We start from the raw sequence: 72,089 nt of genomic DNA on the forward strand, positions 1-72,089 counted from the left end.
AAAGCATGTCAAAAATTGTCTGTGAAAGTCACAAAAAGATTATAAAAAGAAAACTATGCAGGACATGTTGTATAATTCTGTTTTGAAAGTCTAAGCAAGTTTTAAAATGTCAATGTTAACAAAATTCTCTGAGTAAACATTGGCTAAAGTTAAAGATGTGTCATCCAGTTTTTCTGTAAGCCGGACATTAAAAGCACAAGCTCTTTAACAAAGATTATAAGACATCTCTTAGCACAGGTACAATCTCTGCAATTTCCAATACACCAGCACCAGCCAAGACACTGCATCCTCATCAAAGGATTAAAAGAGGAAAAAACTCAAGCCAGCCTAGGAGAGATCCTGCAAGATGATGCAGCTTTATCAGAAGAAGATGACTCAGAAGGCTATGCAAATGCTGCCCCATTTTTACTCTCTCACTTTGTCTACTACCTGTATCTGCCAAAATCTATTAAGCCCATCTTCTAACCTGCTTTGCTCTACCCTAGTACTTAGACTAACACCCCCTTTCCAGCTTCTAACAACACAACAGCTTAATTAAAAGGAAATTAACATTCTCCCAGTGAGGTTCCTCATTAATAGCTTACAGTGAACTCAGATGACAAGTAACTCTACAAGTCACTCCGACTGGAAGAAGTATTGTTAATTATACTCATGATTGTTTTGTGTTATTTGCTATTTCTATGATGCAAAGCTGGAATAAGATCAGGGGCCACTTTGCCTGACAAACCTATGACTGCACGTATCTGTGCTCTGCAATCAAAAACCCGATGCAGAAAAGAATGAAGGGGAGGATTTTGGGATTCACTCAGGATGATGGCAGAAATGTTAAAAGAAAATAATTAGGGAAAGTTGTAGAATAATCACAAACTTTTGGAATGCTGAAAGGTTGCATAGCTTGTAATAATTCAGTGAGCTGAATGTAGCCAGTTTTAACTTTAAAGCATTTGGTCATAGGGTAAATACTAGGGCAAATAGAGGCTTCCCCAATTAAGTTTGTTTACCCCACCTCCATTAACTAACCTTTAAGCCAGATGGTCCTTTCTGGGGAATGTCGATCAGGCAAATTGCCCCCACTGGTATTTACTTTAAACTGTGATAACTGAGACTTAATTATTCAGAGAACTATTCTCTTAACCAGGTTAATTATCCACAAGTGTGTTTACTCAAAACTTCTGTTATTAATTCTAAACTAAATAAATGCCTGGATTGCAAGCTGCTCAGGGTGCAGCTGCCACTCTTTACAGGACTCCCTTTGGAGACTGTTAGTGTCCTCAGACCCTCAGCTGGACTTGCAAAGCAGAATATCTGTGTGACAGGGTACTTTATTCATCTGTTGCTGGCTCAGGAGTCTGCAAAGGACATACTCCCTGCAGCTAATGCCCTCATGAAAAGAGTGGTGTCTCAGTTAATGGTATTAGAAATGATCTACAGGTCAATAAGAACTATTTCAAAAAGCCAGTAGTACTTTTTGCAGAAGTAGTAAAATAGTCTAAAATGTTTGAGTCAATACTTAGCTGTGTCACCCAGGCTGGAGTGTAGTGCTATAATCATGACTCACCATAGCCTTGACATATCAAGCTCAATTGATCCTCTCACCTCAGCACCAGAAGTAGCTGAGACTGCAGGTGCATGCCACCATGCTCAGCAAGTTCTTGTATTTTTTGTAGATACAGGGCTTCACCATATTGCCCAGGCTGGTGTCAAACTCCTGGTGTCCTGCAATCCACATTCCTCGGCTTCCCAATGTATTAGCATCACAGGAGTATGCTAATATTGCACTATAATTTACATAAACACTCAAAAACAAACAAGCAAAGCAAAAAAAAGTAGCAAATCAACTTAGGAAAAAAAGAATACCCTTAGATAAATATTTTCTACCTCAAAACATATCAAAATAGTGTGGTGCTGGCATAAAGACAGTTAAATAAAGGTTGAAACAAATAACAGAAGCCAGAATGAAACCCACATGCATAAATTCAGCTTATCTTAAAAAAGGTTCTAATTCCTCGTGTTATAGAACATTCTCTTTCAGCAAAATTGGGTTCTTGTCACATGACTAGGAAAGATTCGGCTCTGGGACACTCCTGAAGGATAAGGAGTAGATGTGATTGGGTGAAAAAAAAAAGGAAAAAAGAAAGACTCTCAACTGAGTGAGTGGGAGTCATGTTTACCAGGCCCCCACCTCACAGATTGCAGAACACCAGACCATCGCACAGGAACTGATGAAGCCAGGCTCCTCCTCCCTGCACAAGGGGTAAAATTTCCATGGCCTTCCAAGGATCCACTCCCTTCCAGTGTTCAGATGGAAATTAGTCAAAGAGAATCTGTTGGAAAAAGGCAAGCTTCATCTGGGACAAGCACTCTGATTTTTCAGCCTTCAGGCTGTTTTAGGCTTGAAGATGGGATTTTGTCCATGACCCTTGGATGTTTTCTAACTCCGTTATTTTCCCCTCTAAATAAGTACATCTAACTGCTGTTAGAATAAGGATAAAAGTGAGAACAAAAACCACTTTTAAGTACCTCCTGATGACAGGGAACACTGTTGTGAAAAAAAACAGCAGTCAGACCTTCCTTAGAGGCCTAAGTGTCCCCAGTGAAAGGGGCCATTTTCTCAGGCTCTGGTAGTGTGACTGTTTGAAGTTTGATAGCCTGAAGGTGAGGAGAATCAAACTGTGTTATTAAAAAACACGTATTAAAATGAACCAAGGGGAAGGTGGAAAAGACAGCTAAAAATATCCAAGGTCTTTCAAAAGTTTGCATAGGGAGAGGGAGGCCAAGAGTCCAACAGGAAAAAGAAAGAAGGAAAGAGAGAGAGAGAAAGACAGACAAAGAAAGAAAGAAAGAAAGAAAGAAAGAAAGAAAGAAAGAAAGAAAGAAAGAAAGGAAGAAAGAAAGAGAAAGACAGAAAGAAAGAAAGAAAGAAAGAAAGAAAGAAAGAAAGAAAGAAAGAAAGAAAGGAAACAAAGAAAGAAACAAAGAAAGAAAAGAGAGAGAAAGAAAGAAAAGATAAAGAAAGAGAGAGAGAGAAAGAAAAAGAAAGAAAGAGAAAAAACAACTTTTATCCTTTTGACAGGATATCAGTCTTCTGGGTTCTTTTCTCCTGGGTCCAATCCTAAGCCACCTAGTTTAATATTTGGGAAATTAACTCTTCCAAACTTGGAGGATGCATTGAAGGGGAATGTCTCAAAACATGGCGATATGATTACCTATCTGTAAACAGCAAACAGAGGAGAAAAAAATGAAAAGTAAGCATTTTTTCAAAGGAGTTCCAAGGGTTCAGGATGCATTCAAAAGGGGTATAGGCTAAAAATGAATGGCTACTTATCTTGAAAGAGAGAGAGGAGCAGGAGTCCCTGGCTCCTTTCTCTTCCTAGCAATTACCCAGGGTATGTTGAGCTATAGGAGAAAGAATATCCTTTTTCCCACTTCAAACCTTGTATCTCCAAGTCCCAGTGATTGTAACAGGGTGCCTCCCATGGGTGTCGAGGTAGCTTTCACCAATGTTAACAGGGATGCGTAAGGGGGTGGATATATCTGCTCTTACCCATATGTGCCCTATCTTCCCTGCTGTCAGTAGCTCTGGAGTTCATTAGACCTCATTTATGGCATGGATAGTAGCATAATCTTTATCCGTGAAATCGGGGGCTTGGCTTAATCACTGGGAATTAGTTATGCTCACTGGCATTGTGCTTTTTTACCTCCATTATCACCTGCCTCTATGTTTCTCAAATTTTCTACTTTTTTCTATGGTGACAACCAGAAGCTTAGAATTGAGGCTGGAACAAAAATGTGTCTCAGGGCATTGCATGGACATTTTATCAGGAGCTGAATGCTAAGGTGAAGCTGTGGAATTGAGTTCTTCTACAAGGGTGAGAAAAGAATGACTGTGACATACTGAGGAAACTAGTGGCTACAGTTGTGCTTCATTAAATTTAGGTGGGCACCCTATATATTCCCATCACTCTGCAGAATTTGCAGGATAATTGTCCGGAACTAGAATGTTAATCCAGATTTTTATGTTACCAATTCCTTTTGTTTATTGTGGGCTGCAGTTGAAGATCATTAGCTGGGTCACAGAAACAAGCAAGGTTGGTCTAAAATATAGGCAGCAATGCAAAACTAATGAGTTTAGAATTTAATGACAAATATATAATAAGTTGTGAAACATAAACTTTATCCAGTCATCTTATATTAAAAAACAAATCATGATAGGACTGAGTTGTTTGTAAATTAAGTTTTATTCTGATTCTTGGCCTGATTATTTGCATAAAATGCAGCAAGAATAATTATTTCTAGATAGGTCTTTTACATTGGCTTTGATGGAAGAGTTACATCTTCAGGGTGATGGGCCCAGCAATATGTCATAATTATCTCTTTCTGCAGGACACAGGCAGAAAAATGACATCATCTGGGTGCTGCACCCTGCAATACATCAAAATTTATTTTATTGGCATGGTTTGGAAAAACATCCCTCATTTTATCTCAGTATTGGGCTTAGCAATATGTCACAACATCCCATTGTAAGGACTAAGGCAGAAGAAAACAGACACATCACTTAGAACATAGGCTCAGATATATGACCCATGTCCCAAGTAGGCAGAGCTGAGGCAGAAGAGAAGAGTCATATCAACCTAGGTGCTTCCCTAAGTATATAACACAATCTAACATGTGAGGAGAAGTCAGGCAAAAGAGTCACTTCACCTTTATGCTGGTTCCTGACTAAGCCTTGCCAACAGGGAGGATTTAGATATGTCACTGAAGCCAACATCCAGGTGATTGACTCTTCTCCAAGAGTCCCACCAGCAAGGAGAATTTGAAATTTCACTGGACATGCACCCACCTAAATGATGTGACTTTCCTTACTTTCTTCTCCCTCCCCACAAGTGGTAATGTGCCATACACTTGAGAACAAATAAAAGGCCTAATAATGACTCTTGTACCAGGAACCAGGTCATGTGCAGGACTGTGACTCTCAACACTGAACGTTTTCACAGGTGTTATTCTGACATTTATTTTTGCCCAGCTCTTGAGTCCTTTAATAACCCTGCCTATTTATACTCCGGATGTGACATTTTTACATATAATTGGGCCAAAACCTTGGTGATTTGACTTTTGTCTTAACAGTGTCCTCCGAAGGGATCATAAAACATCTCTGGACCTATGATCTAGGTTATGTGACTTTCCTCTCCTGACTTCACACTGATTAAATTGAAGAGTGTGGCATTTCTAAGCACTACATCCAAATGATATGACCCTTTTTCCTGGGTCATTACAACAGAGGGCTTTGTGATATATCTCTGCACCCATCATTTAGGTGATATGACTCTCCTCTCCTGCCTGGAAACTCTTCACAACTAATGTTACACCATAGTGCTGGGCATAACACCCAAGTTCTGTTACTTCTCCATTAGGGCCTTGCATACAAAGAGAATATTGGAATATTTCTGGCTCAGGATTTACGTGATGTACTGTCCTGCCTATTTAGTAACCACAGACGGCACGGTGACATATACCTAGACACAGCTAACAGGCATGATAATGACTCTCATATGTGGACACAGCCAATAGGAGAAATTTTGACTCTTACAACTAGGTTTAGAGACATGAGTGACATGAAGCATCTCCTACATTTATCAATGTCACAGAAGACTACAACACTCACGCCTTCTTTATAACACCTGTAAGTTGTATAGAGAGTGTCATAGCAGGGCCTAGGAGAAAGAGCGAATTGTGAGTCTCGTTTGGATACCCAGCTGACTGTAAGGATTTTCACAATCACAGATGTATAAAAGCTACCATTCTACATGAAAAAAAGACACACATGGCATTACAAGTCTAATCTCTAGAAATTTATTTTATCATGACTGTGATATAAAACTTTTCCATGTGCTTTTTTGATTTCACTATTGGGACTGGTTCCAGCCTACATATGGAATTTTGATATCTACCTGGGCCAACATTAAAGTCTTGTGATCCTTCTGCCTGGCCTGCTCTCAGTAATAATTGTGACATCATTGGATCCAGTACTTAGGTGACATTACATTCTTGCCTGCCCCATGCCCACACACATCCTTGTGACATAGTATGTTGTCCATCACTGAGGTGATATAACTTTCCCTCTGAAATGGGCCCTGCACACAGTGCAGGAGAGTAACATACTCATCAGCCAGGCACATGGGTAATGATACATTTTTTTGCCAGGGCCATTCACAAAAGATAAGATTATGACATTTTACAGGGCCTGTTATACAGGTGATATGACTCTGCTGCTTAAAAACTGCCCACTGGAATAGTGACATATTGCTAGACCAGGTGACAAAGGTGATTGTACTCTTTTGCCAAGACCATGGTTTCAGGAAGGTTATGTGACATATATCTGGGCCTATCACCTAGGTGATGTGAACTCCTTCTTAGGCTGCCCACATGGAGCATTGTAACATAAGGTTGGAACCTGTTCCTAGGTGATATAACTCTCTTGCCTAGGTCCTTTACTAAAGGGGATTTGTGAATGTCTCAGGACCCAGGACCAGGTGATGTGGTTCTTCAGCCTGGTTTCTTCCCACATATTAAATTGTGACCTATACCTAAAGAAGCACCTAGGTAATATGACTCACTTTATTTGCCGGAGCCCTGCCTATTAATGACTTTGGGTCATATCATTGAGCCCATGACCTAAGAAATTTGACTCACTTCTTCTGTCTGGAATTATACAGTGGGAGAATTGTGACATATTGAGAAGCCCCATACTTAGGTTGTGTGACTCTCCTCTTCTTGCTAAAGAGTGCCTATGAACAGGGCTTTTGCTGTATATCATGACCCAACATCTGGATAATATTATAATACTCTTCTGCCTAGGCCATGGATAAAGAGGGAATTGTGGCATATTGCTTGGCCCAGCACCATAAGAATGTGACTCTTCTGTCTGTGTCAGTGCCACAGAAGGTATTTTGACATATCTTTTGCTCATTCTGTAGGTATTTTGGCACTAATCAGTTTGCTGTGTTTCTTCCACATGTTTTTGTGTCATATTGTGGGTTCCAGCTCCCAGTTAATGGGACCCCATTTCTTAGGCCCTGCCTGAGGAGGGCACTATGATATATTCCTTGGCACAACACCTAAATGATGTTAACCTTCTTCCTAGTTTTTTGCCCACAAATGGGATTATGGCATATACTTTCCTTCAGCTCAAAGGCATGATGATCAAGCTTATTGTGGGATTAAGCCGATAGGAGACATTTTACCTTTTACCCCTAGGTTTAGGTCAATGGTTAAGGTCCTTCATTTCATATTTGTTCAAAGATCACAGAATTTCACAACATTAACTCATATCCTACATTTACAAATCTTATTGTTGAAGTCCTGAATTGAACACATCAATAGAACCAAAAGTTCGAATTGTGACACTCGTAAGGGAATCTGACTACAGGTGAAATGGTGAATCATTTCTACACCCAGCTCACAGGCCTAATAATGGTCTCAACCCTGATGCCAGCCTATAGAAGACATGTTGCCTGACATACCTCTGTTTAGGGCAATATGTAAGATTATGAGTCCATATAAGCATGTAGCCCACAGAAAGTTTTGCAAGACTCATGCATGTTGCATAAAGTTTTAAGATGTTGTAGAGAGTATCATAAAATGGCAAGCACACTTGGGAGTTTATGACTGACATATACACAACTAGATAACAGTTAATGGTGTCATGCTTAAAGATGAGGAGATTATGCCATCTCCCTTGGCTTAGTATAGCAGTATTGAGAGTTTTTGGTTTAAATTATTTTCCATGAGGTCATTGTTACATATCACTGGATCAGAACCATGAAAACATGACTCTTCTGTCTTGGTCCTGCAAAGAGCAGATATTTTCACATATCTCTGCACCTATTGGCTAAATGACATTTCTCACCTGCCAGCCTGCCAGTTCCCTGCCCACAGGGGACACTGTGACATATTGCTAGATATAGCATCTAGGTAATGTGACCCTCCTCTCCTGCATGGATCCTGTTGACTGAAGAAATTGTGACATACCACTGAGGGAAAAGCCTAAGTGACATGGCTCTCTTCCTTGTCGTGTACTCTGCCAAAAGAGGGAATTATTACATATTATTGAGCCCAGCATGCTTGTGGTGTAATTCTTTTTTTTTTCTTTGAATATGTCTACATTGGGAATGGTGGCATATTACTTGAGGCTATACCCAGGTGATGTGGCTCTTCTTCCTGGTTTCTGCCCACATGTTAGATTGTGACCTATAACTAGAGAAAGATATAAGTGATATAGCTCTTCTTTTCTACCTGAGCCCTGCATACAGGAGCACTGGGATGTATCTCTGAGCCCATGACCTAAGTGAAGTGACTCTCTTCTCCTGCCTGGTCTTTACAATGAGAGGATTGTGACATTGCTGAACCCAGCACTCAGGTTATTAGAGAAACAAAAATTTTGACCTATTGCAGGGCCCAGCACACAGAAAATGTTACTCTTTTGCCTGGGTCCTGCATATATGAAGAATTATGGCATATTTCTGGGCCCAGCCCCCTAATAATGTGACTCTCATGGCTGACCCAAAGCCACAAAAGGTATTTTGATATATCCTGGGCTCATTCTGTCGGCGTTTTGGCTCTCACTTCTAGATGTTTTCTTCCACATATGGGATTTTGTCATACTGCAGTTCCAACACCCAGTTGATGTTACTCTAATCCCTATACCCTTCTTAGAGAGGACATTGTGACATGATGCTTGTCACAGCACCTAAGTGATGTTACCTTCCTGACTCACTTTTTGCCCACAAATGTGACTATGTCCTCCTATACCTTACTTCAGTTCACAGGCATGATGGTCAAACTTATTCTGGGATTCAGCCGGTAGGATATATTTTTCCATTCGTTACTAGGCTTAGGGAAATAGATGAGGTCCTGGGTTTCATATTTGTATCAAACTCAAAAACTTTACACTAACTCATAATGTATACACTTCTTGGGTTGTAAAGAGAGTTTTATGAAAGAGATCAGCAAAAGTTCAGATTGGGACTCTCCGTTAGACCCCCAGGTGAAAGCAAATGTCGTCACCATCCCACATGTACAAAGCCCACTATTAAGTTCCTAAGTCTAAAAGTGAATCGAGAAGAAAATTGGAATTGTGATCTTCATATGTTGATCTGGCCTCAAGTGGGATAGTGACCCATTTTTGGATCCAGCTTACAGGCAAAGTAATGGGTCTCATCCCTGAACCCAGCCTACAAAAGATATGTTGACTATCATATCTGGGCTTAGGGCAATATATAAGATAACGAATCCACACAAGCATGTTGGTCTCAGAGTGGTTTACAACTCTCATGAATGCTGTAAAAAGCCTTTGAAAGTTGTAGAGGGTCATACAATGATCCAGAAAACATGTGAAATTGAGTTTCTCATATTCACACCCAGCTCACAGTGAATCGTGTCACTCTGAAAGACAAGGAGTTCTGGCATATAACGAAGCCTATTACCAAGATGTTGAGACTTTTTGGCTTAAATTCCTTCCCATGGATTCACTGTGACATATCACTGGGTTAGAATCATAATAATGTGACTCTTCTGCCATGACACTGTCAACAGGGAATATTATCACATATCTCTTAGCCTATAAGCTAGGTGATTTGTCTCTTGTTTTTGTGCCCTGTCCCCAGAGGACATTGTGAAATATCGGTTTACATAATATTTAGAAAATGTGACTATCCTCTCCTGCCTCGGCCCTTCTCACCATAGAAGTTGTGACATACCACTGATTGCAAAACCTAGGTGATGTAGCTCTCCTTCATATTCTAGACTCCTCCAAAGGAAAGATTATTACATATTGCAGAGCTCAGCACCTAGGTGGTGGAACATTCCTCTTTTTCTTCTTTCCTGTCTATAGTGGGTTTGGTGACATACTATTTGAGGCTGTACCCAATTGATGTGACTCTTTTGACTGGACCCAGCCAAAAAATGAGTATATACTGTATCACTGGCTCAGCACTCAGGTGATGTGGTATGACTCTTCTGATTAGCCCCAGACTACAAATAAGATTATACAATATAACTGGCTCAGCACCCAAGTGATGTGACTCTCCTGGCTTTTTTCTGCTCACAGATCCAGTCGTGACATGTACCTGGTTTAAGCACACATGCACAATAATAATTCTCATACCTGGACCCATCCAGTAGAGATAACTGACTCTCACAGCCAGTCTCACGGCCACTGGTAAAGTCCTGGGCTTTTAAGTTGTATAAATTTCATGAAGGATTATAACACTCAGCTATATCACACAAAGCCTTAATGATACAAAGAGTGTAATAACAGAAACCAGCAATGAGGTGAGAACCCTTGTATGCACACCTAGCTGACACGATTGACATTCTCACATATGAACAGGGCCTAGGAATGAGGTAATAAATCACACACATAAAAAGCAGTCAAAGATTGAAATAATTACTCTCATACATGGATCTGAGTCACAGGTGGTTTGGTAACATATGAACCATGATTCAACACACCTGTGGTGCTGACTCCCCTACTGGAAAACCATCTTCAACTGAGATTGGGGCTCTTATACATGGATCTTGCTCATTGTTGAGATTGTGACTCCTCTACTTCAACCCAACTCACAGAAAAATTGAATCACTTACACAAAAGAAATACTTGTGGGGGATGTGAAACTTATTTCCAAATCTTTCTGAGAATATAAAAGGGAGAGGTAACTTTGCCTAGCACATGAATAATCTGACTCTCTTTAGTAATCCCAGACTAGATTGTGCCATATGTGAAACAAGCACCTAAGAAACATATAAAAGTTTCCAGAGCTCCCACTGCAAAGGTCACTTTTATATATCACTGAGACAATCACCTAGGTGATGTAAAGTATCTGCCTGAAAACTACCTATGAGAATTGTGTCTTAAATCTAGGTCCATACGTCATTGTGACATATATCTGCACCAGTTGCCTAGGCTAAGTTGTTCTCCTCCCTTGCCAAAGTTCTGCCCACATAGTGTGTTTTGATATGTCACTGCAAGCAGCATCCAGATGATGTGGCTTTTGGGCCAGGGTCCTGCCCACAAAGTGTATTGTGACATTTTACTGGACCCACACACACATGGCTGATGTGACTTTCTTGCCTACTCTCTGGCCTCAGGTTACATTTTTGCCTGCAGCTTGCCCACCAAAATTATCGTGACATATTTCTGTGTCCACCTCATGGGTGATGTAACTTTCCTCTCTGGATGGGCCCTGCACAAAGAAAAAGTAGTGACATGATTCAAGACCAAGAACACAGGTAAGACTACTCTTTTGCCAAAGCCATGCCCAAAGGAGAGGATTCTGATGTATCTCTGGTTATGCGGCTCTCCTTCTTGGGTATTGCCAACCTGGAGCATGACGTGTTTCTACACCAGGCACACAGGTGATGGTACTCTTTTGCCAGGGCTATGCTTCATAGAGGACTTTGTAACATATCTCTGGCACTATCACCTAGGTGTAGTCAATTCCTCCTTGGGCACTACCCACATGGAGCATTGTGGCATAAGCAGAGAACCAGCATGTAGGTGATGTAACTCCATTGTCGGGCAGCTGTTCTAAGACAGCCTTATGCAATATCTCAGGATGCAGAACCCAAGCTATGTGGCTCTCCTGTCTGTTTTCTGCCCACATGTTACATTGTGATATATTCCTCAGGAAGCACCTAGGTGATATGAATGTCCTTGAATGCCTGAGCCCTGCCTACTGGGGTCATTGGGATACATCTCTGAGCCCATGACCAAAGTAATATGACTCTCTTGTACCAGGGCCTTTAAAATGGTGGGATTGTGACATATTTCTGAGCCCAGCATTTACAACAGGTGACTCTATTCTTTTTTCTGAACCATGACCACAAAGAAATTTTGACCTATTGCACACAGATGATGTTATTTTTCTGCCAGAGTCCTGAATAAAGATAAAATTATTGCAAGTGGTGGGCTGACCACCCTGATGATGGTACTGTCCTACCTATGCCAGAGCCACAGAGAGTATTTTTGACATGTCTTCAGCTTACTATGTAGGAGTTTTGGCTCTTATCCGTTGGCTAGTATTTTTCACATGTGGAATTCTGTAATATTGCTGGGTCCAGCACGCAGTTAATGTAACACACCTTCCTAGGTTCTTCCTAGAGTGGGCATTGTGACATGTTGATTGCCATATCAGCTACGTGATGTTACTCATTTTTCTAATTTTTTGCCCACAAATGAGATTCTGACATATACCTTGCTTCAGCTTAGAGGTATGATGGTCTCTTATATTAGGATTCAGGCAATAGAAGATATTTTGCCTCTCATCGCTAGGCTTAGGGCAACAGATAAAATTCTGGGTTGGAAATTTGTACAAAGTTCACAAATTTGTCTTGCATAAACTACTTGGGTGATACAGAGTTTCATAACAAGGCCCAGCAAAGAGTTAAGATTGTGACTGTCAATTACACACCCAGGTGAAAGTAAAAGTTGTCACTATCCCACATTTACAAAGCCCACTGTTGATGTACTGAGTCTAACAAGTGAAAAGAATATAAAGATAAAATTGTGGCTCTCATATATGGATCTGGCCACATGTGCGATTGTGACTCATTTTTGACCAAGCTCACAGACATTCCTGACATCAGCCTAAATATGAGATGTTGGCTATCATACCTGTGTTTAAGGCAATATATAAGATTGTGATTTCATATAAGCATGCGGGCCTCAGTGTAGTTTGCAACTTTCATGCATGTCGTATTAAGCCCTCATACATTACAGAGTGTGTCATATCATGGCCCAGCCCACACATGACATTATGACTCATATACACAACAAGCTAACAGTTAAAGGTATCACTCTCAAAGATGAGGAGATTTTGTCTTATCGCTGGTCCTAGTACCCAGGTGTTAAAACCTCTGCATAAATTGTTTCCCGTGTTTGCATTGTGATATATCGTGGGTTCAGAATCATAATAACGTGACTACTCTACCTGGGCCCTGCCAACAACGTATATTATCACAGATCTCTGAGCCTATCAGCTAGGTAATTTGTCTATTTTACACGTGCTTTACCCTCAAGGAACATTATGACATCTCTTGAAGTATCATCTGCAAATGTGACACTTCTTCCTGCCTAGGTCCTGACCACTGAATGAATTGTGACATACAACTAAGTACAAAACCTAGGTAATGCAACTCTCTTCCTTATTCTGGAGTCAGGCAAAAGAGGTAATTATTACATACTGCTGAGCTCAACACCTAGGTGGTGTGACTCTCCGTTTTTTCTTCAAACCTGTCTACAGTGGGCATGATGCCATATTACTTGGTGCAGTACCCAGGTGACATGACTCTTCTGACTTGGCCCTGCCTTTGAAGGAGTTTATAATGTATCCTGAGCTCAGAATCCAGGTGATGAGACTCCCCCACCTTGCTTCTGCTCACAGATTAAATTATGACATATAACTGGGTTCAGCTCACATGCACAAATAAAACTGTCATACCTAGAACCAGAAAAGAGAGATATTTTGACTCCTATAGCCAGTCTTATGGCCACAAGTAAAGTACTGGGTCTCCTAATGGTATAAAGTTCACAGAGGATTATGACACTCTGGCATATTGTATAAAGCCTGAGTGGTAAAAACAGTGTTATAACAGGGAACAGGAACGAGGTATCATTGTGACTCTTGAGTGCACAGCCAGCTGACCCAGTAGTCATTCTCACAAGACCAGGGCCTAGAAATAAGGCATTAAACCTCACAAAGAGAGCAGTCAAAAGTTAAAATTGCTCCTCTTCTATATGGGTAGTTTGGTGATGCACGATTGAGCACATCTGTGAGGCTGTGACTCCTCTGCTGGAACACATTATTCAAGTGGAATTGGGCATCTTATACATGAATCTTGCCCACTGTTCAGACTGTGACTCCTCTGCTTTGACATGAAGTGTTGACTTACATACACAAATCCAGAACTTGTGCAGCACTGTAAAACTTATTTCTAAATATTTACTAGCATGTGGTGACGACATAAAAGTTAGCTGAGCCCCTGAATAATTTAACGACCATACACCTAAGTATAGATGCCTGGGTGTGCATACAAAGGGCAATTTTACATATTACTGGGATCAGCACCCTTGTGATGTGAAATACTTGCCTTATCCCTGCCTATAAAATGCTTTATGGCTTATATCTAAGTTCATCATGTAAGTGATGTGACTCCATTCTACTGCCTTGGCCCTGCACTTATGGTGCATTGTGACACGTAACTGGGTACTGCACCCAGGTGATGTGACTCTCCATTTTGAGTTCTGCCAACAGAAAGCTTTGTAATATATCATTTAATTCAGCACCTAGGTGATGTTTCTCCTTTCCTGCATGGCTCTGACCAAAGGGGAGATTGTGACTTTGCTAAACCCAGCACCAGGTGAGATCACTTTTATACTTTGGTTTTGCACATAGCGGCCAGTGTGACATATGTCTAAGCCAATTGCCTAGGTGAAGAGGGTCTCCTCAATTACCTAAGCCCTGCCCACATGGGGGATTTTGATATGTCACTAAAACCAGCATCCAAGTGACTTGACACTTTTTCCAAGGCCCCGCTTACAAGAAAGATGGCTATATCTCACTGGACCACCACCCACCCAGGTGATGTGACCTTCCTCCTTGCTCTCTGTTTACAGGTGATATTGTGCCATATACCTGAGACCAGACAAAAGGACTAATCAGGATTCTTAAATCTGGACCCAGGTCATATGCAAGATGGTGACTCCCATTCCTGGAACTGTCAACCAGTGTTATTGTTATATATACCTTTACCTAGCTCCTGAGTGATTTAATAATCCTGCCTAGGCATAGACCACAAATGAGATTTGGAAATATACCTCAGGTGAGCACCTTGGTGATTTGACTCTCCTGTCTTAACAATATCCTAAAGAAAGATTGTAACATGTCTCTGGACCCACCATCTAATTACCTGACTCTCCTATCCTGCCTGGACCCTGCTTCCACTGAGGATTATAGCTTTTCTAAGCACTGCATCTAAATGATGTGACTGTCTTGCTTGGCCCTTTCAATGGGACACATTGTGACATATCTCTGTGCCTATTATTTAGGTGATATGAGACTCCTCTTCTTTCTAGACTCTGCCCACAAAGGGCATTATGCCATACATCTGGGTGTAACACCGAAGTTACAAAACTTTTCTGCCACGAACTTGTCTACAGGAAAAATAATGGAAAATTCCTGGTTCAGAATTTAGGTGACTTAGCTCTCGTGCCTATTTCATTACCACAGAGTAATTTGGGACCTATACATGGGCACAACTTACAGGTATAATGACTCTTGTATGTAGACCCTACAAATAAAAGTAACTGAATTTCTAACTTACTTTAGAAACATGAGTAAATTATCTGGTCATGGTGGCTCAGGCCTCTAATCCCAGCACTTTGGGAGGGTGAGTTGGGTGGATCACAAGGTCAAAAGATCGAGACCATGCTGACCAACATGGTGAAACACCATCTCTGCTAAAACTACAAACAGTAGCAGGGTGTGGTGGTGTGCGACTGGAGTCCAAATTAGTCAGGAGGCTGAGGCAGAAGAATCACTGAAACCTGGAAGGCAGAGGTTGCAATGAGTAGAGACTGCACCACTGCACTCCAGCCTGGGTGACAGAGCAAGACTCTGTCTCAGCAACAACAAAAACCAAAACAACAACAGCAACAACAACAACAACAACAACAACAAAAGAGTGAATAAATCTCATAAATCTCTTTCTGGTAAAAAAAAAAAAAGGTGGGGATCAAAGAGGATTATAACACCCTCAGATGTTTTATAATGCCCTTGGCTTGTACAGAGAGTGTAAAAACAAAATTCAGCAGAAAGGTGAAATTGTGAGTCTCATATACCTACCCAGCTGACAGTAAAGACTGTCACTGTCTGAAATATATGAAGTCAACTGTCACTCATGAAAACAAGGTATGTGTGGTAGTGTAAATCTCATTTCAGGAATTTTCTCCCAATGTCATTTTGAAAAAAAATCCTTGCTGACCATCTGTGTGACTTGACTCTCCTGACTGGTTTCAGCCTGAGGATTTTATTGTGATTTCTACTTAGGGCAACATCTAGGGGATGCAACTCTCCTGTCTGGGCCCTGCTCTCAGTAAGGGTCACGACATATCACTAGGTCCACCACTCAAGTCATGTTACATTTTTGCCTGTGCCATTCCCACAGAAATCATTGTGACATATCACTGTGTCATATGTCATACAACCACTTAGGTGATATAACTCTCCTCATGACAATGCGCCCTGCACACAGTGATGGATAGTATCATATGGCTGGTTCAGGCCCATAGATGGCAATAATCTTTTATTGGAGTCATGTCCTAATGAGGGCATTGTAACAAATCTCTGGTACTATCACTTAGGTGATTTTGCTCTCCTGCCTGGGCCCTGCTTACCTGGATAGTGACATGTTACTAAGCTAGGCAAACAGGTGATGGTACTCTTTTGCCCAGGCCATGCCTTAAGAAGGATATTGTAACATATCTCTGGCCTATTACCTAGGTGATGTGACTAACATTTTGAGCCGTGCCCACGTGGAGCATTGTGACATAACGGTACAACCTGCACCTATTTGTTATAATGCTCTTGTGTGGGTGTTGTCTTAAGGGCGGCTTGCATGATATATCTCAAGAGCCAACATCAAGGTGATGTGGCTCTTTTGTCAGCTTTCACCTCACGTGTTAGATTGTGTTATATACCTACAGAAGCACCTATGTGATATGACTCTACCCTTCTGCCTGAGCCCTGTCTACTTGAGACATTGGGTCATATATCTGAGCATGTGTCTTAAGTGATGTGAATCTTTTCTTCTGCCTGAGTCTTTGCAATGGGGTGATTTGACATACTGCTAAGCCCAATACTTAGGCACTATGACTCTTCTTTTTTTCCCCAACCATGCCCAAGAAAAAGATTTTTGAGGTATTGCAGGTCCCAGCACCCAGATAATCTTTCACTTCTACCTGGGTTCTTCATAAAGAGATAATTATGGCATATTGCTGGGCCCCTCACCCTGATGATGTAACTCTCTTTCCTGTGCCAGAGCAACTTAAAGTATTTTTACATATTATAGACCCATTCAGTAGGTGTTTTTGGTCTCATCATTTATCTGGGTTTTTTTTCCCACACTTGGGATTGTGTCATATTGCTGGGTCCAGCCCCCATTTAATGTAACCTTCACTTCTATACCATGCCTAGAGAGGACATTGTGACGTATTGCTTGACACAGCACCTAAATTGTGCTACCCTCCTGCCAAGTTTTTTTTTTTCTACAAATGGGATTTTGAAATTTACCTTGCCTCATTTCAAAGGCATCATAATCAAACTTATATTGGGATTCCACCAATAGTAGATACTTTGCCTCTCATTGCTACACTTAGGGCAGTAGGTAAGTTTATGAGCTGCATATTTACATAAAGCTCACATATTACAACAATAATTCAAATTCTGTAAATATTTTGGCTGGTACAGAGAGTTCTATAACAGGGCCTAGCAAGAGGTGAAGACCGTGACTGTAGATTACACATGTCATGCAGGTGAGAGATGAAGATTTCATTATCCCACATTTACAAAGACCACTGTTGAAGTCCTCAGTCTACCAAGCAAATTAAGTACAAAGATGGAATTGTGACTTTCACATGTAAGCATTCCTACAGTTGAGATGGTGATTCAGTTCTGGACTCAGATCACAGTCATAATATTGGGTCTCCTGTCTGAACCCAGCCTATAAGAGAGATGCTGTCTACCATAACTGAGTTTAAAGCAATACATAAGCTTGTGAGTCAACAGGAGCATGTAGGCCTCAGAATGGATTGCAAATCTCTTGCATGTTGCATAAAGCCGTTGAATATTGTAGAATATGTCATATAATGACCCAGAACACACGTTACATTGTGACACTTACATGCATACCAGTAAAGTGTCCCCCAAAAAGATAAGGAAATTGTGTCATATCATTATGCCTAGTAACCCTAGGTGTTGAGATTAATGGCTTAAATTCTTTACCATAGGTGGATTGTGAAATATCGCTGTGTTAGAATCACAATAATGTGACTCTTGTTCTTGGACCCAGCAAACAGGAAATATTATCACATATCTCTAGGCCTATTTGCAAGTGGATGTGTCTCTCCTGCCAGTGTCCTGCCCACAGGGAACACTATGACATGCCACTAGATATAGCATCAAGGTAATGTGACTCACCTCTCCTGCCTGGATCCTGCCCACTGATGAAACTGTGACATACCCCATCCTGGACTCTGCTAAGAGCAGCAATTATGTCATATTGCTGAGCCCAGCAGGTAGAGGATGTAACTATCCACTATATTTTCAACCCTGTATACAGTTGTCAAGATGATATATTATTTGAGATTGTACCCAGTGATATGACCCATGTGACTGGCTCCTTACCACAGAGGAGATTACAGTGTATCCATGGCTCGGTATGCAAATGATGTGACTCTTCTGCCTTGTTCCTGTCCAAAGAGAAAATTGAGATACATACCAGAAATCAGCACACTTGCACAATAATAACTCTCATACAGCAACCCAGCCAGGGGGAATATTTTAACTCTCATAGCCTGTCTTACAGCCATGGGTAAATTCCAAATCTGCCACCTATAAGAATTCACAGAAAGGTAGCCTAGTCAGGCATATCATATTAATCCTGAGTGGTACAAAAATGTCATAACAGGCATCAGCAACCACGTGCTATTGTGACTCTTGGATGCACACCCAGCTGGCATGGTTGTTATAAACAGGGCCTACGAATGATGTACTAAATTTCCCTAACATAAGCAGCTGAAGCTAGAAATTGTTACCTCATATATGAATCAGATCCATAGGTGGTTTGGTGATGTTTGAACCATGATTCAGCAGACCTTTAGTGATGTGACTCTCATCCTGGAACACAATCTTCAAGTGGGATTGGGGCCCTTATACATGCATCTTGCTCATGGTTGATATTGTGACTCCTGTACTTTGACCCAATCACAGGAGATATTGAGTCCTATGCATGAAGCTCAGACTTGTGTGGGACTGTGAAACTGATTTCTGAACGTTTTTTAGTGTGTGAATGAGAAGTGTGACTTTGCCCAGCATCTGAGTGTTCTGACTCTGTTTTCTAGGCCCAGAGCAGCGTTGAAATTCTGACATATGGGCAACAGGCAATAGACAACACATTTAGCAATGTGACAAGGGGCACTTTTACATGACACTGACACCAGAATGCAGCTGATGTAAAATCTTGGCCTTAGCCCTGCCTACAGACAGCACTGTGGCTTTTTTCTAGATCCATCACATAAGTGACATGACTTCTTTCTACTGCCTTGGCATTGCACTTATGGTGCATTGTGACACATAACTGGGTACTGCACTCCGGTAATGTGACTCATTTTTTTGTGGCACTCTGCCAATAGGAGGCTTTGTAACAAAACACTTGGTTGAACACCAAAGTGATGTTTCTTCTCTCTTGCCTGAGCTCTGGCCACTGGAGAGATTGTGAAATGTTGCTGAACCCAGCACCAAAGAGAGGACACTCTCCTGCTTTGGCCCTGCACATAGGGGCTATTGTGTCATCTCTCCAGGCCAATTGCTTAGGTGAAGTTTGTCTCCTTTCCTGCCTAAGCCCTGTCTTTAGGGTGGATTTTGATAAACCACTTAAACCAGCATCCAGGTGATGTGACTCTTTTCCAGGAGTCATGTCCACAAGGAGGATTGTGATATTTTACTGGACCAGCACCCACTCAGGTGATGTGACTTTCCTTTCTTCTCCTTGCCCACAGGTGAAATTGTGCCATATACCTGAGACAGATCAAAGGAATTATAACCTTATACCTGGAGCCAGGATGTGCAGAATGGTGACTCTCATTCCTGAACATTTCCACCAGTGTTACTGGGACATACACATTTGTCCAGCTTCTTAGTGATTTAATAATCCTGCCTAATTGTAGCCTGCATATGACATTTTGACGTATACCTGGACCTAGAACCTTGGTGATTTGACTCTCCTGTCATAGAGGGTCCTTAGAAAAAAATATAACATATCTATGGGCCCATCCTCTAGGTAATGTGATGTTTGCCATTTGTCTGAACCTCCTTTCAGTGAAGAGTGCAGCATTTCTAAACACTGCATCCAAATGACATGACTGTCTTGTCTGAGCCGTTTCAACAGGAGGCTTCATGACATATCTCTGGGCCCATCATTTTGGTGATATGACTCTCCTCACCTGCCTGGACACTGTCCACAAGAGGTATTATGCGATAGAGCTGGGACTAGCACCAAAGTTTTCTTATTTCTCGGTTAGTGCCCTGCTGACAAAGAGAATGTTGTAATACTTCTGGCTTAGAACGTAGGTGATGTGTTTTTTCTGTCTCTTTTATAACCAAAGATGGGATGGTGACATATAGCTACGCAAAGCTAATAGGCATGATAATGACTCTCTTACATAGACCCAGCCAATAGAAGAAATTTTGTCTCTTATAACTAGGTTTAGGGACAAGAGTGATGTAGAATCTCCTTCTGGTAAAAAGGTCACAGAAGATTGCAACACTCACCCATATTTTTCAACACCCTTGTGTTGAATAGAGAGTGTCACAAAGCACCTAGCACACAGAATAAGTTGTGAGTATTGTATGCAAACACAGCTGATAGTAAGGAATTTCACCATCACAGGTGGATGAAGGCAACTGTACCACATGAAAACAGGACATGTGTGGTATTCTAAATCTAATTCCCAGAATTTTATTCCTTCAAGACTGTGATATAAATCTTTGCCAATTACCAATGTGATTTCACTCTTCAGACTGGTTCAAGCATATATATGGGATTTTGATATTTACCTGGGCCAACCTTGACATGATGTTACTCTTCTGCCTGGGCCCTCCTCTCAGTAAGAATTGTAACATCACTGGATCCAGCACCCAAGTAATGTTACATTCTTGCCTGCACCATGACACACATATTATTGTGACATACTACTGTGTCCATCACTTAAAAGGAGTAATTCTCCTCTCTAGAATGGGCCCTGCACACAGGGCAGGATAGTGACATATTCTTAGGACTGCCACAGAGGTGATGATATTATTTTGACAGGGCTATGCCCAAAAGAGGGCATTTTGAAATATTGCAGGGCCTATCATAGAGATGATATGTCTCTTCTGCTTCGGACCTGCAGACTTGAAGATTGACACACACAAAGGTGATGGTACTCTTTTGCCAGGGACATGCTTTAGGGAAAGCTTTGTTATACATTTCTTTTTTTTTTAAGGGTTCTAAACCAGTAAAATCAAAATTATGAAATGGCATTCACTTATGTATTTATCCTTTATTGAACACCCATTTTTTTTATAAAGTTGAAAAATCTTTTTTTCTTTTTTTTTCTTTTTTTTATTTACTATTATCATACTTTAGATATATCTCCCAATGCTATCCCTCCCTCCTCCCCCCACCCCACAACAGTCCCCAGAGTGTGATGTTCCCCTTCCTGTGTCCATGTGTTCTCATTGTTCAGTTCCCACCTATGAGTGAGAATATGTTGTGTTTGGTTTTCTGTTCTTGAGATAGTTTACTGAGAATGATGATTTCCAGTTTCATCCATGTCCCTACAAAGGACATGATCCCATCATTTTTTATGGCTGCATAGTATTCCATGGTGTATATGTGCCACATTTTCTTAATCCAGTCTATCATTGTTGGACATTTGGGTTAGTTCCAAGTCTTTGCTATTGTGAATAATGCCGCCATAAACATATGTGTGCATGTGTCTTTATAGCAGCATGATTTACAGTCCTTTGCGTATATACCCAGTTCTATGCCTATCACCTAGGTGATGTGACTTCCTGCTTGGCCCCGCCCATATGGAGCATCGTGACATAAGTGTGGGACCTGCATCTAGGTGATGTAACTCTCTTGACTGGGTCCTTTTCTAAGGAGGGCTTGTGAATATCTCAGGACCCAGGACCAGGTGATGTGGCACTTCAGCCTAGATTCTGCCCACTTAATAAGTTGCCTAGGTATATGAAATATATCTAAACAATTGACATGTTGTGACATATTGAGCCCACCACTTAGGTAATGTGAATCTCGACTTGTTGCTGAACAACACCCGCGAACAGGCCTTTTGCCATATTTTAGGGCTCAGCACCCAGATGATGTTACTCTTCTGCCTAGGCCATGCATAAAGATGGAATTATGGCATACTGTTTAGCCCAGCACCCTAATGATGTGACTCTCCTCCCTGTGCCAGGGCCACAGAAAGTATGTTTACATATCTTTGGCCCAGTCTGTAGGTGTTGTGGCCCTCAACACTTTGCTTGCTTTCTTCCACGTGTGGTTGTATCGTACTACAAAGCTCCATCCCGCAGTTAATATGACCCTTTTTACTAGACCCTGCCTAATGAGGGCATTGTGATATATTACATTGCACACAACCTAGGTGATGTTAAACTTCTGCCTAGGTTTTGCCCCCCAAATTATTGGATTATGACATATACCTCGCTTCAGTTCAAAGGCATGATGATCAAGCTTATATTGAGCCAATAGGACATATTTTTCCTCTCATCACTAGGTTTAGGTCAATAGGTAGGTTTTTCATTGGATATTTGTACAAAGCTCACAGTTTACAGTACTAACTCATATCATAAATACTTCTTCTGTGGTACAGAGGTTTCATAACCGGGCTCATCAAAATATTAAGGTCGTGACTCTCAACTACACACTGAGGTGAAAGTAAAAGTTGTGACCATCCTACATTTACAAAGCTCATTGTTGTGGTCCTCAGTCTAACAAGTGAATACAGTACAAAATTGGAATTGTAACTTTCATAAGTGAATCTGGCCATAGGTGGGATGGTGACTCATTTCTGGAGCCAGGTCACAGGCATAATAATGGTCTCATCCCTGAAGCCAGCATATAGGAGAGATGTGGACTGTCATACCTTGGTTTAGGAAAATATGTAATATTGTGAGTCCATAGAAGCATGTAGGCCTCAGAGTGGTTTGCAATGCTCATGCATGCTGTTTAAAGCCTTCAAAGGTTGTAGAGGGTCATGCAGGGGCCCAGGAAACTTGTGAGATTGTAACCCTCATATACACAACCAGCTCACAGTTAATGGTGTCACCCTCAAAGACAAAGAGATTTGGCATATTATTAGGCAGAGTACCAAGGTGTTGAAACATTTTGGCTTAAATTTCTTCCCATGGGTGCATTGTGACATATCGCTGGGTTAGAATCATAAAAAATGTGACTCTTCTGCTTGGACCCTGCCAAAAAAGGATAGTTTCACGTATCTCTGGACCTATAAGCTTGGTGATTTGTCTCTTCAGCCTGTGCCCTGCCCCCAGAGGACATCGTAAAATATCGTTTGGCTTAACATCTAGGTCATGCTACCCACCTCTCCTGTCTGGGTTTTGCTCACTAAGTAAATTGTAATGTACTGCTGATTACAAAACCTGGGGAATATGACTCTCCTTCATATTCTTTGTGAAGAGAGGGGATTATTACATATGGCAGAGCACAGCACCTAGGTTGAGTGACTTCTCTTTTTCTGTCAATAACAGGATTAATATCATATTATTTCAGTCTGTATCCAGCTGATGTGACTCCAGACTATGCCCAGCCTACAAATGTGATTATACTGTATAACTGGCTAAGCATCCAGGTGATGTGACTCTCCTGGCTTCTTCCTGCTCATAGGTGGAATTGTGACAAATGCCTGGGTTAAGCACTCCTGCACAGTAATAACTCTCATACCTGGACACAGCCAGTATGTTGTGATTCACTCAGGTTTGTGGCAGAAATATTAAAAGGAAATATTGGGGAACATTATAAGGAATAGTCACAAAGTTTTTGGAAGGCTGAAAGATTACATAGCTTGTAATAATTGAACAGGCTTAAGGTGGCCAGTTCTTACTTGAGAATATTAGGTCATAGGGTAAAGTTACGGACAATATAGGCTTCCCCAGCTAAGTCTGTTTATTTTACCTCCATTAACCAGTCTTTGAACCAGAGAGCTCTCTCAGTGGGGAGCTCAACCAGGAAAGTTGCCTACTAAAAGTATTTACTTTAGACCATGTTAGCTGACCTTAATCATTTGTAGAACTACTTTCTTAACCATGTTAATTATGTGCAGCTGTGTTTACTCAAAGCTTCTGTTGTTAATTCCATATTAAAGACATGCTTGGATTGCAAGCTGCTTAGTGCCAAGTTTGTCATTCTTTACAGGACTCTCCTCAGAGTCTGAGTGGCCTGGGACCCTCAGCTGGACTGGCAAAGCAAAATATCTGTGTGTCAGCATATTTAATTTTTTTGTCACCAGGTCAGGGGTCTGCAAGGGACAGACTCTCCACAGCTAGTGCCCCCACAAAAGGAGTGCAGCCTCACCGGAAGAGATATTTTGACTCACAAAACCAGTTTGAAGCCATGGGTAAAGTCCTGGGTTTTTCACTTGTATAAAGTTCACGAAGAATTATAACACTCAGGCATAGCATGTAAAGCCTTAATGGTACAAAGAATGTCATAACAGAGACCAGCAACCAGGTGAGAATGTGACTCATGGATGCAAATGACACAACTGTCATTCTGACACATCTACAGGGCCTACTAATGTAGGCCCTGAATCTCACACATAAAAAAGCAGTCGAAGGTTGAAATAATTACTCTCATAAAGGAATCTGATTCACAGGTGGTTTGGTAACATATGAACCATGATTCAGCACACTGTGGTGCTGCGACTCACCGACTGAAACACAAGCTTCAAGTGAGAATGGGCTGTCATACATGAATCTGGCTGATTGTTGAGATTGTGACTCCTCTGGTTCGACCTGACACATAGAAAGTGTTTACTCACATACAGGAAACCAGGACTTGTGTGAGAAGTGAAACTTATTTTTCAACCTTTTTGAGAGTGTGATTGGGACAGGTAACTTTGCACAGCACATGAATAATTTGGATCTCTTTTATACACCCATACCACAGAAGAAATTGTGCCATATGTGGAACAAGCATCTAAGCAATATACAACACATTCCTTGGCTCTTTCTATGAAGGGCACTGTTATATATCACTGGGACCGTCACCTAGGTAATGCGGATTATCTGCCTGAAAACTGCCTGGAAAGAGAATTGTGTCTTATATCTAGGTCCATCATGTAATTGACATGACTCCCTTCTACTCCTCTGCCCTGCATTTACAGTGCATTGGGACACATAACTGGGTACTACATGCGGGGGAAGTGATTCTTCTATTATGGTTCTGCCAGTAGGATTTGTGTGACATATTACTTGTTTTACCAACTAGGTAATGTTACTTTCCTTTTGCCTGGGCCCTGACCAAAGGGAGATTGTGACATATTGCTGGGCCCAGCACCAATGTGAGGTCACTCTCCAGCTTGGGTACTGCACATGAGGGCCATTGTGACATACATCCAGGACAATTGCCTAGGTGAAATGAGCATCCTCTTTTGCCAAAGTCCTGCCCACATAGGGCATTTTCAAATGTCACTGTGATGTAAGCATCCAGGTGATGTAACACTTCTGTCAGGATCCTGCCCACAAGGGGGATTGTGACATCTCACTGGACCCTCACCCACATAGGTGATGTAACTTCCTTACCTTCTCTCTGGCTACAGGTGATATTGTGCTCTAAACCTGAGCTCATAACAAAAGCCTAACATCAACTCATATATCTGGAGCCAGGACATGTGCAGTTTCATAAGTCTTATTCTTAAACCTTTCCACAAGTTTAATTGTGACATAGGCTTTTGCCCACCTCCTGAGTGATTTAATAATTTTGCCTAGATATAGCCCCAAAATGAGATTTTGACAAATATCTGTGTCAACCACCTTGGTGTTTTGACTGTGCTATCTTAAAAAATCTCCTTGGGGGAATGTCACATATTTCTGGACACCTCATCTAGGTTACATGACTCTCTTCTTTGGCCTGTACTCAGCTTCCTTTAGTAATTGTAGCATTTGTAAACACTGCATCGAAATGAGATGACTGTCTTTTCTGGATCCTGTCAACAGGAGGCACTGTGACATATTTCTGGGCACAGCTTTTAGGTAGTATGTCTCTCTTCTACTGCCTGGTCACTGCCCACAGAGACATTGTGCCACAGGGATAAACCTAGCACACAAGTTTTGAGACATTTCTGAAAAGACCTTGCCTACAAAGAGAATACTGGAATATTTTTTGCCCACCATTTAGTGACATTGCTCTTCTGCCTGCTTCATAAACACAGAGGGAATTTTAAGATATGCCTAGGCATGACTATCAGGAATGACAATGACTCTTATATGTGGATTCAGCCAATAGAGGATATTTTTACTCTTATGACTAGGTTGAGGGAAATGCATGATGTCCTGAATCACCTTCTTGCACAAAGGTCACAAAAGATTACAACATTCACCCATATTTTACAAAGTCCTTGGGTTATACGGAAGGAGTCAAAGCAGGTCTCAGAATGCAGGTAAAATTGTGAGTCTTGTGTGCACATACAGCTGACAGTAGGACTGCTATCATCTCACATGGATAAAGCCAACTGTCACACTCGAAAAAGGATGTGTGGGTTATTGTAAATCTCATATTTGGAATAGTTGGACAGTGTGATTGTGACATCAATCTTTGCCATGCACCTGTGTAGTTTGCCTCCCCAGGCTTGTTCCAGCACATATATGGGATTTTGATATCCACCTAGGCCAAGCCAAGCTCAAGGTGATGTGACTCTTCTGCCTGGGCCGTTCTCTAAGTAAGGATTGTAGTATATCACTGGATCTTGCATCCAGGTGATGTTACATTGTTGCCTGCATGATGCCCACGACAATTCTTGTGACAGATGCCTGTGTCCACCTGATAGATGATGGAACTCTCTTCTCTGGAATGTTCTCTGCACAGAGAAAGAATAGTGACATATTGAAAGGCCAGGCACAAAGGCATAGGTGCTTTTTGCCAGACTCATGCCCAAAAAGGGCATTGTGATATAGCTCCAAGCCTATCATCTAGGTTATGCTGCTCTCCTGCTTGGGCCCTGCCAAACTGGATACTGATACATTTCTAGGTCAAGCACACAGGTGATGGTACTCTTTTGCCTGGGCCATACTTTATAGAGGACATTGTCACATATCTCTAGGCCCATTACCTAGGTGAAGTGACTTGCTCCTTGGGCCCTACCCCTATGAAGCAGTGTGGCATAAGCAGAGAACCTACTCTGAGGTGATGTAAGCCTCTTGCCTAGGTGCTGTCCTAAGAGAGCCTCATGACATATCTCAGGACCCAGCACCCAAGTTATGTGGTTCTTCTGCCTAGTTTCTGTCCTCATGTTACCCTGTGACATATTCCTAGGGAAGCACCTAGGTGATATGACTCTCCTAATCTGCCTGTGCCATGCCTAAAGGGGCTATTGAAACACATGACTGAGACCAAGACTGAAGTGATGGGACTATTTTTTTCTGCCTGGGCCTTCAAAATAAGGATACTGACTCATTGTTGAACAGAGCACTCACGATATGTGACTCTCCTCTTTTTCCCGAATGATGCCCACAAAAAGGAATTTTGACCTATTACAGGGTCCAGCACCCAGGTGATATTACTCTTCTACTTGAGTACTGAACAAAAAGAAAATTATGGCACATTGCACATTGTTGGGCCCAGCATTTTTATAATTTGACTCCCTGCCTGTGCTGGAGTCAAATATGTTGATATATCTTGTGCCCATTAGATAGGTGCTTTGGCTCTCATCACTTGGCTAGGTTTTTTTTCCACATGTGGGATGGTGTCTTATTGCTGGGTCCAGCACTCAGTCAGTGTGACCAAATTTCCTATACCCTGCCTAGAGAAGGCATTGTCACATATTGCCTGGCATAGCACCTAAGTAATATTACCCTCTTGCCTAGCTTTTGCTCACAAAAGGGATTATGACATATACTTAAGTCCACTTCACAGACATGATGATGAACTTTATATTGGGATTCACCCAATAAAAGATATTCTGCCTTTCATCATCAGGCTTAGTGCAATAGGTTTAATCGTGGAATGCATATTTGTACCAAGCTCATAGAATCTTTCAAGAGTAACTCACATTGTATAAACTCTTTGTTGGTAGAGAGTTTCATAACAGGGCCCAGCAAAAAGTTCAGATTATGACTCTCACTTACACAACTAGTTGAAAATAAAAGTTGTCACCATTCCACATTTACAGTGCCCACTGTTGAGATCTTGAGTCTAACAAGGGAATACAGCACAAAGTATGAATTGTGACTTTTATATGTGGATGTGGCCACAGGGAAAATGATGATTCATTTCTGGACCCAGCTCACAGGCTTAATAATTGGTCTTCCTCCTTAACCCTGCCTATAGGGGAGATGTTGACTGCCAAACCTAGGTTTAGGTTGATATGTATGACTCTGAGTCCCTATGAGCAAGTAGGCCTCAGAGACATTTGCAATTCTCATGCCGGTTTCATAAACCCCACAGGTATTTTAGAGAGTGTAATATATTGGCCCAGCATACACATGAGATTGTGACACTAATGTACATGGTCAGCCAAAATTTAAAGTTGTTACCCTCAAAGATGAAGATATTGTGTCATATCACTAGACCTAGTGCCCAGGTTTTGATACTTTTTGCCTCAAATTCCTTTTCTTGAATGCATTGTTACATATCACTGAGTCAGAATCATAATAATGTAATTCTTCTCTTGAGCCCTGTAAACAGTGGATGTTATTGAACATCTCTGTGTCTTTCAGCTCAGGAATGTGTCTCTCCTGCCAATGTCTTGCCCACAGAGAACATTTGGACATATTGCTAGATATAGCATCTATGTAATGTGCCTCTGTCCTCCTGACTGGATCCTTCTCATTGAAGAAATTGTTGCAGAACACAGTGCAAAACCTAGGCGATATGACTCTCCCCTTAGTTATGGACTCTGCCAAAAGAGGGAATTATAACATGTTATTGAGCCCAGCACCTAGGAAATGTGACTATCCACTATTTATTCAATCCTGTATACAGTGGGCATATTGACATATTATTTGAGACTGTACCCAGGTGATATGATTCTTATGATTGGGTCCTGCCTAAAAGGAGATTATACTGTTTCCCTGATTCAGGATGCAGATGATGTGACTCTTCTCTTGTCTCTGCCCAAAGGTGAAATTGTGACATAGACCTGGATTCAGCTCATATGCACAATAATAACTCTCATGCCTAGACCCAGCCAGGGAATTTATTTTGATTCCCTTAGTCTTTCTGCCATGGTTAAATTCCTCAATCTCACATCTGTAAGAATTCATAGAAAAGTATGCTACTCTGTCATATCACATAAAGTCTGAGTGGTACAAAAGATGTCATAAGAGGCACCAGTGACCAGGGGCTATTGGGAATCTTGGACACACACCCAGCTGATGCAGTTGTCACTCTCACACATGAACAAAGCCTACAAATCAGATATTAAATTTCACACACATAAGCAGTAGAAATTTTTGTTACTCTCAAACATGAATCTGATCCACAGGTGGCTTGGTGACATTTGAAGTATGACTCAGCAGATCTATGGCGCTTTGACTCTCCTACTGGAACACAATCTCCAAGTGGGATTGGGACATTTTGTTGTTGTTGTTGTTGTTGTTGTTGTTGTTTTGAGACAGAGTTTTGCTCTTATTGCCCAGACTGGTGTGCAGTGGTGCCATCTCGGCTCACTGCAACCTCTACTTCCTGGGTTCAAGTGATTGTTCTGCCTCAGCTTCCTGAGGGCCTGAGACTACAGGCACCTGCCACCATGCCCGGCTAATTTTTTGTATGTTTAGTAGGGGTGGGGTTTCACCATGTTGGCCACTCCTGACCTCAGGTGATCCACCCACCTTAGCCTCCCCAAGTGCTGGGATTACAGGCATGAACCACAGTGCCTGGCCAGATTTGGGGCTGTTATATGTGGATCTTGCCCATTGTTGAGATGGTGACTCCTGTACTTTGACCAAACTGATAGGAGGTATTAACTCTCATACCTGAAGACAGGACTAGTGTGGGACTGTGAAATTTACTTTTGAACATTTTTGAGTGTATGATTGAGAAATATGGCTTTGCCCAGCCTTTGAGGGTTTTGCATCTCTTATCTAGGCCCAGAGGACAGTTGAAATTGTGACATATGTTCACCAAACACCTAAGCAATGTATAAAACCTTTCTGGCAATGCGACAGAGGGCACCTTTACACATCTCTGGGACCAGCGCCCAGCTGATGTAAAATCTTGACCTGAAACACACCTACAAAGAGCATTATGGCTTTTATCTAGTTCTATCATGTAAGTGATATCACTTCCTTCTACTGCCTTGGTCCTCCACTTATGGTGCCTAGTGACCCATAACAGGATACTGCACCCAGGTGATGTGACCCATTTTTGGGTGGAGTTCTGGCAATAGAAAGATTTGTAACATATCACTTAACTCAGCACCTAGGTGATTTTTTTTTCTCTCTTGCCTGAGCCCTGACCACCAGAGAGATTGTAACATATTGCTGAATTCAGCACAAAGGTGAAGTCATTCTCTTGCATTTTCCTGCCCATAGGGACAGTTGTGACATATATCCAGGCTAGTTGCCTAGGAAGCAGTTTTTCTCCTCTCCTTCCTATGCCTTGTCCACAGGGGGAATTTAGATATACCACTGAAATCAGCATCCAGGTGATGTGAAACTTCTTCCAGAGTCCTGCCCACAAGAAGGATTGTGACATTTCACTGGACCAGCACCGACTCTGATGATGTGACTTTCCTTTCTTCTCCCTGCCCACAGGTGACATTGTGCCATATACTTGAGAGAAGATAAAAATTCTAATAACAACTCTGGTACCTGGAGTCAGAACATTTGCAGGATGGTGACTCTCATCCCTGAACCTCTCCAGAGGTGGTGTTGTAGCATATACCTTTGCCATGTTGCTAGGTGATTTAATAATCCTGCCTATTTATAGCCTAGAGATAACAGTTTGATATACACATTGGCCAAAAACCTTGGTGATTTGACTTGCCTGTCTTAACAGTGTCCTCAGAGGGATCCTAACAAATCTCTGGACCAACATCTAGGTTATTTGACTTTTCTCTCCTGCCTGAACCCTGCTTCCAGTGAAGAGTGTGGCATTTCTAAGCACTGCATTTAAATGACATGACCCTCTTGCCTGGGCCCTTTCAACAGGAGGCATTGATACCTTTCTCTGGGCCCATCATTTAGGTTATATGGCTCTCCTCTCCTGTGTGGACACTTTCCAGCAAGGACATTATGCCAACGACCTGGGCCTATGGCCAAATTTTGTGGCTTTTCTGTTATGGCCCTTCCTGCAAATAAAATATTGGAACATTTTTGGCTCATGGTTTAGGTGATGTGGTTTTTCTGCCCATTTAATAACCACAGAGGGCATGGTAGCATATACGTAGGCACAACTAACAGCCATGATAGTGACTCTCATATGTGAACCCAGCCAATAGGAGACATTTTGACTTTTATAACTAGGTTTAGGAACATAAGAGATGTCAATGATCTCTTCTTGGTAAAAATGTCACAGAAGTTTACAACACTCACACATGTTTTGTTACACCCTTCTGTTGTATAAAGAATGCCATAACAAGGCCTAGCACACAGAGAAAATTGTCAGTCTCATAGGCAAACCCAGCTGACAGCAAGAACTTTCACTTTTATAGATGGATGAAGGCAACTCTTCTACATGAAAATAGGACACGTGTGGTATTGTAAACCTAATTTCTAGAATTTTATTCCATCATGACTGTGATATAAATCTTTGTCATGCACCATTCTGATTTCATTCTTAAGATCGGTTCAAGCCTACATATAAAATTTTGAGATCTCCCAGCGCCAACCTTGAAGTGGTTTGACTCTTCTCTCTAGGCCCTGCTCTCAGTAAGAATTTTGACGTCACTGGATGCAGTAACCAGGTAATGTTATATTCTGGACTGCACCATGATACAGACATCATTGTGACATATTACTGTGTCCATCATTTAAAAGATGTAACTCTCCTCTCTGGAATGGGCACTGCATATAGGATAGGATAGTCACATATTCATAGGCTAGGCACACAGGTGAAGATACCTTTTTTTTTTTTTTGCCAGGGCCATGAAAAGAGGGCATTTTGACATATCAAAGGGCCTGTCATGCAGGTAATATGGCTCTTCTGCTTGGGATCTGCCCACTTGAAGAGTGACATATTGCTATGCCGGACACAAAGGTGATGGTACTGTTTTGCCAGGGACATGCTTTAAGAAAAGCTTTGTGGCTGTGTGTGTTGGCTCTTGCCTATAATCTCAGCACTTTGGGAGGCCGAGGCAGGTGGATCACGAGGTCAGGAGATCAAGACCATCCTGGCTAATACAGTGAAACCCCATCTCTACTAAAAGTACAAAAAATTAGCTGGGTGCCATGGCAGGTGCCTGAAGTCTCAGCTACTTGGGAAGCTGAGGTGGGAGAATACCGTGAACCCAGGAGCCAGAGCTTGCAGTGAGCCCAGATGGTGCCACTGCACTCCAGTCTGGGCAACAGAGTGAGACTCTTTCTCAGAAAAAAAAAAAAAAAAGGAAAGAAACAAAGAAAAAAAAGAAAAGCTTTGTGACATATCTCTATGCCTATCACCTGGGTGATGTGACTTCCTGCTTGGCCCTGTCCACATGGAGCATTGTGACATGCATGTGGAACCTGAACTTATGTGATGTAACTCTCTTGACTGGGTCCTTTTCTAAGGGGGGCTTATGAATATCTCAGGACCCAGGACCACGTGATATGGTATTCAGCCTTGTTTTTTCCCACATATTAAAGTGTGACATATACCTAAAGAAGCACCTAGGTGATATGATTCTCTTTTTCTGCCTGATCCCTGCCTACTGGTGACATTTGGCCGTATCTCTGAGCACACAACCTATGTGATGTGACTCTCTTATTCTGTCTGTGCTTTGACAATAAGAAGATTGTGAAATGTTGACAAGTCCAGCACTTGGGTAAGGTAACTCTTGTCTGGTTGCTGAACAACCCCCACAAACAAGACTTTTGCTGTATTTCAGGGCCCAACACCTGGATGATGTTACTCTTCTGCCTAGGTCACACATAAAGAGGGAATTAGGGCACGTTGCTTGGCCCAGTCCCCTAATGATATGACTCTCCTGCTTGTGCCAGAGCCACAGAAGGTATTTTGATATACCTTTTTCCCTTTCTGTATGTGTTTTGGCTCCCATAACTTTGCTGGTATTCTTCCACGTGTCGTTGTATCATATTGCTGGTTCCAGCCCCCAGCTAATGTGACCCTCTTTCCTAGGCCCTGCCTAGATAAAGTATTGTGACACACTGCCTGGCACAGTACCTAAGTGATGTTAACCTTCTGCCTAGATTTTGCCCACAAACGGAATTATGACAGATACCTTGATTCCATTCAAAAGCATGATGATCAAGCTTATATTGGGATTCAGCCAACAGGAGATATTTTGCCTCACATCACTGGGTTTAGATCAATAAGTTAGTCCCTTCATTGCATATTTATATAAAGCTCAGAGAAATTTACATCACTGAATCTTATCATGAAACCTTCCAGTGTGGTACAGAGATATTTATAACAGATCCCAGCAAAAAGTTGAGATAGTGAGTCTCCACTACACATTCAAATGAAAGTAAAAGTTGTTATCTTCTCATATTTACAAATGTTGTTGTTAAGGTCCTGAGTCTAACAAGTGAATACAGGACCAAGTTGGAGTTGTGATTTTCAAAAGCTAATCTTGTCACAGGTGGGATGATGACTCATATCTGGTCCCAGGTCACAGACTTAAAAATGTTCTCATCTCTGAAGCCAGCCTACAGGAGAGGTGCTGAGTGTCATACCTTGATTTAGGGCAATATGTAAGATCGTGAATTCATATAAGCTTGTGGGCCTCAGAGAGGTTTTCAGTTCTCATGCGTGTTGTATAATGTTCCCAGATATTGCAGAGAATGTCATACAAGGGTCAGCACACACATGAGATTGTGACTGTCGTATAAACAACTAGCTAACCATTAATTGTTTCACCCTTAAAGGTGAAGAGATTGTGTCATATCACTTGGCATCATACCCCAGTGTTGAGACATTTTTGTTTAAATTCCTTTCCAAAAGGGCATTGTCACATATCACTGGGTCAGAATAATGATAATGGGACTCTTCTGCCAGGGCCTTTAAAACAGGGGATATTTTCACACACCTCCAAGCCTATTGGCTAGGTGATATGTCTCTCCTCCCAGTGCATTGCCCACAGGGGACATTGTGATATATCACTAGATATAGCATCTAGGTAATGCTCCTGCCTGTAACCTGCCCACCAAATAAATTGTGACATACAACTGAGTGCAAAACCTAGGTGACATGACTCTCCTATTTGTCCTGGACTCTTCCAAGACAGGGAATTACTACATATTGCTGAGCCCAGCACCCAGGTGTTGTGATTCTTTTTTTATTTGTATTTTTCATCAAATCTGTCTATGTCGGGCATGGTGACATGTTACTTGAGGCTCTATCCAGGTGATGTGGCTCTTCAGCCTGATTTCTGCTCACATGTTAGATTGTGACATACAACTAGGAAAGCAGCCCATGCCCTGCCCTACTGGGAGAGTGGGATCTAACTCTGAGCCAAAGACCTAAGTGAAGCAACTCTCTTCTTCAGCCTTATCTTTTCAATGGGGCATTGTGATATATTGCTGAGCCCAGCACTCAGATTTATTGACTCCCGTTTCTCTTGAATCATACAAACAAACAGAAATTTTGACTTATTGCAGGGCTCAGCACACATATAAGGTTACTCTTTTGCCCGGATTTTGCATACACTGAGAATTATGGCATACAATAATATATAATAATAGCACACTAAAAATGTGACTATCATGCTTTCCTGCAGCTACAGAAGGCATTTTGGCATATACTGAGCTAATTCTGTAGGTATCTTGGCTCTGATGTTTTGCCCATTCTTTTTCTACATATGGGATTGTGTCATGGTGCTGGGTCCAGTACCCAGTTAATATGACTTTAATTCCTATACACTGCCTAGAGATGGCATTGTGACATGATGCTTGGCACAGCACAGTGATGTTACACCCCTGCCTAGTTTTGGCCCACAAATGGGACTATGACATATACCTTACTTCAGTTCACAGGCATGATGGTCTAAATTACACTGGGAATCAGCCAAAGGAGATATTTTGCCTTTTATCACTAGAACTAGGCAATAGGTGAGGTTGTGGTTTGCATATTTCTACCAAATTCAAAGACCTTTACAACACTACCTCATAATGTATAAACGTGTGCAGTACAGAGAGTTTCATGACAGGGACTAGCAAAAATTCAGATTGGGACTCTCGATTACACAACCAAGTAAAAGCAAATATTGTCACTATTCCATAAGTCCAAACCTCACTGTTAAGGTCTTGAGTCTAACAAGTGAATACAGTACAAAATCTGAATTGTGACCTTCATATGTGGATCTGGCCATAGGTGGGATGGTGACTCATTTCTGGATCCAGCTTACAGGCATAATAAAGTGTCTCATCCTTGAACCCAGACTACGGAAGAGATGTTGACTATTATACCTGAGTTTAGGGTAATATGTAAGATCAAGAATCCATACAAGCATGTAGGCCTCAGAGTGGTTTGCAACTCCCATGCATGCTGTATAAAGCCTTCAAATGTCATAGAGTGTCAATCAAAGCCCAGGAAACACATGAAATTGTTATGTTCATATACACAGCCAGTTCACAGTTAATGGTGTCACCCTCAAAGGCAACAAAATTTGGTACATCACTAGGCCATGTACCCAGCTATTGAGACGTTTTGGCATAAATTCTTTCCCATGAGTACATTGTGACGTATCACTGGGTTCATATCATTATAATGTGACTCTTCTGTCTGGACCCTGCCAACCGGGGATATTATCACATATCTCTGGAGCTATAAGTAGGGGAATTTTCTCTCCTGCATGTTCCCTGCCCCCAGAGGACATTGGAAAGTATTAACTGAATATCTAGTTCATGTGACTCTACTCTCCTACCTGGGTCCAGCTCACCAAGGAAGTTGTGACATACCGCTGATTGCAAAATCTATGTGATGTGGCTTTCCTTCATACTCTAGACTCTGCCAAGCCAGCAGATTATTACAGTTTGCAAAGCCCAGCACTTAGGTAGAGTAGAGTGACACTCCTGTTTTTCTTTTTTTCCTGTCAATAGTGTGCTTGGTGACATAATCTTTGAGGCTGTCACATTACCAAGATTATATTGTATCACTGGACCAGCATAAAGCTGACACTTCTGACTATGCCCAGCCTTCAAATAATACTATACTGTATAAATGGCTCAACACCCAGGTAATGTGACTTTCCTTTCTTGTCCCTGGTCTCAGATCAAGTTTTGACATATATCTGGGTTAAGCACACATGCAGAATAATAACTCTCATACCTGGACCCAGCCAGTAGAGATAATTGACTCTCATAGCCAGTCTCATGACAATGGGTTATGTCCTGGGTTTTTCAATTGTATAAAGTTCACAAAGGATTATAACACTCAGGTATATCATATACAGCCTTAATTGTACAATGATTGTCATAAGAGAGGCCAGAAATGAACTGAGAATGGGACTTTTAAATGCACACCTAGCTGACATGATTGTCATTCTCACAAGTGAACAGGGCCTAGGAATGAGATATTAATCTCACACATAAAAAACAGTCAAATTTTAAATAATTACTCTTATACATAGATCTGATTCACAGGTGGTTTGGTAAAGTTTGAACCACGATCCAGCACACCTGTGGTGTTATGTCTTCCCTACTGGAACACAATCTTCAAGTGGGATTGGGGCTCCTACACATGAATCTTGACCATTGTTGAGACTGTGACTCCTCTACTAAGATCTACCTTATAGAAAGAGTTGACTCATACAGGAAACCAGCTGTTTTGTGGCATGTGAAACTTATTTCCAAACATATCTGAGAGTGTGATTGGGACAGGTAACCATGTCCAGCACATGAATAATCTGAATCTCTTTTCTAGGCCCAGCACACAGATTAAATAGTGCCATATGTTGAACAAGCACCAAAGAAATGTATAATACCTTCTTTGGCCTTGCCTGCAAAGGGTACTTTCATATATCACTGGGACCATCACCCAGGTGATGTGAATTATCTGCCTAAAACCTGCCTATAAGAAGAATCGTGTTTTATATCTACATCCACCATGAATTGATGTGACTTCCTTCTACTGCCTTGGCCCAGCACTTACAGTGCCTTTTGACACATAAGCGGAAACTGTGTCCAGGTGATCATTGTCCTTTTTGTGTTCTGCCAACAGGACCATTGTAACATATCACTTAGCTCAGAATGTAGGTGATGTTTCTTTGCATTTTCCTAGGCCCTGACCACGGGGAGATTGTGACATATTTCTGGGTCCCAGGACCCTTGTGAGGTCACTCTCCAGCCTTGGTAATGCACATAAGAAGCATTGTGAAAAATAGCTAGGCCAATTGCCCAGGTGAAGTGAGTCTCCTCTCTTGCAAAAATCCTGCCCAGAGAAGAGGTTTTGATATTTCACTGATACCAGCATCCAGGTGATTTGACTCTTCTGCCAGGGTCTTGTCCACAAAGTAGACTGTGACTTCTCACTGAATCCACACCCATGTAGCTGATGAGATTTCCTTGTCTTCTCTCTGGCCACTGCCAATGTTGTGCCTCATACAAGAGACCATAATAAAAGCCTAATAACAACACATGCATCTGGAGCCAGGACATGTGCAGACGGTGACTCTTATTCTTAAAGCTATATACAAGTGTAACTGTGACATATACCTTTGCCCAGCTATTTAATGATTTAATAATTCTGCATAGGGATAGCATCAAAATGAGATTTTGACAAATCCTTGGTATAAACATCTTCATGATTTGACTGTGTTATCTTAATACTATCCACAGGAGTGATTGTAACATATTTCTGCTCCATCACACAAGTTACATGACTGTTCTCTGCTGCCTGTACATGATTTTCTTTGGTAACTGTATCACTTCTAAACACTGCATCCAAATGATATGACTCTCTTGCCTAGGCCCTGTCAAGAGGAGGCATAATGATATATTTTGTGTTCCATCATTTACCTGATATAGCAGCTCTCCTCTCCTGCTTGGACGCTGCCAATAAAGGACATTGTGCACCAAACTGGATCTAGCACACAAGTTATGTGGCATTTCTACAGGATCCTGCCTACAAGGAGAATATTGGAATACTTCTGGCCAAGAATTTAGGTGATGTGGCTGTTCTGCCTGCTTTATAACCACAGAGAGTGTTTTATATATATACATAAAGTCTGAGACAGACTCACAAGTGATGTTACTCTTTGACAGAGCTATGCTTCATAGAGGTTATTATGACAAAACCCTGTGCCTATCACCTCAGTGAAGTGACTCCTAAATTGGGCCCACAGACATGGAGTATTGTGGTATAAACAGAGAATATATATATATATATATATATATCAGATATATATATATCAGATATATATATCAGCTATATATATCAGATATATATGTATATCAGATATATATATAAAACAGATATATATGTGTGTATATATACATAAAACAGATATATATGTATATATATATAAAACAGATATATATGTATATATATATAAAACAGATATATATATATGTGTATATATATATATGTATACCTAGGCACAGCTCACAGAAATAATAGTGACTCTCATATGTGGACTCAGCCCACAGAGGATATTTTGACTCTTATAAATAAGTTTACAGATGTTTGTGATGTCTTGGATCACCTTCTGCATACATCACAAATGATTACAACAGTCACACATATTTTACAAAGTCTGGGTTATACAGACAGAGTGAAAGCAGGGCTCAACACACAGGAGAAATTTTGAGTCTTGGAGGAACACCTAGCTGACAGTAAAGCTGTCATCATCTCACATGGATGAAACCAGCTGTCACATATGAAGATAAGACATGTGTCATATTATAAATCTCATCTGTGGGATTTTCTGACAATGTGATTGTGATATAGATCTTTGCCGAGCACCTGTGTAATTTGACTCTACAGACTTGTTCCAGACTATCTATGGGATTGTGATATCTATCTAGGCCAATCTCGAGGTGATGTGACTCTCGTGCCTGGGCCCTTCTCTCAGTAAGGATTGTGAAATATCACTTGATCTAACACGCAGGGGATGTTACATTTTTGTGTGTGCCATGCCCATCATAATTATTATGACATATTTCTGTGTCCAACTATAGGTTATGTAAATCTCCTCTATGGAATGGGCCCTGGGCAAAGGAAGGATAGTTACTTATTGCAAGGCCAGGCACACAGGTGAGGGTACTGTTTTTCCAGAAATATGTCCCCATAAAAGGCATTGTGACATATCTCTGGGCCTATCACCTATGTTATATGGCTTTTCTGCTTGGGCACTGCCAACCTAGAGAATGATATATTTCTAGGACAGACTCATAGGTGACGTTACTCTTTGACAGAGCTATGCTTCCCAGAGGTTATTATGACATATCCCTGTGCCTATCACCTCGGTGAGGTGACTCCCAAATTGGGCCCTACAGACATGGAGCATTGTGGCATGAGCAGAGAACATGCATCTAGGTGATGTAACACTTTTACCTGGGTGCTGTCCTTAGTTAGCCTTGTGACATATGTCAGGACCCAGCCCCCAGTGATGTGGCTCTTCTGTCTGGTTTCTGTGCACACATTACACTGTGACATATTCCTACAAAAGCACCTAGTTGATATAATTCTCCTCACCTGCCTGAGCTCTGCCTACTGGGAACATTGGGACATATCTCTGAGCTCATGGCCTAAGTGATGTGACTCTCTATTTCTGCCTGGGCCTCACAATAGGATGATTTTGACACATTGCTGAGCTCAGCTCTCAGGATATATGACTCTTTTCTATTTCCCAAACCATGTCCCCCTTAAAAGGAATTTTGACCTATTACAGGGCCCAAGACCCAGATATTGTTACTTTTCTGCCTGGTTTCTGTAAAAAGAGGAAATTATGGCATATTTCCTATTGCTGTGCCCAGCACCATTATGATGTGACTCTCCTGTCTGTGCTGGAGACACTGAAGTTATATTGACATATCTTGGGTCCGTTACGTATGTATTTTGGCTCTCATAACTTTTCTGGCTTTTTGTCACATTAAATGATGTCATATTGCTGTGTCTAGCACCCAGTTAATTTGACCCAATTTTCTATACCCGGCTTAGAGAAGGCACGGAGTCATGTTGCTTGGCACAGCATCTAACTGGTGTTACCTTTCTGTTTATTATTATTATTATTATTATTATTATTATTATTATTATTATTATTATTATATACAAATGGGATTGTGACATGTATCTCGATTCAGTTCATATACATGATGATCATGTTTATACTGGAATTCAGAAAATAGGATATATTATGCCTCTCATCCTTGGATTTAGGGCAACAGGTAAGTCCTGGGTTGCATATCTGTATGAAGCCCAAAGAAGATTACAACACCGACTTATATTGTATAAATTCATTGGTGGTAAAAACTTTCATAACAGGGCCCAGTAAAAAGTTCAGATTTGGACTATTGGTTACACACCCAAGTAAAATTAAATGTTATCACCATCCTACGTACACAATGCTGACTGTGGAATATGGCACAAATTTGGAACTGTGAATTTACATGTGGATCTGTCTGGAGGTGGGATAATAATGGCTCTTCTCCTTTAACCCTACCTATAAATGAGATGCTAACTATCAAACCTGAATTGAGGGCAATATGTAAAATTTTGAATCCATATGAGCATGAAGGTCACTGAGAGCTTTGCAACCCTCACGCAGGTTTTATAAAGCCCTTGGATGTAAAGAGTGTCATACATTGGCCCAGCATACATGTGAGATTGTGACTCTAATATTCAAGCTTAGCTGAAAGTTAAAGGTGTCACCCTAAAAGATGAGGAGAGTGTGTCTTATTACTAGGCCTGGTAACCAAGTGTTGAGAATTTTGGCTTAAATTCTTGCCGATAGGTGCATTGTGAATTATCCTTGGGTCAGAATCCTAATAATGTGAGACTTCTTCTTGGACCCAGCCAACAGGAGATATTATCACATATCTCTGGACCTACCAGCTAGGTGATGTGTCTCTCATGCCAGTGCCCTGCCACAGAGGACACTGGGACATATCTCTATAGTATCTAGGTAATGTGGCTCTCCACTCCTGCCTGGATTCTGGCCACTGAAGAAATTGTGACATACCACTGAGTGCAAAACCTAGGTGATGTGACTCTCTTCTTTGTCTTGGACTCTGCCAATGAGTTTGTCTTGTACTCTGCTAATGAGGAAATAATAATATATTGCTGAGCCCAGCACCTAGGGGTGTGGCAATCCTCTATTTTTCAACCCAGTGTTTAGTTGTCATGATAATATTATCTGAGACTGTATCCAGGTGATATGACTGTTCTGACTGGGTCCTGACTGAAAAGGAAGTTATAATGTATCCCTTGCTCAGAACCGAAATAATGTAACTCTTCTGTCTTGTCTCTGTCCAAAGGTGAAATTGCGATGTATACCTGGATTCAGCTCATATACACAATAATAACTTTCATAACTAGACCTAGCCAGTGGGAGATATTTGACTTTCACAGGCAGTCTTAAGGCCATGAGTAATGTCCTAGATCTCCCACCTGTAATAATTCACAGGAAATTATACTATTCAGGCAAGAGTTTCATAACAGGTACCGGCAACCAGGTTCTATTGTGACTCTTGGATGCATACACAACTGACACGATTTTCATTTTCACACATGTACAGAGCCTACAAATGAGATAGTAAATCTCACACACATAAGCAGTTGAAGCTTGAAATTGTTACTCTCATACATGAATCTGATCCATAGGTGGTTTGGTGATGTTTGAACTATGATTTAGCCAACCTGTGGTACTTTGACTTTCCTACTGGAACACAATCTTCAAGTGGGATTGAGGCTCTTACATATGGATCTTTCCTATTTTTGAGATTGTGACACCTGTACTTCAACCCAACTTATAGGAGGTGTTGACTCTCATACCCAAAGCCAGGACTTGTGTGGGACTGTGAAACTTATTTCTGAACATTTTTGAGTGTGTAATTGAGAAGTATAACTTTGCACAGAATCTGAGTGTTTTGACTCCCCTTTCCAGGCCCAGAACACAGTTGAAATTGTGACTTACGTGCACCAAGCAACTAAGCAATATGTAACATCTTTTTTGGTAATGAAATATAGGGTACTTTTACATATCACTGAGACCAGCACTTGGCTGATGTGAAATCTTGGCCTGAAGCCTGCCTACAGAGAGCACTGTGGTTTTTATTTAAGTTGATTACTTAAGTGATATGACTTCCTTCTACTGTCTTGGCCCTGCACTTCTGGTGGATTGTGACACATAACTAGGTACCACGCCCAGGTGATGTGACTTTTTTGGGGGATGAAGTTTCTGCCAATAGGAAGCTTTGTAACATATTACTTGCCTCAGCAACTAGGTGATGTTTCTTTCCTCTTGCCTGTGCCCTGACTGCCAGAGAGACTGTAACATATTGCTGAACCTAGCACCAAAGTAAGGTTACTCCCCTGCCTTGATCCTACATATAGGGGCCGTTGTGATGTATATTCAGGCCAATTGCCTAAGTGGAGTTTGTCTTCTCTCCTGCCTAAGTTCTGCTCACAGGGGGCATTTTATATATCACTGAAAACAGCATCCAGATGATGTGACTCTTCTATCAGAGTCCTAGCCACAAGGACAATTGAGAAGTTTCACTGGACCAGCATCTACTAAGGTGATCGAACTTTCCTTTTTCTCTCTGCCCACAGGTATATTGTTCCATTTACCTGAGACCAGATAAAGAGCCTAATGATGATGCTTTTCCCCATGGCCAGGACATGTGCCGGATCATTACTCTCATCCCTGCCCCTTTTCACAGGTACTATTGTGACATATGCCTTTGCCCAGCTCCTGAGTGATTTAATAATCCTGCATTGTTATAGCCCACAGATGACATTTGGACCTATACCTTTGCCAAGAACCTTTGTGATTTTACTCTCGTGTCCTAACAGGTTCTCAGAAGTGATCATAACATATCTCTGCAGCCGCTGTCTAGGTTACATGACTCTCCTCTTCTGCATGAACCCTGCTTCCAGTGAAGAGTAGCATTTCTAAGCACTGCACCCAAATGACATGAGTCTCTTGTCTGGGCTTTTTAAAGGGGAGGCTTTGTGATATCTCTCTGGGCCCATCATTTAGGAGATATGACTCTCCTCTACTTCCTGGACACACTCCACAAAGGGCATTATGCCATAGAGCTGAGCTTAGCACCCAAGTTTTGTGACATTTCTGTTAGGGCCCTCTCTACAAAAAAAATTGGAGTATTTCTGGCTTAGGATATAGGTGATGTGGTTTTCTGCCTGTTTAACTACCACAGATGAGATGGTGCCATATATGTAGACACATCTAAAATGCACGATAGATCTAAAATGCATGATAAAAGGACTCCCATATGTGAACCCAGTCAATAGGAAATATTTTGACTCTTATAACTAGGCTTAGGGAGATAAGTGATATCCAGGATCTCCTTCTGGTAAAAAGGTCACAAAAGATTACAACAATCACACGTATTTTATAGCATCCTTTTGTTGTATAGAGAGAATCATAACAGGGCCTAGCACATGGAGAAAATTGGGATTCTCATATGCACATTCAGCTGACAGTAATGGTTTTCACCATTACAGATGATGAAGGCAACTGTCCTACATAAAAGTAGAACATGTGTGATATTGTAAATCTAAGCCCTAGAATTTTATTCCATCATGACTGTGATATAAATCTTTGCCAAGCACCTGTGTGAGTTCACCCTTCAGACTGGTTCCAGCCTACCTATGGGATTTTGATATCTACCTAAGCCAGCCTTGAAGTGATGTGACCCTTTTGCCTGGGCCCTCCACTCAGAATTATAACATCATTGGATCCAGCACACAGGTGACATTACATTCTTGCTTGTGCCATGCTCGCAGACATCATTGTGACATATTACAGTGTCCATCAGTTAGAAGATGTCACTCTCCTCTCTGGAAAGGGCCCTGAACACAGGGAAAATTAGTGACACATTTCTAGGCCAGGCACACAAGTGATAATGCTCTTTTGTCAGGGCTATGCCCAAAAAATGGCATTTGACATATCACAGGACCTATCATGTAGGTGATATGGCTCTTCTGCTTGAAACTTGCCAGTTGAATAGTGACATACTGCTAGGCCAGGCACAAAGGTGATGGAACTCTTCTGCCAGGGCCATGCTTTCAAAAATGCTTTGTCATCTATCTCTGGGCCTATCACCAAGGTGATGTGACTTCCTGCTTGGTCCTGCCCACATGAAGTATTGAGATATAAGCATGGAATCTGCACTTAGTTGATGTAACCCTCTTGCCTGGGTCCTTTTTTAGGGGGACTTGTGAATATCTCAGTACAGAGGACCACACGATGTGGCCCTTCAACCTGGTTTTTGCCCACATATTAAATTGTGACATATAGCTAAAGAAGCATCTAGGTAATATGGCTCTTCTTCTGTCTGAACCCAGCCTACTGGTGATATTGGGCCATATTTCTAAGCCTGTGACCTAAGTGATGTGACTCTATTTTTGTCTAGGGCTTTACAATGGTAAGATTATGACATATTGATGAGCTCAGAACTTAGGTAATGTGACTCTCGTCTTGTAACTGAACAATGCCCATGAACAGATCTTTTGCCGTATTTCAGGGCCTAGTACCCGGATGAAGTTGCTCTTCTGCCTAGGTTGTGCATAAAGAGGAAATTGTGGCATATTTCTTGGCCTAGAACCCTAATGATGTGACTCTCCTGCTTGTGCCGGGACCACAGAAGGTATTTTGACATATCTTTGGCCCATTTTCTAGGTGTTTTAGCTCTTACCACTTTGCTGAGTTTCTTCCATGTGTGGTTGCATTATATTGCTGGCTCCAGCCTGCAGTTAATGTGGCCCTCTTTCCTAGGCGCTGCTTACAGAGGGCATCATGACATATTGCTTGACAAAGAACCTAAGTGATGTTAACATTCTGCATAGGTTGCTAACAAATGGGATTATGACAAATACCTTGCTTCAGTCCAAAGGTATGATGATCAACCTTATGTTGGGATTCAGCCAACAGGAGATATTTTTCCTTTCACCACTGGGTTTAGGTCAGAGTCAGGTTATTCATTGCATGTTTCTACAAAGCTCACAGTAGTTTACAACACTAACTCATGTAATAAAAACTTCCTGGGTGATACAAAGTGTTTCTTAACAGTGCTCGGCAAACAGTTAAGATTATGATTCTTGACTACACACTCAGGTGAAAGTAAGTTTTTTACCATCCTACATTTACAAAGCCCATTGTTCAGATCCTGAGTCTAACAAGTGAATACACAACAAAGATGGAATTGTGACTTTCATAAATAAATATGGTCACAGGTGGGATGGTGACTCATTTTTGGAGCCAGCTCTCAGTCATGATAATGATCTCTTCCTTAACACCAGCCTATAGGAGAGATGCTGACTGTCATACCTGGGTTTAGGGCAGTATGTATAATCATAATTCTGTAAATGACTGTAGGCCTCAGAGAGGATTGCAACTCTCATGTATATTGTATAATATTTTCAGGTATTATAGAGAGTGTCATACAATGGCAAGCACACACATGAGATTGTGACTCTCTTATACACAGATAGCTAACATTTAATGGTGTCACCCTTAAAGATGAGGAGATTTTGTCATATTTCTTGCACTAGTACCTGGTGTTGAGAACCTTTAGTTTAAATTTCATTCCATTAGGGCGTTGTTACATATCACTGGGTCAGAATCAAAATAATGTGACTCTTCTTCCAGGGCCCTGCAAACAGAGGATATTTTCCCGTATCTCCAGGCCTATTGGCTATGTAATATGTCCCTCCTGCCAGTACCTTGCCCAGGGGAGACACTGTGACATATTGCTAGATTTAGAGTCTAGGTAATTTGACTCATCCCCCCTGCCTGGATCCTCCTCACTGAAAAAACTGTTATATACCATCAAGTGCAAAGCCTAGGTGATGGAAGTCCCCTTTTTTTCCTGGACTCTGTCAGGAGAGGAAATTATTACATATTGGTGAGCAGAGCACCCACGTGGTGTCATTATCTATTTTTATAAGAAACCTGTCTACACTGTGGATGGTGACATATTACTTGCAGTTGTACCCAGGTGATGTGGCTTTTCAGTCTGGTTTCTGCCCATAGGTAAGATTTTGGCATATAACTAGGGCAGCATTTAGGTGATATGACTCTCCCTTTCTGCCTGGGCCCTGTTTACTGGGGACACTGGGCTATATCTGTGAGCCCATGAACTGAGGGAAGTGACTCTCTTTTTCTGCTGGGTCTTTACAATGGAGAGATTGTGAAATATTGTTCAGCCTAGCAATAAGGTTATTTGATACACTTCTTTTTTTTTTCTCAAATCATGCCCACAAACAGAAATTTTGGCCTATTGCAGGGCCCAGCACCCAGATAATGTTACACTTTTACATGGGTCCTGTATGTAGAGAATATTTTAACACACTGCTGGGCCCAGTACCCTGAAAATATAAAACTCATGACTTTGCTGGAGCCAGAGAAGGTATTTTCACAGATCCTGGGCCCATTATGTAGGTGTTTTGGCCCTCATCTTTTTGCTGGTTCTTTTTGTTTATTTGTTTTGTTTTTTGGTTTTTTTCCACGTAATGGATTGCTTCATATTGCTGGGTCCAGAACTCAGTTAACATGACTCTAATTCCTATACACTACCTAGAGAGGGCATTGTGGCATGTTGCTTGGCACAGCACTTAAGTGATGTTACCCTCTGGCCTTCTTTTTCTGCCCACAAATGGGACTATGACTTCAGTTCACAGGCATGATGGTCAAATTTATATTGAGATTCAGCCAATAGGAGATATTTTACCTTTCATTGCTAGGCTTCAGGCAATACATGAAATCTGAGTTGCATATTTGTACCAAGCTCACAGAGCTTTACAATGCTAACTCATCATGTATGAACTTCTTTGGTGGTATAGAGAGTTTGCTGATAGGGACCAGTGAAGAGTTCAGTTTGAGATTCTTGATTACACACCCAGGTAAAAGCAAGTGTTGTCATCATTCTACATGTCCAAAGGCCACTGTTAAGAACATGAGTTTTACAGTTGAATGCAGTACAAAGTTGGAATTGTGACCTCGGTATGTAGGTCTGGCCACAGGTGGGATTGTGACTTATTTCTAGATCCAGCTCACAGGCATAAAAATGAGTCTCATTTCTAACCCAGCCTATAGAAGAGATGCCGACTATTACACCTGGGTTTAGGGGAATATGTAAGGTCATGAGTCCATATAAACATGAAGGACTTAGGGTGGTTTGAAATTCTCATGCATGATGTATAAAGCTTTTGAATATTGATGAGAGTCATGCAACAGCCCAGGATATTAGTGAAATTGTTACTCTCATATACACAAACAGCTCCGAGTTTATAGTGTCACTCTCAAAGACAAGAGGATTTGGCCTATTAATAGGCCTAGTGCTTAGGTGTTGAGACTATTTGGCTTAAATTCCTTTCCTTGGGTGGATTGTGACATATCACTGTGTTAGAATCATAATAATGGGACTCTTCTGTCTGGACCCTGCCAAAAGGGGATACTATCACATATCTATGGGTCTATAAGCTAGATGATTGGTCTCTTCTGACAGTGTCCTGCACCCAGAAGACATTGTGAAATATTGTTTGGCTTAACATCTAGGTAGTGTGACTCTCATCTTCTGCCTGAACCTTGCTCAGCAAACAAATTGTGACATACCGCTGATTGAAAAACCTACATGATGTGACTCTCCTTCACATTCTAGACTCTACCAAGAGAGAGGGTTATTACATGTTGCAGAGTCCAGCACATGCATAGGTGGAGTGACTCTCCTCTCTTTTCTTCCCTTTCTATGGTGGGCTTCGTGGCATATTATTTGAAACTGTAACCAGGTGAAGTGACTCTTCTGACTAGGTCCAGCATACAAATGAGATTATGCTGTATCACTGGTTCAGTGTCAAGCTGAGTTGACTCCCTTTCCTTGTCCCTGCTTACAGGTGAAATTTTGACCTATACCTGGATTAAGCACGCATGGACAAAAATAACTCTCATACCTGGACCGAGCCAGTAGGAATATTTTGACTCTCATAGCCAGTCTCATGGCCATGGGTAAAGCCCTGTGTTTTTCACTTGTATAAAAGTCATGAAGGATTATAATAATCAGGTATATCATATAAAGCATTAATGGTGCAAAGAGTGTCATAACAGAGACCAGCAACCAGGTAAGAATGTGACTCTTTTAGCTGAAATGATTGTAATTCTCACATATTAGCAGGGTCTAGGAATGAGGTACTAAATCTCACACATTAAAAGCAGTGTATGTTTGAAATAATTACGCACATACAGGGACCTGATCCACAGGTGGTTAACATTTGAACCAGGATTCAGCACACCTGTGGTGCCATGACTCCCCTCCTGGACCACAATGTTCAAGGGGGATTGTGGCTCTTATACATGAATCTTGTCCATTGTTGAGATTTTGACTCCTCCACTTTGACCCAACTTATAGAAAGAATTGACTCACATACACAAAACCAGGACTTGTGTGGGATGTGAAACTTATTTCCAAACATATATGAGAGTGTGATTGGGACAAGTCACTTTGTCCAGCAAATGAATAATTTGAGTCATTTTCTGGGCCCAGATCACAGAAGTAATTGTGCCATATGTGGAGCAAGCACCTAAGCAATAGATAACATCCATCGCGGCTCTGCCTTCAAACGGAAATTTTACATATGTCACTGGGACCATCAACCAGATGATGTGAGTTATCTGCCTGAAAACTTTCTACAAAAGGAATTTTGTTATATATCTAGGTCCATCATATAAGTGATGTGACTCCCTTCTACTTCCTTGGCCACACACTTACAGGGCATTGTGACTAAGAACTGGGTACTGCATTCAGGTGATGTGATTTTTCTTTTTGGGTTCTGCCAACAGGAAGCATTGAACACATCACTTGGCTCAGTACCTAGGTGATGTTTCTTCACTTTTGCCTTGGCTCAGACCTCAGGGAGATTGTGACATATTTCCTGGGACCAACACCTATGTGAGGCCACTCTACGATTTGGTTACTGCACAGGACAGACATTGTGACATACATCTAGGCCAATTGCCTCGGTGAAGTGAGCCTCCTGTCTTGCCAAAGTGCTGCCCAGAGAGGGGGTTTTGATATGTCACTGAAATCCAGGTGATGTGACTCTTCCACCATGTTCCTGCCCACAAGGTGAATTGTGATGTCTCAGTGGCCCAGACCCACATAGGTGATGGGGCTTTCTTGTGTTCTCTCTGGCCACAGGTGATATTCTGCCATATACCAGAGACCAGAACAAAAGCCTAGTAACAACTCATATGACTGGAGCCTACGAGTTGTGCAGGATGGTGACTCTTAGACTTAAGCCTTTTCACAAGTGTAATTGTGACAAATACCTTTGCTCAACTCCTGAGTGATTTAATAATTCTGCCTAGGCATAGCAAATGAGATTTTGACAGATACATCGGTCAAGCACCTTGGTGATCTGACTGACGTATCTTAAAATGTCCTCAGGGGATATTGTAACATACTTCTGTATCCTTCATCTAGGTTACATGACTCTTCTCTCCTGCCTGTACCCTGCTTCTTTTAGTGATTGTAGTATTTATAATCCCTGCATCCAAATGATATGACACTCTTGCATGGGACCTGTCAACAGGAAGCATTTTGACAAAATTTTGGGCCCATCATTTATGTGATATTTCTCTCCTCTCCTGCCTAGACACTGTCCACAAGGGATATGGAGCCACAGAGCTGGACATAGCACATAAGTTATGTGACATTTCTTAGATGGCCCTGACTACAAAAAGAATATTGGAATATTTCTGACCCAGCATTTATGTGATAGGGCTGTTAGGCCTCCTTCTTAACCACAGAGTGAATTGTAACATATACCTATGCATGGCTCACAGCCATGATAATGACTCTCATATGTAGACTCAGACAATAGAGGATATTTTGCATCTTGTAACTCACTTTAGGGACATGCGTGATGTCCTGGATCTCCTTCTTGTACAAAGGTCACAAAATATTACAGCAGTCATACATATTTTACAAAGTCTTTGGGTTATACACAGAAAGTCAAAGCAGGGCTCAGCACACAGATGAAATCGTGAGTCTTGTTTGCACACCCAGTTAAAGCTGAAAGTAAGAACTCATTATCTCACATGCATAAAGGTAACTGTCACACATGAAACCGGGCATGTATGGTAAGATGGTAAATCTCATCTTTGGAATTTTCTGACAGTGTGAGTATGATATAAATTTTCACCAAGCACTTGTGTAATTTGATGCTCTGGACTTGTTCCAGCTCATAGGTGGGGTTATGAAATCTACCTAAGCCAATCTCAAGGTGACATGACTTTCCTGCCTTGTTCTATCTCTCAGTAAAGATTGTGACATATCACTGGATCTAGCTCCCAGGTAATGTTACATCCTTACTTGCACACTACCCACAAAAATTTTTGTGACATATTTCTGTGTTTACCTCATAGTTGATGTGAGTCTCCTCTCTGGAATGGGCACTGCACAACAGAATGATAGTGACATAATGCAAGGACCAGTGCACAGGCAAGGGTCCTCCTTATCCTGTGGATGCCTGGAGGAGGGCAATGTGACGTATCTCTGGGTCTATCGCCTACATTATGTGGCTCTCCTGCTAGGGTCCTTCCAACCTTGAAAGTGACACTCTTCTAGGCCAGGCACACAGGCGATGGTACCCTTTTCCAGGGCTATGCTTCACACAGCACCTTATGACATATCTCTGGGCCTGTCACCTAAATGAAGTGACTCTCTCCCTGGGTCCTAACCAGGTGAAGCATTGCATCATAAGCAGAGAACCTTCACCTAGTATGATGTCTCTCTCTTGGCTAGGTGCTGTGTTAAGAGCAATTTTTGACATATCACAGGACCCAGCACCCAAGTGATGTGGCTCTTCTGCATAGTTTCTGTCCACATGTTAAATTGTGACATATTTTGATGGAAGCACATAGGTGATATGGCTGTCCTCATCTGCCTGAGCTCTGCCTGGTTGGAATATTAGGACATATCTCTGAGCCCATGACCTAAGTGATGTGACTCTCTTTTTCTTCCTGGCCCTTCATAATAGGAGGATTTTGTCACATCACTGAGCCCAGGATTCAGGATATGTGACTCTCCTATTTCTCCTTAACCCTGCCTAGAAAAAAGAAATTTGACACATATTACTGCCCAGCATGCAGATCATGTTACTCTTCTGCATGGGATCTGCATAAAGAGATAATTATGGCATATTGCATATTGCTGGGCCCAGCACCCTTAAGATGTGATACTCCTGCCTGTGCTGCTGATACCGAATGTATTTTGGCATATATTTGGCCCATTATGTAGGTGTTTTGGCTCTCATAACTGGGCTGGGTTTTTTACACATATGAAATTGTGTCATATTTCTGGGTCCAGCACCCAGTTAATGTGACCCAATTTCCTACACCCTGCATACAGAAGACATTGTGACATATTGCCGGGCACAGCATCCAAGTGATGTTACACTTCTGCACAGTGTTTTGCCCACATATGTGATTATAACATATACCCAGTTTAAGTTCACAGCCATGATGATCAAACTTATATTTGGATTCAGCCAATAGAAAACATTTGCCTTTCATTGTTAGGCTTGGGGAAATAGATAGGGTCCTGTGTTGCATATCTGTACCAAGATCACAGAAACTTACACAACTAACTTACATTTTATAAACTCTTTTGTGGTAGAAATTTTCATAGCAGGGGCCAGCAAAAAGTTCAAATTGGGACTCTCGATTACACACCCAGGTGGAATTAAAAGTTGCCACCATCCCACATTTACAAAGCCCACAGTTGAGTCTTATACCTAAGCCTTTCCACAAGTGTAATTGTGACATATATTGTAGTTCAGTTCCTGAGTGATTTAATAATTCTGCCTAGATATAGCCTACAAAAGAAAGTTTGACAAATATCTGCACCAAGCACCTTGGTGATTTGACTGTGCTATCTAAAAAGTGTCCTCAGGCAAAATAGCCACATATTTCTGGACCCATTATTTAGGGTATATGACTCTCCTCTTTGACCTGTACCCTGCTTCCTATAGTAACTGTAGCTTTTCTCAACACTGAATTCAAATGACATGACTTTCTTTTTTGGAGAAACTCTCCTGTTGAGAGGCATTTTGACACATGCTTGAGCCCAGCTTTTAGGTCAGATGACTTTCCTCTCCTGCCTAGACACAGCCCAAAATGAACATTGTGTAACAGAGTTGGATTTAGCACACAAGTTATGTGATATTTTGGACAGGACTCTTCCTGCAAAAAGAATACTGGAATATTTCTGGGCCAGCATTTAGGTGATGTGGCTGTTAGGCCTGATTCATAACCACAGAGCAAATTGTAACAAATACCTAGGGAGGGCTAGCAGGAATAATAATGACTCTTATATGTGAACTCATCCAATAGAGGATATTTTTACTCTTAAAATTCAGTTTAGGGACATGCATGATGTCCTGAATCACTTTCTTGTACAAACATCACAAAAGATTACAACACTCACACATATTTTACAGAGCCTTTGGTTTATACAGAAAGAGTCAAAGCAGGGTTCAACTCAGATGACATTGTGCATCTTGTATGCACATCCACCTGTCAGTAAGGACTGTCATCATCTCTCATGGATGAAGGCAACTGTCACACATGGAAGCAGGACATGCATGGTTTTGTAAATCACATCTTTTGAATTTTCTGACAGTGTGATTGTGATATAAATCTTTGCCAAGCACCAGCGTAATTTGACCCTCCAGGCCTGTTCCAGCCCATATACGGGATTGTGCTATCTACCTAGGCCAACCTCGAGGATATGTGACTCTCCTGCCTGGGCCCTTCTCTCAGTAAGTATTGCACATATCACTAGATCTAGCATCCAGTTGATGTTCACCTTCTTGTCTCTGCCGTGCCAACTGAAATTATTGTGAACATATTTGTGTGTGCACCTCATAGGTGATGAAACTCTAATCTCTGGAATGGGCCCTGCATAAAGGAAGGATGGTGACATATTGTGAAGCCAGGCGTACAGCTGTGGGTACTTTCTGCCAGAGCCATGCCCAAAGTAGGGCATTGTGACATACCTCTGCACCTGTCACCTAGGTTAAGCGGCTCTCCTGCTTGGGCCCTGACAACCTGGAAAATGACATATTTCTAGGCCAGACACACAGGTGATGATACTCCTTTGCCAAGACTATGCTTCACAGAGGACTTTGTGACCTATCTCTTGGGCTAATAAACTAGTTGATGGGACTGAATGCTTTGGCCTCACACACATAGAGCATTGTGACATGAAAGTGAAACCTGCCCCAAGGTGATGTAACCCTTTCACCTTGGTTCTGAACAAATGGGGACTTGCAGCATACCTTAGGACCCAGCACCCAGGTTATATGGCTCTTCTGCCTGGTTTCTGCCCATGTGTTAGATTGAGACATATACCTAAAGAAGCACCGATGAGACACTGCTCTCCTCTTCTGCCTGAGTTCTGCCTACTGGGGACATTAGGACATGTTCCTAAGCCCATGACCTAAGTGACATGACTCTCTTCCCCTGCCTCAGCCTTTAAAATGCTGAAATTGTGATGTATTTCTGAGACCAGGATTTAGGTTATGTGACTATTTCCTTTTTTCTGAATCATGCCCACCAAGGGAAAGTTTCACCTACTGCACTCACAATGGATGTTACTCTTCTGCTACAGTCCTGAATAATGAGGGAGTGATTGCATAATGGTAGGTCCGGCACTCTAATGATGCTTCAGTCCTGCCGGCGCCAGAGCCACAGAGAGTATTTTGACGTATCTTCAGCCAAATGTGTAAGTGTTTTGGCTTTCATCCGTCGGTTGAGTTTATTATTTTTTTTACAAGTAAAATTGTGTCATGTTGCTAGGTCCAACATCCAGATAATGTGACCCCACTTTCTGTATTCTGCCTAGAGATGGCACTGTGACATGCTGTGTGCTACAGCACCTAAGTGATGCTACTCTTTTTTGTAATTTTTTGTCCACTAATGGGATTATAAAATATACCTTGTTTCAGTTTACAGGTATGATGGTCAAACTTACATTGTGATTAAGCAATTAGAAGATATTTGCCTCTAATTCCAAGGCTTAGGGCAATAGGTAAAATCCTGGGTTGCATATTTGTACAAAGCTCACAGAACAATAATTAATATTGTATAAACTCCTTGAGTGGTACGGAGAGTTTCCTAAAAAGGCCCAGCAAAAAGTTAAGATTGTGATTCTCAATTACACACACAATTGAAAGTAAAACTTGTCACCACCCCTCATTTAGAAAGCCCATTGCTGAGATACTGAGTCTAACAAGTAAAACAGTACAGAGATGGAATTGTGACTCTCTTTTGTGGATTTTGCCACAGGTGCAACCGTCACTCATTTTTAGACCCAGCTCACAGGCATAAAAATAAGTCTCATTACTGAACTAAACATAAATGGGAGATGTTGACTGTCATATCTGAGTTTAAGGCAACATATAATATTCAGAGTCAAAATGAGCATGTGCACCTCAGAGTAGTTTGTGAGTCTCATGCATGTTGCATAAAATTCCCAGCTGTTCTAGAGGATGTCATACAATGGCCCAGCACACATGTGACAATGTGACTTACATACATAGGAGTTAGCAGTTAAAGGTGTCACCCTAAAAGATGAGGAGATATTGTCATATCACTAAGCCTAGTACCCAGCAGTAAAAACTGCTTTAATTGTTTCCCATGTGTGCGTTGTGATGTATCGTTGGGTCAGAATCATAATAATGTGACTCTTTACTACTTGATCCTGCCAAGTAGGGATATTATCACATATATCTGAGCCTATTTCTTGGGTGACTTGTCTATTTTGCTTGTGCTCTTTCACCAAAGAACATTGTGACATCATTGGGGATATCATCTAGGAAATGTGACTCTTCTCTCCTTCCTAGGTCCTGCCCACTAAAAGAATTGTGACATAACGCTGACTGCAAAAACTGGGTAATGCAACTCTCCTCTTTATTCTGGAGTCTGCCAAAACAGGGGATTATTACATATTGCTGAGCCCAGCACCTAGATGATGTGAGTCTTCTCTGTTTCTCTAAGATTATAATGTATCCTGAGCTCACCATCCAGGTGATGAGACTCTCCTGCCGTCTTTCTGCCCACAGGTAAAATTTTGTCATATACCCAGCTTCAGATACCATGCAATAATATAACTATCATACCCGGACCCAAAAAGGAGAGATATTTTGATTCTCAGAGCCATTCTTATGGCCATAAGCAAAGTAATGGTTCTCATAGTGGTATAAAGTTCACACAGTATTATGACACTCCAGCATATCGTATAAAATGTGAGTAGTATGATGAGTGTTACAACAGGGAACAGCAACCCAATGCTATTGTGATTATTGGATCCACACCCAACTGACACGACTGTCATTCTCTCACAAGAACAGAACCTGCAAATAAAGTACTAAATCTCACCAAAAGAGCAGTAAAAGATTGAAATTGTTCGTCTCATATGTGGGTCTGACTCACAGGTGGTTTGGGGATGCATGGTTCAGCACACCTGTGAGGCTGGGACTCTACCCCTGGAACACAGCCATCAAGTGGGATGGCCATCTTCTACATGGATTATGCCCATTGTTTAGATTGTGTCTCCTCTGCTTCGACCCAACTCACAGGAGGTGTTTACTTATGTAAATAAAGCCAGGACTTGTGTGGGACTGTGAAACTTACTTCTGGTGTGTGATTAGGACTTAAAAGTTAGCCCAGCTCCTGAGTAATTTGACTCTCCTTTTCAGGCCATAACCCAAGATGAAATTGTGACATACGTGGACCAAAAACCTAAGCAAAGGTGACTGGGCCTGCCTACAAATGGCAATTTTATGTATCACTGGGACGAGCACCCAGGAGATGTGTATTATTTGCTTGATTCCGGCCTATATAAAGCATTGTGGCTTTTATCTAGGTCCATCACGTAAGTGATGTGACTCACTTCTACTGCCTTTCCCCTGTAATTATGGTGCATTGTGACACATAACTGGATACTATACCCAGAAATCATGACACTCCATTCTGGGTTCTAAAAACAAAAAGCTTTGTAATGTATCACTTGGCTTAGCACCTAGGTGATGTTTCTACTCTCCTACCTCACCCTGACCACAGGGGAGATTGTGACATATTGATAAACCCACCTCCTCCAAGGTGAGGTCATTTTCATACTTTGGTTTTGCACCTAGTGGCCATTGTGACATATATCTAGGCCAACTGCCTAGATACAGGTAAAGTGATTCTCCTCACCTTCTTAAGCCCGGCCCGACAGAAGAAATTTTGATATATCACTAAAACCAGCTTCCAGGGGATGTGCCTCTTCTTCCAGGGTCCTGGCCATAAGAAAGATTGTGACATCTCACTGGACCAGCACCCTCACAAGTGATGCGACATTTCGGCTTGCCCTCTGTCTATAGATGATATCATGCCATATACTTGAGAGCAAATGAGAGGACTAATCATGACTCTTAAACCTGAAGCCAGGTCACATCCAAGATGGTGACTCCCATTCCTGAAACTTTCCACCAGTGTTATTGTGACATATTCTATTTCCCATCTCTTGAGTGACTTAATCATCTTGCCTAAATGTTGCCCACAAATGAGATTTGGACACATTGCTCAGCTGAGCACCTTGGCAATTTGACTCTCCTGTCTTAAGAATATCCTCAGGAAGGATTGTCGCATGGTTTTGGACCCATCATCTAGTTTTCTTACTCTCCTCTGCTGTCTGAACGCTCCTTCCACTGAGGATTATAGCATTTCTAATCATGCCATCCAAATTGTACGAATCTATTTCCTGGTCCCTTCAACATGAGACATTGTGACATATCTCTGGGCCTAGAATTTAGGTGATATGAATCTCTTCTTCTGTCTGGACACTGCCCACAAGGGGCATTGTGCCATATATCTGGTTGTAACCCCCAGTTTATGCAACTCTACTGCCAGGAATATGCCTACAAGGAGAATATTGGAACATTTCTGGCTCAGCATTTAGTGTACTTGGCTGTCATGCATATTTCATAATCCACAAAGTAAATTGTTACATATACCTAGGCACAACTTACAGGCATGATAATGACTCTCATATGTGGACCTGATAAATAGGGTTACTTCTGAGTCTCATAACTTGCTTCAGAAACATGAGTGATTAAATCACTTTCTCCTAAAAAAGAAGACAAGGAAGATTATAACAGCCTCAGATGTTTTATAAAGGCCTTGGCCCATACAGAGAGTTTTATAACGGAACCCAAGAGAAAGGTTAAACTGTGAGTCTTATGTGTGCACTCAGCTGACAGCAAGTACTGTCACCATCTCACATATATGACGCCAACTGCCAATCATGAAAACAAGACATGTGTGGTATTATAAATCTCATTCTCAGAATTTTCTGCCAGTGTGAGTGATATAAATCTTCACCAAGCCCCTGTGTGATTTTATTCTCCAGATTTGTTCCAGTCCACATATGTTATTGTGATATCAACCTGGGCCAACCTTTAGGTGATGTGAAGCTCCTGCCTCGACCCAGCTGTCATTAAGAATCATGACATATCACTAGATCCCGCACCCAGGTCATGTTACATTTTTGTCTGAGTGGGTGATAGTGACATAGGGCTTAGCCAGGCACAGAGGTGACAGGACTTTTTTGCTAGTACCATGTCCTAAAGAGGGCATTGTGACAAATCTCTTGGCCTATCACCTAGGTGATGTTGTGCTCCTGCTTGGGTACTGCTTACCTGGATAACAACATAATGCACAGAGGTGATGGTACTTTCTTGCTAAGGCCATGTCCTAAAGAAGGCATTGTAACAAATCTGTGGGCCTATCGGCTAGATGATGTTGCTCTCCTGCTTGGGTCCTGCTTACCTGTATAGTGGACATATTTCTAGGCTGCGCACATGGGTGATGGTACTCTTTCACCAGGGCCATGACTCAAGGAGGACAGTGTGACGTATCTCTGGGCCAATCCCCTAGGTGATGTGACTCCCTGCTTGTGCCCTGCCCACATTGAGCATTGTGATATTTTTTGTACTTATTTTTTGTAACTCTGTTGCCTGTGTCCTGTCTTAAGGAAGTCTTGTGACATATCTTAGGACCCAGCATCAAGGTGATGTGACTCTTCTCCCTGGCTTCACCTCACATGTTAGATTGTGTCACATACCTAGTAAGCACCTAGGTGATATGACTCTTCTCTTCTGCATGAGTCCTGCCTACTTGGGACATTGGGCCATATATCTGAGCCTGTGTCTTAAGTGATGTGAATCTTTTTTTCTGCAAGAGCCTTTAGAATGGGGTGATGTGACATATTGCTCAGCCCAATACTTAGGTAAGATGACTCCTTTTTTCCTGAACTATGCCCATGAAAAGGAGCTTTGATGTATCGCTGGTCCCAGCATGAAGATGACGTTTCTTTTCTTACTAGGTCCAGCATAAAGAGACAATTGTGGCATACTGCTGGGACCCCCACCCTGATGATGTAACTCTTTTGCCTGTTCCAGAATAACCAAGCATTTTTTACATACCATGGGCCTATTCTGTAGGTAATCTTGTTCTCATCATTAGTATGCATTTCTTTTTCCTATATTTTCTACATTTGGGTTTGTGTCTTATTGCTGAGTCCAGCACCCAGTTATCATAACCCCAATTTCTAGACCCTGCATTGAGAGGGCATTGTGACATATTGCTTGGCACAGCACCTAAGTATGCTACCTTTCTGCAAAACTTTTTTTTTCTACAAATGGTATGAAATTTCCATTGCTTCATTTCAGATGCATTATGATCGAACTGAAATTGAAATTTCACCAATATTAGATGTTTTGCCTTTCATGGCTACACTTAGAAAAATAGGTAAGGTTATGAGTTGCAAATTTGTACAAAGTTCACAGAAGCTTACAACAGTAACACATAATCTATAAGCTCCTTGGTTGGTACACAGAGTTTTATAACATGGACTAGCAAAAGTTAAGGTTTGACTCTTGATTACACATGCAGGTAAGAGAAAAATTTGTCAACATCCCACATTTACAAAGCCCGCTGTTGAAGTCCTGAGTCTAACAAGTAAATAAAGTACAAAGATGGAATTGTGACTTTCATATATGGATCTTGCTACAGGTGAAATCGTAACTCACTTCTGGACCCACATCAGGGGCATAATAATGTGTCTTCTGTCTGAACCTAGCCTATAAAGAGGGATGTTGCCTATCATAACTGAGTTTAAAGCAGTATGTAAGATTGTGAGTCAATAGGAGCATGTAGGCCTCAGAATGGATTGCAACTCTCATGCATGTTGCTTAAAGCCTTTGTATGTTGTATAGTGTGTCATGGGATCACCCAGAATACACACGAGATTGTGACTCTTATATACTCACCAAACAAACAGTCAAAGTTGTCACCCTAATAGATGAAGAGATTGTGCCATATCACTAGGCCTAGTACCTCTAGGTGTTGAGAATCTTAGGCTTAAATTCTTTTCCATGATTGCATTGTAAAACATCCCTGGGTTAGAATCATAATACTTTAACCCTCTGCTTGGACCGTGACAACAGGGGATATTATCACATGTCTTTAGGCCTATCAGCTAAGTGGTGTGTCTCTCCTGCCAGTGCCCTGCCCGCAAAGGACACTGTGACGTATCACTAGATAAAGCATCTAGGTAATACAAATCTACTCTCCTGCAGAATCCTGCCCACTGAAGAAATTGTGACGTACCACTGAGTGAAAAACCTAGGTGATGTGACTCTCCTCTTTGTCCTGGACTCTGCCAAGAGAGTCCCAGAAGATGTGCTGAGCCCAGTCCCAAGAGACATTGACTATCCACTTTTTTTAAACCCTGTATTCAGTAGGCATGATGACAAATTACTTGAGACTGTACCCAGGTGATATGACTCTTCTGACTGGGTCCTGCCTACAGTGCAGATTAATATGTATCCCTGGATCAGAATCCAGATGATTAGCCTCTTCTTCTGTCTTGTCTCTGTCCAAAGGGGAAATTGGGACATATACTTGGATTCAGCTCATATGCACAATAATAACTCTATGGTCATGGGTAAAGTTCTCTATCACCCACCTGTAAGAATACACAGAAAAGTATCCCACTCAGGCGTATCATATAAAGCCTGAGTGGTACAAAGGGTGTCATAACAGGCACCCGAAAGCAGGTGGTATTGTGACTCTTGGATGCACACCAAGCTGACACAATTGTTATTCTCACCCATGAACAGAGCCTACCAATGCAGTGCTAAATCTCACACACATAAGCCATTGACTCTTGAAACAATTACACTTGTACATGAATCTGATCCACAGGTGTTTCATGATGTTTGAACCAAGATTAAGCAGAACTGTGGTGCTGTGTCTCTCTTATTAGAACACAGTCTTCAAGTGGGATTGGGGCTCTTACACATGGATCTTCCCATTGCTGAGATTGTGACTCCTGTACTATGACCCAACTCGTAGAATGTGTTGATTCTCATACCCAAAGCTAGGACCTGAGTGGACTGAAAATTATTTCTGAACCTTCTTGAAAGTGTGATTAGGTCATGTAACTCTGCCCAGCACGTGGGTAATTTGATGCACATTTCTAGGCCCAGACCACAGATGAAATTTTGCCATATGCACAACAAGCCCCTAATCAATATATAACACCATCCTTGTCTCTGCTTACAAAGAGCACTTTTATATATCACTGGGACCATCACCCAGGTGATGTGATTTACCTGCCTGAAAACTGCCTAAAAAGAGAATTGTGTCTTATATTTAGGTCCATCACGTAAGTGATGTGACTCCCTTCTACTGTCTTGGCCCTGCAGTTACAGAGCATTGTGACACATCACAGGCTACTGCACCCAGGAGATGAGATTTTTTGGGGGGGTTCTGCCAACATAGTAACATATCACTTGGCTCAGCACTGAGGTGATGTTTCTTCACTTTTCATTGTGTCCTGACCACAGGGAGCTTGGGACATGTTCCTGGGCACAGCACCAAGGTGAGCTCACTCTTTAGCCTTGTTACTGCAATTAATGGTCATTGTGACATAATCTAGGCCAGTTTCCTAGATGAAATGAGTCTTCTCTCATGCCAAAGTCCTTCCCACAGAGGGTTTTTTTAATATATCACTGAAACCAGCATCCAAGTGATCTGCCACTTCTGCAAGGGTTTTGTCCACCAGGTGCATTGCAACATCTCACTGGACCTGCACCCATGTAGGTGATGTGAGTTTCTTGCCTTCTTTCTGGCCACAGGTGATATTGTGTCATATACCTGAGACCAAAACAAAAGCCTAACAGCAACTCATATGTTTGGAGCCAGGACATGTGCAGGATGGTGACTCTAATTCTTAAATCTTTCCACAAGTGAAATTGTGAAACATACCTTTGCCTAGCTCCAGAGAGATTTAATAATTCTCCCTAGGTATAGCCCACAAATGAAATTTTGACAAATACCTGGCCAAGTAACTTGATGATTTTACTGTGCTATTTAACAGTGGCCTCAGGAGGGATTGTATCATATTTCTGAACACATCATCTAGGTTACATGATTCTCCTCTCCTGCCTGTACCCTGCTTAATTTGGTAATTGTAGCATTTCTAAACACTGCATCTAAATGATATGACTCTCTTTCCTGGGTCCTGTCAACAGGAGGCATTTTGACATATTTTGGGACCTGTTATTTAGGTGATATTACTCTCCACTTCTTCCTGGACACTGCCCACAGGGGACATTGTGCCACAGAGCTGGACCCAGAACACAAGTCATGTGGCATTTCTGACAGGACTCTGTCTACAAAGATAATATTGAAATATTTCAGGCCCATAATTTACGTGATGAGGCTGTTCTGCCTGCTTCATAACCACTCATGGAATTGTAACATATACCTAGAAAAGACGCACAGGAAAGATGATGACTCTTAGGTGTGAACTCAGCAAATATACAATATTTAGGCTCTTATAATTAGGTGTAGGGACACGTGTGATATTATGGATCACATTCTTGTACAAAGGTCACAAAAGATTACAACATTCACACATACTTTATGATGCCTTTGGGTTATACAAGTAGAACCAATGTAGCACTCAGCACACAGATGAAATTGTGAGTCTTGTATGCAAACCCAGCTGACAGAAATAACTGTCATCATCTCACATGGTTGTGGCCAACTGTCACACATAAAAACAGGACATGTGTGGTATCATAAATCTCACCTTTGACGTTTTCTGAAAGTGTGATTGTGATATACGTATTTGCCAAGCACCTGTGTGGTTTGACTTTCCAGAATGGTCCCAGTTTACATACGAAATTGTGACATCTGCCTGGGTCAACCCCGAGGGGATGTAACTCTCATGCCTAGGCTCTTCTCTCAGTAAGTGTTGTGACAGATCACTGGATCTAGCAGCCAGGTGATCTTACATTCTTGCCTGTGCCATGTCCACAAAAATTACTGTGAAATAATCCGGTGTCCACCTCATAGGTGATGTAACTCTCATCTTTGGAATGGGCCCTGCCCAAAGGAAGGATAGTGACATATCGCAATGCCAATCACACAGGTGAGGGTATACTTTTGCCAGAGCCATGCTGAAAGTAGGGCATTGTCACATACCTCTAGGCCTGTCACCTAAGTTATGTGGCTCTCTGGTTTGGGCCCTGCCGACCTGGAGAGTGACATATTTCTACGCCAGGCACACAGGTGAGGGTACTCTTTTGCCAGGGCTATGCTTCATAGAGGACATTGTGACATGTCTCTTCAGCTATCACCTGGTTGCATTGACTCCCTCTCTGGGATCTACTCACATGGAGCATTGTGGAATAAGCAGAGAATTTTCACCTCGTTTATGTAACTCCCTTTGCTGGATGATATCCTAAGACAGCCTTGTGACATATCTCGGGACTCAGCACCAAACAGATGTGGCTCCTCTACCTTGTTTCTGCTTACATGTTACATTCTGCATATTTGAAGGAAAGCCCCAAGGTGATATGACTTTCCTCATCTCAATGAGCCCTGCCTGCTGGAAACATTTGGACATATTTCTGAGCCCATGATCTAAAAATGTGACTCTATTTTTCTGCCTGGGGCTTCACATTAAGAGGATTTTGGCACATTGTTGATCCCAGCACTCAGAATATGTGACTCTCCTCTTGTTCCCGAACAATGCCCACAAAAAAAAGAATTTGGACCTATTGCAGGGCCCAGCATCCCAATGATGTTACTCATCTGCCTGGGTTTTGCAGAAAGAAGAAATTATGGCATATTGCATATTGATAAGCCCAGCATCCTTATGATGTGACTCTCCGGCCCAACATCCTTATGATGTTGGAGCCACTGAAGGTATTTTGACATATCTTCAGCCCATAATGTAGATGTTTTGGCTCTCCTAACTTGGCTGGGTATTTTCCACATGTGAGATGTTGTCATCTTGCCGGCTCCAGCACCCAGTTATTGAGACCTAATATCCTATACCCTGCCTAGAGAAGGAATTTTGACATATTGCCTGGCACACCATATAGGTGATGTTTCCGCCTGCATACTTATTCGGCCACATATGGGATTACGACATATATCTTGCTTTAGTTCACAGGCATGATGATCAAACTTATTTTGGGATTCAGCCAATAGGAGACATTTTACCTCTCATCATTAGGCTTAGGGCAACAGGTAAGTTCCTGGGTTACATATTTCTACCAAGGTCACAGAAACTTACAACACTGAGTTATATTTTTTCAAACTCTTTGGTAGTAGAATGTTTCATAACAGGGCCCAGCAAAAAGTTCAGATAGAGACTCATGGTTACACACCCAGGTGAAATCAAAAGTTGTCATCATCCAACATTTACAATGCCTAAGTTTGAGGTCCTGAGTCTAACAATAGAATACAGCTCAAAGATGGAGGTTTGACTTTTATATGTTAATCTGACAAAAGTTGGGATGGTGACTCATTTCTGGACCCAGCCCACAGGCATAATAATGGGTCTTCCTCCTCAACCCTGCCTATAGGGGAGGTGATGACTATCAAACCTGAGTTTAGGGCTGTATGTAAGTTTGTGAGTCCATAGGAGCAAGTAGGCCTCAGAGAGCTTTGCAATTCTTATGCAGGTTTAAAAAACCCTCAGCTCTTGTAGAGAGTGTTATGTATTGGCGTAACACACATGTGAGATTGTGACGCTAATATACACATTCAGGTAAAAGTTAAACCTGTCACTCTCAAAGATGAGGAGATTGTGTCATATGACTGGGCATAGTATCCAGGTGTTGAGACTTTTTGGCTCATATTCCTTTCCATGGGTTTATTGTTACACATCAATGGGACAGAATCATAAAAATGTGACTCTTCTGTATGGGCCTTGTCAATAGGGGATATTATTACATATTTCTGGTCTTTTCGCTAGGTGATGGGTCTCTCCAGCCTGTGTCCCCCACCCAGAGGACATTTTGAAATATCACTCTGCTCTCCTGCCTGGGTCTTGCTTATTGAAATGTAACTCTGCTCTCCTGCCTGGGTCTTGCTTATTGAAGGAATTGTGACATATGGCTGAATGCAAAACCTAGGTGATGTCTTTCCTGTCTATTCAAGAGTTTATACCTATGTTGAATTTTGTTTCATGACTTTGGTGTTCTGCTATCATACCGATAGCAAATCCTTTGATTAATGTAGGTTTGCTTTGTGTTTGGAAATTGTTATGTGTAATCCTATATGTATAGGAAGCATTACATATACCATATATATACTTAAGATTGTCAGGCTTTTCATGGTTTATTGGAATCTTAAGTAATTTTGTGGAGTTTTTTCTGTTTTTGGAAAAGTAAAATTAAAAATTGAAAAGGACTGTGTTGCAGGTGTGGGTCACTTTAAGCATTATGGACATCTTCATAATATTTTATCTCCCAACCCTTGAAAAACAGCATGCTTAAAAGTATGTTCTTGTCTGGGCATGGTGACTCATACCTCTAATCCCAGCACTTTTGGAGGCTGAGTATGGTGCACAGAGAAGTCAAGAGATACAGACATTCCTGGCCAACATAATGAAAGGCCATCTCTACTAAAATACAAAAAAATAGCTGGGTTTGGTGGTGCATGAATGTAGTCACAGCTACTGTGGAGTCCAAGTCAGTGGAATCACTTGAACCAAGTAGGTGGAGATTGCAGTGGAGCTGAGATTGCATCACTGGACTCCAACCTAGCTCCAGAGTGATAGTCCATCTCAAAAGAAAAAAAGAAATCTGTGTTGCTTAATTTTTATATTTTTGGAGTTTTTCTGTTTTTCTTTTGTTACTAAATTCTAGTTCCAGTCCACTTGGGCTATAAACAATTTTCCATAAAATTTCAACTAAAAAATAATTAAGACTTTTTTTGTGGTGTCACATGTGGTCCATCTAGGAAAATATTTTATGTGCTATTGAAAAGGATGTCTATTCTGTTGTCTCTATATATTTCTTAGGTGTAATTATTGTACAGTACATTCAAGTTTTTGTTTCCTTATTGATATTCTGTCTTGCTTTATTTATTAGTGAAAGTGGAGTATTGATGTATACTTCCATTATCTGATTGCTGCCTATTTTTGATTCAATTCTGTCAATGTTTAATTTATATGTTTGGAATAACTCTCCTGCATTTGTAGGTTCTCAGTGAATGAACCCTCTTACTATATTTTAACGTCCTACATTGTCCTTTGTGAATTCTGACATAAAATAAATTATATAAATATAACAGTTTTCAACTTAATACATTGTTACCTCTTCTCTCATTTGATTAACACTTGCATGGAATGTATTTTTATACTGCCATTTTCAGTCTAATTTTTATTAGATCTGAAATGAGTCTCTTAAAGACATGACATAGTTACATCCTGATATAGACAACAATATAGCCACTTTTTTTTTTTTCATTTGGAAGGATAATTTTGCAGGCTCTAGCATTCTTTCTTAGGCTTTTTATTTCAGTGTTTTAACTATGTCATCTTATTCCCTTCATGCACAAAAGATTGACATTCATAAATTTACTGGTAATCTTGCAGAAGCATACATATGAATAACACATCTATTTTTTCTTTCTGAATTCCAGATTTTTCTTCTTTTCTGTGACTTTCAAAACATTGCGTACATTTTGTCTTGTTAGAAATCTCTTTGTATTAACCTTAGTTGAAACTGTCTGAGCGTCTTGATTTTCTTAACATTTTTTACTAATGTTGAAGTACATATTAGTCTTTTTTTGGACTTCTACTGCACAATTTTCATTCCCTTTTGTGATTTTTATCTTTCTGTTGGTTTCACTTATTTACTTTTTTTCTTTATTTCTATTTTACTGATTAAGCATCATTGAGGTGGTGATTTTAATTTTTTAGCATTTTTTAAAAATACATCTAAACTAACCCAAATTGCCTCTGGTAATTTTTATATCTCCATTCTTTTATAACTGATTTCTGGATATTCATTTTTATCTTGATTAAGCCATATCATCTTGATGTTTTGTATATGTTGTAATCTTAGGTTGCAATTTGCATAATAAAAAGCAACATTTCAAAATCTCTATTCAGTGGCTTTGGGGGAATATGATACCAATTTCTTAGGCTAGAGATTCTTGGAGTCTCTCAAGCCTGTTCTTTGGATGTTTTTTCTGATCTTGTGTGTTTTTTAGTTAAAAAAGATTCCCTATGTTTTTTTCTTCTTATTTTTTATTATTTATTTGTGTATTTATTTATTTATTTGAGTTGGAGTTTCACTCCTATTGCCCAGGCTGGAGTGCAATGGCATGATCTTGGCTGACTGCAACCTCCAACTCCTGGGTTCAAACAATCCTCCTGCCTCTGCTTACCTAAGAGCATGGCTAACTTTTGTATTTTCAGTAGAGACAGGGTTTCACCATGTTGACCTGGCTGGTCTTGAACTTCTTACCTCAGGTGATCCACCCATCTCAGCCTCCCAAATAGCTAGAATTACAGGTGTGATCCAATATTCCCAGCCATTCCACATATTTCTCATTGAGATCCTGCAGTCAGCTGGATACCCGTAGTCTGCCTATGATACTGAAGTCTTTCTTTTTTTGTAACAGTTATTTCTCTTTAGTCTCAGTCAACGTATACCATCTTTCCTTTCAACACTGTCTTGGAATATAGGAATTTGTCTTTGGTAAAAATTCAAAAAGCCAGAAGCATGGACATGTCACTGTTTTATTTATTTTTGAAGGGGTAAGACAGGAGTTGTCAGTCTCTACACTTTTCATAGGATAAAAAATGTGTGTAGTGGGTAAATATGAAATAATTCTATTACACTTCTATGTGGTTCTTGGCATTTTGTTCGCTTGGTGCTGCAAATGCTTAACTGATTCTTGGACTTCTCACAAAGACATTTTGGTAAGTATATTATGTTAAATTTAAATGTTTATAAAAGAATTAGCCCCTGTGGTATTTTATTGTCACCTTGTTAATGTGCCTTGTATAATTACACATTTGTAAAGTGTATTCACCTGAGTCTAATGAGGGAGAAATTTTGTCTTTTTTGGTTCATTTATTTCAGCTGGTTGTTTTCATTTTACTACAGAGATATTGATGGAGCACAACATAAAAGATTCATTCCAAAAAGTGACTCTGATAAAATATGAAAGCTGTGACTTTAATAACTTACTTTTATTTTTTAATGGTTTTTGCTATATTTAATATTCAGGTGTGACATATTGTGTTTATATTTATACTCTTTGTTTGCTTAACAGTAGTATTTTTTTCTTTTTATTATTATAATTACACTTTGGGCTCTATGGTACATGTGCGCAACGTGCAGGTAAGTTACATATGTATACATGTGCCATGCTGGTGCGCTGCACCCACCAACTCGTCATCTAGCATTAGGTATATCTCCCAATGCTATCCCTCCCCCCTCTCCCCACCCCACAACAGTCCCCAAAGTGTGATGTTCCCCTTCCTGTGTCTATGTGTTCTCATTGTTCAATTCCCACCTATGAGTGAGAATATTCGGTGTTTGGTTTTTTGTTCTTGTGATAGTTTACTGAGAATGATGATTTCCAGTTTCATCCATGTCCCTACAAAGGACATGAACTCATCATTTTTTATGGCTGCATAGTATTCCATGGTGTATATGTGCCACATTTTCTTAATCCAGTCTATCATTGTTGGACATTTGGGTTGGTTCCAAGTCTTTGCTATTGTGAATAATGCTGCAATAAACATACGTGTGCATGTGTCTTTATAGCAGCATGATTTATAGTCCTTTGGGTATATACCCAATAATGGGATGGCTGGGTCAAATGGAATTTCTATTTCTAGACCCCTGAGGAATCACCACACTGACTTACACAAGGGTTGAACTAGTTTACAGTCCCACCAACAGTGTAAAAGTTTAAAGAAACGCTACCAAAGTGCAGGTTATTGCAAGGGCAGAAAAGCAGTTTTAATGGCTTTCCTCAATGTTTGTCCTCTACACATAGTAAAACAAATGTGACAAAGCTTTTGAGTTGTGCTCAAATTTCAGTGAACATAAAAAAAAAAAGTTAGTGGGAGAAATGCTACAAATGTGAAGAATGTGGCAAACACTGTACATTGTTCTCAGATTTTACTATAAAAAAGGGAATTCATATTGTAGAGAGATGCCACAAATGTGAAGAATGTGGCAAAGCCTTTAAAAAGTTATCAAGCCTTACTGAACATAAGAAAGTTTATACTGGAGAGAAATCTTACAAATATAAAGAATGTGGCAAACCTTCACCTGCTCCTAAACCTTTATTAAACACAAGAGAAATCATGCTGGAGACACATCCTAAAAATGCATGGAATGTGGCAATGCCTTTAAGTGCTTCTCAGACCTTACTAATCATAAGAGAATTCAAACTGGAGAGAAACCCTACAAATGTGAAAAATGTGGCCAAGCATTGAGCTCATTCTCACACCTCATTAGACATAAGGAAATTCATACTAGAGAGAAAGTCCACAAGTGTTAAAAATGTGGAAAAGCCTTTAACAAGTCCTCATATTGTGTTCAACATCAGACATTTAATGCTGAACAAATGCAATATAAGGGTAATGACTGATGAAGACCATTTATTTGACATCTTGGAAGGTCTCTAAGAACTTGGTTTACAATCTCGATGTTTCTGTTTTGGGTGCATATATAGCACTTTATTCTTACATAATGTTCTTTTTTGTCTTTTTAAAAAATCTATGTTGAATTAAAGTGTTTTGATAGATACTATAATTGCAACGGCTGCTTTTTTTTCTGTTTTCTATTTGCTTGGTAGATTTTTCTTTTTCCATTTATTTTTATCTTATTTTAGATGGGTGTCTCAATTACAGCATACCATTAGATATTAACTCTGCATTCAATTTGCCACTCTGTTTTTTAATTGGGATATTTAGCCCATTTACATTTAAAGTTAGCATTTTTATGTGTGGATTTGATTCTGTCCCTGTGATCTTATCTGGCTCTTTTGCACATTTATGTATTTGCTTTATAGTGCCAGCTGTTTATGTACTTTTGTGGTTTTGTTGCTGTTGTTGCTGTTGTTTTTGTAGTGACTTGTAATAGTCTCTTATTTAATGCTTTCTTCAGAAGTTCTTGTAAGGCCGGTCTTGTGGTAATCAAGTTCCTCAGTGTTGGCTTATCTGAATAGGATCATACTTATTTTTACTTCCATAGCTTACTTTGGTAAGATATAGAATTCTTGTTGTGAGAAGTCAGGGACTCTGAATGAAGGGACCTGCTGAAGCCATGGCAGAAGAACATAAATTGTGAAGATTTCATGGACATTTGTCAGTTCTCCAAATGAATACTTTTATAATTTCCTATGCCTGTCTTTATTGCAATCTCTGAACATAAATTGGGAAGATTTCATGGACATTTATCACTTCCTCAATCAATACTCTGTTTCCTATGGCTGTCTCTACTTTAACCTCTTAATCGTTTCATCTTCATAAGCTGAGGATGTATGTCACCTCAGGACCCTGTGATGATTGCGTTATCTGCACAAATTTTTTGTAAAGCATGTATGTTTCAACAATATGACATCTGGGCACCCAGAAAAAGAACAAGATAACAGCGATGTTCAGGGAACAAGGGAGATAACCATAAGGTCTGACTGCCTGTGGGGCCAGGGAGAACAGAGTCATATTTCTCTTCTCACAGGAAGTCAATAGGAGAAATATCTCTGAATTCTTTTCTCAGCAAGGAATAGCCCTGGGAAAAAAGGCATTCCCAGGGGGAGGTCTCTAACATGGCCTCTCTAGGAGTGTCTGTCTTATGCGGTTGAAGATAAGGGATGAAATACAGCCTGGTCTCCTGCAGTGCCCTCAGGCTTGCTGGGATTCAGAAATTCCAGCCTGGCAAATTCTAGTCAGATCCATTGTCTGTTCTCAAGCCCTGTTTCCTGTTAAGATGTTTATCAATGACAGTGCATGCCCAGTGGGACATGGACCTTCATCAGTAATTCTAATTTCACCTTCACCTTGTGATCTTGCTCTGCCCTCTTGCCTTGTGATCTTTTATTGCCCTATGAAGCATGTGAACTCTGTGACCCACTCCCTATTCATACACCCCTCCCTTTTTGAGATCCCTAATAAAAACTTGCTGGTTTTGTGGCTCAGGTGGTTATCACAGAACCTGCTGACATGTGATGTCACTCAGAGAGGCCCAGCTGTAAAACATCCATTTATTTTTTTACTCTTCCTCTTTATTTCTCAGACCAGCTGACACTTATGGAAAATAGAAAAGAACCTATGTTGAAATATTGGGGGCTGCTTCCCCTGATAATTCTTGTTTGGAATTCTTTTTTTAAAGAATGTTGAATATTGACCCCTAGTCTCTTTTGAGTTGTAGGATTTCAGCTGAAAAGTTTGTTGTTTGTCTGATGGTCATCTTTTAGTGGTGGCCTGGCCTTTCACTCCAACTGCTTTTTCATTTTGACCTTGGAGAATCTCATGATTTTGTGTCTTGACAATGACCTTCTTGTAGGGTATCTTACTGGGGTTATCCACATTTCTTTCATTTGAATGTTGACCTCTCTATCTAGGCTGGAAAAATTCTCATGGATGATATCTGGAAATATGTATTTCAAGTTGTTTTCATTCTTCCCATCGATTTCAGGCATTCTTTTTAATCATAGATTTGGTTTCATTACATAATCTTGTATTTCTTAGAGACATTGATTCATTTCTCTTTATTCTGTTTTCACTATTCTTGTCTGTCTTATTTCAGAAAGCCAGTCTCAAAGCTCTGAGATTCCTTCCTCTGCTTGGCCTATTCTGCTGTTAATACTTTTGATTATATTATAAAGTTTTGTATTGTGTTTTTCAGCTCTATCAAGTTGACCACATTTTCCTCCTGATTAGCTATTTTTTCCATTAATTCCTGCAATTTTTTCCCTTTATTGCATTGGGTTGCAACTTATATTTGTAGTTCAATGAAGTTGATTTCTATCCATATTCCGAATTCTACTTCTGTCATATTAGGCCTTGCTGAAATGACCAAATTACATAATTTGGCCAAGAATAGGCCAAATTACATAATTTGGCCAAGAATAGGCCAAATTATTCTATTACAGAATAGGCCAAGCACAGGAAGGAATCTCAGAGCTTCGAGACTGGCTTTCTGAAATAAGACAGACAAGAATAGTGAAAAAGGAATAAAGAGAAATGAATCAAAGTCTCTAAGAAATACAGGATTATGTAATGAAGCCAAATCTATGATTAAAAAGAATGCCTGAAATCGATGGGAAGAATCAAAACAACTTGAAATACATA

General features: G+C 41.0%; 1 pseudogene; it reads left to right on the forward strand.

The window, feature by feature from the left end:
* The first annotated feature begins 6,858 nt into the window (after positions 1 to 6,858).
* Positions 6,859 to 48,906, forward strand: LOC129025711 (testis-specific basic protein Y 2-like; annotated as a pseudogene).
* Positions 48,907 to 72,089: the final 23,183 nt, after the last annotated feature.

Source organism: Pongo pygmaeus, chromosome Y, assembly GCF_028885625.2.
Source record: "Pongo pygmaeus isolate AG05252 chromosome Y, NHGRI_mPonPyg2-v2.0_pri, whole genome shotgun sequence".
Taxonomy (NCBI): Eukaryota; Metazoa; Chordata; class Mammalia; order Primates; family Hominidae; genus Pongo; species Pongo pygmaeus.